Below are 72,089 nucleotides of genomic sequence, written 5' to 3'. Positions count from 1 at the left end.
ACTTGCAGAATGAATCATTTGCTGAAGTACCTTTTTTTTTTTTTTTTTTTTTCTTTGCGCTACACGGGCCTCTCACTGTTGTGGCCTCTCCTGTTGTGGAGCACAGGCTCCGGACGCACAGGCTCAGTGGCCATGGCTCACGGGCCCATCATGTGGGATCTTCCCGGACCGGGGCACGAACCCGTGTCGCCTGCATCTGCAGGCGGATGCTCAACCACTGCGCCACCAGGGAAGCCCTGAAGTACCTATTTTTAATTGGGTAAATTTATGTTCTATACTGGAATGAAATGAAATTTAGGAGGCCTATAATTATGCAGAATCATAAGTAGAGACAACTTATTTGATGAGGTTTTTCTTATGAAATATTTGTTGAAGAAAGTCACTCTGAATGAAGGCAGAAAAAGTCAGCATCTGTGAAAATATTTGGGCTGAAATATTTACACATTTCAACATGCAAAAACTTAAAATTGTGAATATGCTTGTTTTAGTTTGCTAATGCTGCCATAATAAAATACCACAGACAGGGTGGCTTAACAGAAATTTATTTTCTCTCAGTTCTGGGAGCTGGAAGTCTAAGAGGAAGGTGTCGACAGGTTTATTTTCTTCTGAGGCTTCACTCCTTGGCTTACAGATGGCTGACTTCTGGCTGTGTTCTCACGTCTTTTTTGTGTGTGTGCTTGTACCTCCCTGGTGTCTTTCTGTGTCTAATTTCCTTTTCTTATAAGGACACCAATAAGATTGGATTAGGGGCCATTCTAATGACCTCACCTTAACTATTTTTTAAGACCCTATGTCCAAAAATTGTCTCGGGTGTATTTGGCGCTAGGGGTCAAGGCTTCAAGATAGGAATTTTAGGGGGATATAATTCAGCCCACCACACTCTTCCATTTAGCAGACCAGTTCTGACATCCCTTTTACTTCCACATAACACAGGAAGAAACATGACCGCTGGCATCTAGTGAAAGGTATAAATGGGCCAGAGGGTAAATGCCCTCTGCCCTGTAATCTGCAGTCACCCTCGTGCTCTGTGCTTTCCACGTGTCAGCATGGACCTGCCAGGTTCCAAAGTCCACCTGTTTAGGCCAGTAATATCTACCTGACCTTCTCACACTGGCACATTTAAAAAAAATAGTTCTGTTTCTTCTGTTTGTAAAAGTAATATATGCTCATTGGGGAAAAAAAAAGACCAAACACTGGTGAAGTATATAGAAGAAAATAAGATCACCTCCAAAAACACACACCCAGAGATAGCCACTGTTAACTACATTTGTTGTATATCCATCAGAATGTTTTGTCTATGCAAGGACTTGTGTGCTTTTTAACATAAAAAGTAGAAATCATAACATATATAATTTTTCAGCTTTGTTTTTTCTACTTAATATATTCTGGACATATTTCCCTTTCTATAAACAGCTATCTTAAGACTTGTCAAAATTCAGCCTGGCCAGCTGTGCCACCACCCAGGCCTCGGTTTTACTTAGACTCTTTGGAATGAGGTAGAAGTTTCAGGGCCAAGAGAGTCAAAGACCATTCAAGGTTAAGCAAAGTGCAGCCTTTGGTCCCGTACTGTTCCAAGCTTCTTCCTGAAGGTGGGATGCACAGATTACCAAGTGATGCTTGGCCCAAGTCAGGAAGGCTCAGGGAGTGATTTGGGAGCTGATGACAAGAAGCCTCTGATGTCCTGCAGGCTTGAAGAGAACTGCCTTTCTAAGGTGGAAGCTGCCCTTACCTCTTTTATTAACCTTACTCCAGGCTGAAATTGTGACCCTTAGCCACTCCCAGTCACACTTCTATTCTCTCATTTGGGACACTGAGGGGCATCTTTCTTCCTCCAGTTCCCAAACAGACAACCTAGAAAGCAATTCAGCACAACTTCCAACAAACAGAAACTATCGAAAAGAAATTTACAAGTATCACACATTCTCCTCCTTTGCTTCAAATACACAGTCCATCTTCTGGGAATTGGGCCCGGAGGTGGATAAGGAATATAGATGTTTGTCCTAGTCTGTTCATTCAATCTCCACAAGAAAGAAAAAAATTACAGTGTAAGAGAGTCATTAGCCCAGCCACATACTATCCTTTTAAACAAGTGCTAGGAATTCCACTGCCTAAAAGAAACTATATCAGAACTTATTTCCTATTGATAGATATCATAGGTTATTTCCAAACTTACTAAACAATACTTCATTGAACATCTTAGATATATATTTTGTACTCTTGCCTTAATATGTTTCCTTAGAATATATTCTGAGGGATGGAATGTATGGGTTGAAGGGTATGTATTTTTCAAGTTGTGATAACTATTTCTAATTTGCTCTCTAGAAATGTTATTGCAGTTTATATAATTTCAATTACCTTGGTTATATACCTAGGAGTGAAATTGAGTCTCATTTTGTAAACCTATGTTTAACTTTTAGAGTAACTCTCAGATGGTTTTCCAGAGCAACTGCACATTTTTATATCCCATCAACAATGTATGTGGGTCCCAGTGTCACCATATCCTCATCAACACTTGTTATTATCTGTCTTTTACTATAGCTGTATAGTAGGTGTGATGTGGTATCTCAGTGTGGTTTTGATATGCATTTCTTTGGTGACTAATGCTGTGACTATCTTCTCATATGTTTACTGGCCATTTGTCTATCTTCTTTTAAGAAATGTCTATTCAAATCCTGTACCCATTTTTTAAATAGGTAATTTTTCCTTTTAATGTTGAGCTATAAGTGTTCCTTACATATTCTGGATAGTACTAATTCCTTATCAGATATATGAGTTGAAAAATTTCCTCCCATTCTATGGGTTGTCTTTTCACTTTCTTAATAGCGTCCTTTGAAGCCCAAAAGTTGTAAATTTTGATGAAATCCAATTAATGTATTTTTTCATTGGTTGCTGAGCTTTAGGTTTCATGTCTAAGAAACCATTGCTTAATGCAAGGTCAGGAAGATTTACCCCTATGAGTCTTAGAGTTTAAACTCTTACATTTAGGGCTTTGGTTCATTATTAGTTCTTTTTTGTATATGGTATGAGGCAGGGGTCCAACTTCATTCTTTTGCATGTGGATATCCAGTTGGCCCAGCACTATTAGAAAAGACTAATCTTGGGACTTCCCTGGTGGTCCAGTGGTTAGGACTCCACACTTTCACTGCAGGGGGCATGGGTTCGATCTCTGATCAAGGAACTAAGCTCCCTCATGCTGGAGGGTGCGGCCAAAAAAAAAAAGAAAACAAGATGAATCTTTCCCCCACTGAATTGTTCTTGGCACCCTTGTCAAAAATTAATTGACCATAAATTGGTTTATTCTTAATTCTGTTCTATTGATCTGTATTCTATCCTCATGCCAGTACCACATAGTCTTGATTAAAATAGTTTTGTAATAACTTCTGAAATCAGAAAGGGTAAGTTCTCCAAATTAGTTGTTTGTTTTTTTTTTTATGAGTGTTTTGGATATTCTGGGTCCCTTGCATTTCCAAACGTATTTTTCTACTATTAATTCAAAAAGTACTTTCTGTGTTAAGGATAGTAACCCTTTATTTATTAAACATATTACTATTTTCCCTTGTAAGTTGTTTATTTTTTCTATTTAGTAGTTTTAATGTTTAATTAGTTTATTAATCTATGACTCTTTCATTCAGTTTGGGGATTTGGCTATAGCTAACTTTTTGGAACCTCAATCTTTATTCTGCCTAAACCTACGACAGTCATTTAATCCTGCCATCACTGATCACTAGGAAACTCAGACTCTACTCTACCTGAGTCACAGTATTTGTTAGTCTCTTCTTATGTAAATCGCGTGAAAGATTGAAAATGGCCAAAAACTCTTTGACACTCCTCCCATCAAGCGATAGGGTTTGTGTCCCGTCCCTTTCAACTTAGGTGGGCTCTGTAACTGTTTTCATCAACAGAATATGGCAAAAGCTCACTCTGTGCCTGGGCTTAGGCATTAAGAGTCTGGAAGCATTCACCTCCTGTCCTTGGAACATTCTCTGGGAGCCCTAAGCTGCCATGTAAGTCTGACCGCCCTGAGACCACCATGCTGGAGAAACCCTGTGTGGGAGCATCCCACAGCCGAGGGTCCCAGCTAAGCCCAGCCTTTCAGTCATCCCTTCCAAGAAACTGTACAAGCCAGTGAAGCCTTTCAGAGCAGTCATCCACAAGCTAAACACCATCAGATGACCCCAGTTGATACTCACGATGGAGAATTATCACCCAACTAAGCCTGCCTGAATTCATGACCCAAAAAATCATGAGATAGAATTAAATGGTTGTTGTTTTAATTGTGGCAGTAATTTGTTACAAAGCAATAGATAATCAGAAATTAAACTGGGCTAATAGCCACCCATGTACTGGTAAGACAGGTGGAGTAAAAAGAAGCATATAATCCTTAAAAGAAAAAAAATTTTTCCTTTTAGAAAAGAGGAGAAAAAGTAATGGTTGAAAATCAAATGTGGAAACTTTTCAAGCTCTGTCCTCTTTGCAGATTCTGGATGAGACATTAAGACTATATAGGAGCTGAGTGGTATAAAAAGATGAAGCTTTGAGGAAGTCAAATAAGGGTATGGCTTACTCCCTTATCGTGGTTGATCTCTCTGAATAGTCCTCCCCCTATATACTAGAGCAAGAAGATTCTTCTTAGTTCCCACATTTCTATGATGGAAGAGATAATAGGAAGAATAGACCATGGCTAAATTCTAAAGTGCCCCTTGTGAGCTTTCGATGCAGAATCTATTTTAAAACTGCTCCAGCTGTTGGTGAGAATATGAAATGATGCAGCTGCTATGGAAAACAGTATCGTGGTTCCTCACAAAATTAAACATGGAATTACTATATGATCCAGCAATTCTACTCCTGGATACATATCCAAAAGAGTCGAAAGCAGGGTCTTAAAGAGGTGTTCGTATACCCATGTTCATAGCGGTATTCTACACAGTGGTCTAAAGGTGGAAGCAATCCAGGTGTCCATTGATAGATAAATGAATAAACGACATGTTAGGTGATTAGGTAGAGAATCATTATGACACATGCTACAACATGGATGAGCCTTAGGACATTATGCTAAGTCACATTAAGCCAGTCACAAAAAGACAAATACTATGTGATTCCACTTATATGAGGTATCTACAGTAGTCAAATTCATAGAAACAGTAGAATGGTGGCTGAGAACCAGATAAGCTCATTAGAAGACCACCTGAGGCCAGATTAAAGGAGTGCAGGCCCTGCACACACACTGATCCTTATCAGCAACTCCACCCTTGAACCATTGCTATAAAACTCCTCACCAAATCCTCCCAGGTGGGGACACACAGTTTTCTAGGGCACAAGCTTGCTGTGTCCCCCTTAGCCTGGCAAAGCAATAAAGCTATTCTTTTCTACTTCACCCAAAACCCTGTCTCTGAGATTCAACTCAGCACCGGTACACAGAGGCCAAGTTTTCAGTATCAATACCCAGAGGTAGCCAAACTAGAAAATTTGAGGGTACAGCCCCCAAGACTGTCCTCACTTCTGACGTCAACTGCAAGTTCAGGGGTTCCCCAAACTACCCTCAGGTTCAATAATTCACCGAAGGACTCAGAACTCACTGAAAGCTATTGTGCTCAGAGTTACTCTTTATTACAAGGAAAGGGTACAGATCAAAATCAGCTAAAGGGAGAGACACATAGGGCAGACTCTGGGAAGGTTCCAAACACAAAGCTATGCTGTCCTTAGGATGCATTCCTCTGCCGGCGTCAGTATGTAACAATACACACGGAATATTGCTGACCAAGGCAGCTCACCTGCGCTTCTGTGTCCAGACTTTTTATGGGGTTACAGAGGCATGATTGAGGGAATGGTTATCCACACGGTTGAACTCAGTCTCCTGAGTTGAGATAACATATGACTCAAAGACACCCCCCTGAACCCCATGTGTGGTCTTTCTGGTGTGGCTAGCCCCTACACTAAGCAAAGACACTCCTACCCAGTATGACATTGATTACCTCCTAGTAGCTGATGGCAAAGTCAGTTTTTTCTCTGAGCAAGGCCAAATTCCTTACTACATAGCATATGTCAAAACACACATTGGCTTTTAAAGCTTCTACTCAGAAGTAACACGTGGCATTTGCTCTCACATCTTTGGATAAATGAAGTCCCAAGGCCAAGCTTGACTTCAAAGCGGGTGGTGAGGTACATTCTTCCCATAGCTGATTAGGTATAGGTGATTAGAAATCCTGTCTACCACGTGAGTGTTTTTATGTGTATTAATTCATTTAATTCTCTCAACAACCCCCTATTACTACCTTCATTTTTCAGATAAAGAAACTGAGCCACAGAGAGGTTAAGTGACATACCCAAAGTGGCACAGGTAGTAAGGGAAGAGCTGGGATGCCAGGTTTCAAGCCCAGGAACTCTACCTCCATAGCTCATGCTTTTTAAGACAACTAAGGGAGAAAAAATCCTATAGCTTCTTCAAGTTTCTTTTTTTCTACATTCAAATAATACTTGATGAATACTTCTAAAGTACTCCAGGCACTGGACTGTGATGTGCTGGAAATTAATGGTGAATTAGACGTTAGGCACTTGCCCTAGTGAAGCTGAAGTTTTTCTACTTTCTTCTTGGACAAAGGGATTTGTGGTGGAAAACAGGAGCTGGAATAACCAGGCCCCACTCCTCAAACACACAGTCACCACTACTACAACTACATCACACTCATTCCCCCAAACTAAGATCAAATCTTGCCCACCCACTTCTTGAGACTTTGGAGGAGCAAAGAAAGAGGCAAGGGAAAAATAAAAGTGAAAATGGATGAAATGAAGTAAAAGCTATTAAAAACCCAACAGGATGACTCTTTGCCACCTCTCCTTACTTCAGATTAGTTAACAACAGGTACAGCATAGGCACTGCCCAGTTGATGGCAGTGATAGACTGTTGTCCCATCTGTAAGCATCAACCCTGTCCTTACCCCTCTTCCTCCAGAGTGGACACATTCTCTTGGAACTACTGAAAAAAGAATGTGTTTTTTTCTGTTGGGTTTTCTGAGAAGACAAAATGTTGGCAGCTATCTTGTCAGCACTAGAGATCAGCCTGTCTGAGAATGGAGCCACTATAGAGGAAAGCAGGCAAGACCCAAGACATGTGAATCAAGCCTTTGACAGCATTTGAGCTCCTGGATCCAGCCATGCCTGAGGTCAAATGGCCTAGACTTTTCAGTTATGTGAGCCAATTAATTCCCTTTTTATGGCAAAGAAGTTGAGTTTCTGCTATTGAAGTCAAAGAGTCTTAATACACCTATATATTTATCCTCTTTTTAAAGTTCCAGTGCCAAAGAAGCCATCATGTGCCCTTCACAGGAAGGGGCAAAGTTCGTCTTTAAGAAATGAGAATAAACCTAAGGAAGGCTGGTGCGGAAAGCTTGGCCTCTCTGCACAGGGGCCAAATTGAATCTTGGAGACAGAGTTTTAGGTGAAGTAGAAAAGAATAGCTTTATTGCTTTGCCAGGCAAAGGGGGACACAGCGGGCTCCTGCCCTCAAAAACTATGTGTCCCAACGCTTGAGGATTTGTTGAAGAGTTTTATAGCAATAGTTCAAGGATGGGATTACTGACAAGGTTAGGGGGAGTGCAAGGCCTGCACTTGCTTCATGTCGGCTTCATGTCGTCTCAGCTTCTCTGGTCTCTTTAATCTTTTTTTTAAATTAATTAATTATTTATTTATTTTGGCTGCGCCGGGTCTTAGTTGTGGCACACGGGATCTTCATTACTGCTTGTGAACTCTTAGTTGCAGCATTCATGTGGGATCTAGTTCCCTGACCGGGGATCGAACCTGGGAGCTCTGCTGGGAGCTCTGCTGGGAGAGTCTTAGCCACTAGACATCTAGCCAGGGAAATCCCTGGTCCCTTTAACCTTGCCTCAGGTGGGAGCTTGGCTGCTCCTCCCTTGATTAGCAGCTGTTTGAATCTGCCCTTTGGAACTCAGGGAAGGTCATGAAGGCTGGAGTCTTGCCTACAAGAAACGGGGGACAAAAAGGCTTCTGTGCCCAGGAGCCCCACAGGGTCCTTCTTGGTTTCAAGTTAAATGAAGTTCATGGAGGATGATACCAATTTCCTAGGCACCAACTGCTGAGACTGTCCCCCTTCTACCAATACTTATAGCCCGCAATTTCTAGGAAAGCATGAATAGCAACAGAAGGAGGAATTGGCTACCAGGATGCATGGAGAGACACCAGCAAACTGCATTATCGTATCTCCACTAAAAAGATTTAGTATTAGAAAGCTACAGTGAAGTCTCATATCTCTAAAATTCATTGCAGCCATAAAAAGCACCACCATATTTTCACAAGCTATTAAAACAGTTAAAACTAAAATCCATTTGGGGCTTCCCTGGTGGCGCAGTGGTTGAAAGTCCGCCTGCCGATGCAGGGGACACGGGTTCGTGCCCCGATCCGGGAAGATCCCTACATGCCGCGGAGCGGCTGGGCCCGTGAGCCATGGCCGCTGAGCCTGCGCGTCCGGAGCCTGTGCTCCGCAACGAGAGAGGCCACAACAGTGAGAGGCCCGCGTAACACAAAACAAAAACAAAAACAAAACAAAACACAATGTCTGTCTCTGAAAAGTATGATTTGGCAAGGTGGTTGTAGGAGTTGGGGTGGGGGACGGTTAGGGAGAGGACAGGAACTTTCATTTTTTACTTTATAAACTCTGTATTTGATTTTTTTTTTTTTACAGTAAAGATGCATTTTATGACAATTTTAATTCGTTAAAAACAACTGGAAGGAAATTTGTAAAGTATTAACAATGGTTGTCTTTAGGTAATGGTGTTTGGGAGATTTTTTTAATGTCATCTTTCACCTTTCTAAACTTTTTTAAGATTCCTATGATGAGCATATGTTTCTTTATGCCTGAAAAAAAAAAAAAACTTATTTCAATGAGATGATGCATTTGAAAGCACTCTGTAATCTGTGGAGCAATTCACTTATAAAAGTGATTTCATTACTACTGTAAAACGTATTAAATGCTGGCAATGCCATTTGTAAAGTCAGAGGACAGATCCACTAACCAACTACCCGAGCACTCAAGTTTTGCGCAGCTGCCGCCTTCCGGAAGGTGGGAGGGAGGCCGGACAAACCACCACCGCCCACCCAGAACAATTATAATGCTTAAGAGTTGGGGCTTCCCTTGTGGCGCAGTGGTTGAGAATCTGCAGGCTAATGCAGGGGACACGGGTTCGAGCCCTGGTCTGGGAGGATCCCACATGCCGCGGAGCAACTAGACCCATGAGCCACAACTACTGAGCCTGCGCGTCTGGAGCCTGTGCTCCGCAACAAGAGAGGCCGCGATAGTGAGAGGCCCGTGCACCGCGATGGAGTGGGCCCTGCTCGCCGCAACTAGAGAAAGCCCTCGCACAGAAACGAAGACCCAACACAGCAAAAGTAAATAAATAAATTAATAAACTCCTACCCCCAACATCTTCTTTTAAAAAAAAGAGTTTATCTGGCAAAACCGAAGGTGTTAGATTAGAAAAGCATTTCTTAGGACTGTGCTTCTCAGCCCAGGAGGCATATTAGAATGGCCTGAGAGAATTTTTTAGGGCTCCACCCCCAGAGATAAGAAATCTATTGTTTAGGGTGAGGCCCGGTGTGAGTATTTTTAATGTTTCCCAGTTAATGCTGATAAGCAGAACGAGAGTGATAGCTTTGGGAAATACTCCCATGTAAAGTGGATAAATTCTCCATGTAAAGTGCTGGGAAGAGTTCTAAAACCCCTCTGGGAACATTTAACTCTCTAACCAAAAAACTAGAAAAATATTGCTTTCTTCAAACCAACCTGAGGTTTTTGTCTTTTTTGTTTTTTTTAAAGTAAGAATTTTAATTGCTACTTCTGTCCTTACAATTTACAAAGGTCATCATGGAGATAATCTTATTTGATAATCTCATTGAATTATGATAATGTATGTAAAGTGCTAATAGGTGTAACTCAGTAGACAATTCTGGGAGGTAAGGGAGGCAAAAACCATTATTTACATTTCGCCCAGGAGGGAATTGAGAGGAGAGCGTTCAGAAGTTTCCCAAGATCCAGCAGACTTGAACCCAAGTAACTTCCCCAATTACAACATGCTTGTTTCAAAAATTGGCTTGTATCTTTAAGTTGCCAATAACATTACACTAGAACAAAAGATTCAAAAAAAGGCTTGTCTTCCTCCTTTCCCACTGCATCCTCAGGATCTAGAGAGCAAAGTGAAAGTATAGTCGTCCCTTGGTATCCATGGGAGATTGGTTCCAGGACTCACACAGATACCAAAATCCAAGGATGCTCAAGTCCTTTCTATAAAGTGGTGCTGTATTTGCATTTAACCTAAGCACATCCTCCCGAATACTTTAAATCATTCTAGATTACTTATAATACCTAATACAGTGTTAGTGCTATGTAGATAGTTGCCAGTGAGCCGCAAATTCAAGTGTTTTGGGGAACTTTCTGGATTTTCCCCCCAAATATTTTCACTCCACGGTTGGTTGAATCCGAGGATTCAGAGGCCACAGATTTGAAGGGTCGCCTGTGTTATGTGAACATATTTTACGTGAAACTGTGCCACCAATAGCACTCCTGGGAGCAGGGTCTGGACACATGAGTAAGTGTGTATTGAATGAAAGAATGAATGACTGTATCCTATTAGATAACATTACCCCCATTTGTCTTAGTCCTTTCAGACTGCTATAACAAAATACCATAGACTGGGTGGTTTATAAACAACAAGCATTTATTTCTCACAGTTCTAGAGTCTGGGAAGTCTGGTATATTCAGTGTCTGGTGAAGGCTCACTTCCTGGTTCGTAGATGGCAGTCTCCTTGATGTAACCCCACGTGGCAGACAAGATGAGGGGGACCTCGGGTATCATTTATAAGGGCACTATTCCCATTTGTGAGGGCTCTACCCTCATGACCTAATCACCTCCCAAAGGCCCCACCTCCTAATACTGTCATATTGGTGGTTAAGATTTAACAGAAGTATTTGAGGGGAAGGCCATAAACATTCAGATATATAGATAGAACCATTTTACAGGGGAGGTATCTGAAACTCCAAGAGAGAAGGTGAAACTCCAAGAGGGAAGTTGACACTCCCGAGGTAACAGGAACTTATGCCAGACAGAACTGGAAAGAAAGAGAACTCGGGACAGCCAAGTCTGTATTTTTACCCACCATACTAAACTGCCAACTTTTGCTGTATTTAGAGACCAAGCCCCAAGGACAAGCCCTTAGAGATAATTTATGTGGCAACTCTTCTCTAGATATTATACAAAGATGCTATAATAGGAGGAATATTGAATAGGAGTTGGCAGCAGTGATTTGCTATTATAGTGTTTTATTGAAAACAATTCATTTTACTGAAGACTTACTTCCAGAATCCTTAGTCTGATTAATGACAACCTTCTGGAATGATTTTTTTTAAATAAAAAAGATTTTACTTCCTTAAAAATTCACATAATATAGTATGTGACAGATCACCATAGTCATATATTTAGATCCACAATTACTAGACACAAATAAAAGAGAGCTGGAGAGAAGACATCATACATGCTTTTAATCAGGAAAGAAAAAGACCTCTCTAATCAATGTCTTGCAAAATCGTTAACCAAAGTCGTAAACTGAAGCTCAAATAATTGAAAAATGAAAATGATCCATCTACTCGTGACAGGGAGATTGCGGTCTAATAAAAAAGTTGAATGCATATATGGTTGAAAAGGATTGACACTGCCATTTGGTAATTGGCCAACAGTCATAAACAAATGGAAGAAATAACCAAGTTGAGAGCAGATGTCAGAATTTTCCCCATCATCTTTAAGAGGTCACAACACATTGATCTAGAATTTTGATGCTCAAATCATTAGTTATGTGGAATAGAACTGACAATGGTAAAAGGCATTACAATTCATCCATCCATCGTCATTCATCCATCCATCGTCCGTCTGTCCATTCATTCATCCACTCATCTACCCATCCACTAGGTTTAACAACATGAAATTGCCATTATTTGATCATTTTTGACTTACAAGAAATGCAAATTCATGTGGTTCAATATAAAATATTCAATTAATACTTATTGAACATACTGCCATGTTCAATGCACTATGTAAGGCTTGGGGAGTAAAGGTTGAATAAGAAATACTCCCCATTTCTGAAAATCTCTACTGGGAGAAACATACACCAACTACTGTTTATAAGAGAGTTACAAAGTGCTATGGGTTTATATTGATTACTGTACATGCATAGAAAGAACATATAGCAAATTGTCAGTAGAGATGTGGTTGGTGGGAGTTTGTGAAATTCTTTTTCCTTTTGCTTATTTCTACCTTAAAACTTTTTATTCAGTGAACATGCATTATTTTCATAATCAAAAGTTTTTTGAAAATGTACCATGAAGGCTGAAAAATTGATGGATATTAATAGATATGTATAAGATAAAGGATGTAAAACTTAAAATAGATGAAGCGACCTAGGTAAATAATAAGTGAGAAACTGAATATACAAAAAGACAATGGTCAGACCATATACAAAAATAGAGCTCTGACCCACAACCTGTAGCAACCAGCCTGGGAAACCAATCTATTATTTATAGTAACCAGACTGGAAAGCCAGTCTTCTATCTATAAGTCAGACTGCTATCTCTATCAACCAGCCCAGGAAGCTAAATAATAATCGCTGTAACAGTTGGCCCCAAATCAAGCCAGGACTTGATTAATAACTGAACTTTCCTAATATTTGTCCCCACTTTGAACTTAGGACCAATCAGACACAGCCCAATATGCACCCCTAACCAATCACATAGGATGCCCCACTTCTAGTTAGCCCACCTCCAGGTTCTCCAAGCCAACAGGCTCCAATCAGGGCATACCCGAAGCCTTCGCTTTGTTTCACTATAAAACTTTCCCACTCCTCTGCCTGCCTTTCAGTCTCTGCCAAAAGTCAAGTAATGGTGGCTGACTCCCTTGCTATAGCAAACTCTAAACAAAGACAACTTGCCCCTTCTCATTTGGTTGGTCTTCATTTATTTCCACAGAAGAGAAAGAGAAATGAACTCGGGAGTGAGCTTAGCACACAGAATGCAAATGACAAAGGCATATACATTTATGAGAAATGAACATTAGAGCAACTGTCCATACCCCACTGATCACAGGGACTAGCTGGGTTCTGGTTAAGCTCCAGGAAGATGAAGTTGTTTTACTTCTCGGTATTTCCTTTTCCACACCCTCTTTCAGCATGCTTTACCCCCCACTCCTTAACCTGAAAAGGAAAATCTAGAGCTACCATATGCCCCTGATTTGGTTTGACCTTTGAAGGCTGGCTGTGAATCAGGAAGACCTTAGGAACCAGATTCTATTACTTAGAATATCAACTCCATGAGGGAAGGGAGCAAGCATGTCTGTTCAGCCCACCTCCATGTGCCCAGCTGAATAATTGAAATAAACATGTGGATGCATTCAGGGTATAAGCACTATGTGGTACATGCAGGAAGACAACTCAAATGAATAGCTTGTGTCAAAAACCTATTTTGCTTCCCTGAAGTTATTGAACCAAAGCACATTCAGAGAACACCTATGGTCCAACACACCAAATGTGGTCTAAATAGACTAGCCACACAGGAGCTGAAGATTGGGGTCATCACTGCATAGTGATTTGTCCTATGATGTTCAGTGCTTAGTTGGATACAGCTGCATTTCTAACTCTTTCTTTCGTGTTCACTGGATAGTAAACATGAATCACTATTAATAATAATTTTCCACGGCACGTCCAGAACAATCCATGCAGAGAAAATTGGAACTTCTTCTTTGCTGAGGTCCAGTCCCATCAATTTGATGCTCATTTTATAGAAAGGCCATTGAGCAAAATTAATGTACCCAAACAAATAGAGTTTGTCCTTGTAACTGATTCCGAGTATGACAGGAAACAAAAGGGCTGCCTTAATGACCTCCTCTGAGAAATTTATTTTCAGAACATTGAGTTATTTCCTTCTACTTGACCAGATTGGATTAAAATTTTTATAAAAAAAAAAAAGAAAAGAAAGGAAGAAAAATAAAACTTAGTTGTCTGTTTTCATAGAAATCACTTTGAGATCTAGCTTCATTTAAATTCACTTGTTATTGTCCAAATCAAATAATGTTATAATCTTCGGGTTATTTTACTTCTTTACATTTGACACTTCTTTTCCCATTTTCTTCACACTGCCCCCAGCATGTTTTACTCCCAGCCTCTTAACCTGAAAAAGAAAATCTAGAGCCACCATATGCCAGAAATGAGGGAGACTGAGCCTCTTTAAGATACTACTATACCTTGCCAGGAGATAACACTTTAGACTATTATCCAAAAACTCTGGCGATCCTTTTTCTGCAGTATTGGACAGATCAGTGAGGGTACCTGCCTCACTCTCAGTCCCTGGGGGGGGGGGGGAAAGTCCTCCCCCACAGCCTCTGGAATGTTCTTTTCCATGTGATCTGCCTGTCTCCTGACCTCCTCCATCACAACCAGTTGGACCAATTGGGAAGCTCTATCCAAACAGGAAGGGTAGGAAGAAAAGACGCCAACCAGAGTGCCTTGGTCAGAAATTAGATCTAGAAAGTATGAAGAGAGAATCAGCTGGGTTCAAGATTCTGAAAACTTGCAAAGAGAAGGCATGAGTGAGCCCATGTTACTCATAAACAGCTGCTACAAGGTCAGGAAGGTGTGGACAGATGGGAAGTTGTTTGTGGGTAGTAGTAGGAGAAGAGCCGAAGAGATGGGGCAGAGCTGAATCAGCAGAATGGCAGGGAATTGGTGACTCCTTGCTGCTGAGGTGCAAGGAGAGAAGCTAGTTCCTTATCAGGTTTCCCTCCAGTTCAGCTGGACCACAGCTTGTAAACCCAAATAACATTTCAGATTGTATTATAAGTATCATGGGAAGCCACGGAATATATAAGCAGAGGGGGAACACAACTGGAAATGCAAGTTAGGAACATCACTCTGGCTGCTCTACAGAAAAGAGATTTGGGTGGAATGCCTGGCTGATACCTTGGGTTGCTTGTCAAATACCTTTTCCTCCCTTACCTCTTGCAGACAGAATTATAATTTGGTCTGGTGTACGTCTATTCAGGGTGATTCAGGATAATGGGATCATATTCCCAACTCCAAGGGTAACTTCTGATTGGTCCAAGTCAATATGATGGTCCCATTCTCCTTGTCAGTGATTGGTTCCATAGTAGACATGTGAACCAGTTCTGACTAATGAGCTTTCAGGGGAGACCTATCGTGGGAGACTTCTGGGAATGGCATCTTCATTTGTAGGAATGCACCAGGAGACAGTACCTTTCTGCTTCTGGATGTGGCTGTGTCTGGCTATGAAGCTGCTGACAACACCTGCAGTCATCATTCACCCATGAGAGTGGCAGCCTGAGAGTGAAGCCAACAAACTAAGCGTGGATGAGCTAAAGGATGGAAAGAACCTGGGTCTCTGGTGACAGTGACGAGGCCCTGAGTGAACCAGCTCCCAAACGTGCCCTCTTGTTGGCCTTTCCCCTAAGTCAGATAATGAATTTCTTTTAAACCAATTTGAGTTGGGATTTCTGTTTCTGCTGCTTATGACTTCTTAGCTATTTAGGGGGCTAAAGTACAAGTGAGAGTCAAATTAGAAGATTGTTGGAGTGGTCAAGACAGAGATGATGGTGAACAAGGATGGCAGTGGTGAAGAGAGAGAGAAGCTGATGATTCAAGAGATATTTCAGAAGTAGAATCAAGAGGGTGAGGGGTGGATGAATGGAAGGATGGTTAGATTAAATCATTAGGAAAGTTCCATGCCATATCCCATGTTGCCAATGTCTGTCTTAGTCTATTTGGGATGCTATAACAGGAATACCATACGCTGGTGGCTTATAAACCATAGAAATTGATTGGAGGCTGGGAAGCCCAAGATTGTGGTGCCAGCAGATTTGGTGTCTGGTAAAAGCCTGCTTCCTGATTAATAGGTGCCCATCTTTTCACTGGGTCCTCACATGGTAGAAGAGGGCAAGAAAGCTCTCTAGGGTCTTTTTAAAGAGTATTAAATCCATTCATGAGGGTCCCACGCCCACAACCTGATCACCTCCCAAGGGCCCCACTTCCAAACACCATTGTATTAGGAATTAGATTTTAAATATGAATTTTGGGGGAAACACAATCTGTGGCAATTACTTAATAGTTTAATATGCCCTTTGAAAATTTCTCATGGACCAGAAATGATTGCAGTTGTACTTCTGAGGTTCTTTTGCATCTCATTCATTGGCCAACAGTACCAACTCTGTGACAGAAGTTAAAAATAGTATCAGCCTATAAGTTTGTTTGTTCGTTTGTTTTTTTAACCTGTGCCAGAGTCCAGAAGTATAATTCTGGGAGTAGAAACGACTTTGCAGCCACTCTCCAGTGTTTTCTCAGAACCAAGAGTGACAAATTCCAATTGCCAGAGCTTCCTTAAACAAATAAAGATTTCCTTTATTCTGAGGCCAGCTTGACGGGAAAGGCTAGCAGAGAAGCAGTCTCCAGAAACGAGTGGCCAGAGGTCATTTTGGTGTAGCTGGGGCGTCTTTGTGGGTGGCTTGGACAGTTCTGGATACGGTTACATGCATGTGCCTCCTGTCATCTGACTGCATCTGGATCCTTGCAGGTGGGCCTGTCACACACCCAGTGAGGAAGGGACTGTGTGAGGAAGCTCAGAGCACATTCAAGACACCCCGAAGAGTTAATGGAACCACATTCAGCATATGGTGCTTCATAGGCAGATTTCCATCAACAAAGAGCTTTCATTGTGAGGTTTGGAATCATGGTCTTTTCATCCATGGAAAAGCATTAAATCTGGTCATGTATAGGAAGAAATTTTCCTTATCCTTTCTTTGACCACTTCTTAGGTTTGCTCAGTGGTCTCCTTTTTTTGATAGTCATAGATTCCAGGAAAGCTATGCTAATAGACACGTTGAGGTTTTGGCTGGGGACCTTCCACCTAATAATGACAGATGCAAGTTACTGCGATGGAGTTTTACAGTGAGTTGAATAGTGTCCCCTGTTTAAAAAAAAAAAGAAAATATCATGTCCATTCAAAACCTCAAAATGTGACCGTATTTGGAGATAGGGTCTTCGCAGATGTAATGAGTTAAGATGAGGTCATCCTAGATTAATGGAGGCCCTAAATCTAATGACTGGTGTCCTTATAGAAAGAAGAGAGGACAAGCAGAGATAAACAGAGAGGAGCAGGATATGTGATGTTGGAGCAGAGATTAGAATGATGTGTCCACAAGGCCAGGGATTTCTGGGAGGTACCAGAAGCTGGAAGAAACAAGGATGGATTTTTCCCAAGAGCCTTTGGAGGGAGCATGGCTCTGCTGACACCTTGATTTCAAACTTCTTGCATTCAGAACTGTGAGAGAATAAATTTCTGTTGTTTTCAGGCACCCAGTTTGTGATGGTTTGTTAGGGCAGTTCCAGGAAACTAATACAGGCTTCAAAGGCTGAGCCCCAGATCTCTTTGCAGGCCCACGCCTGCTGACCCCATTTCTTCCTCTTCACCAGGGGCTTAAGGATGACCTATTTTCCTTTTCTTTCAGCAACTGTCACCACCCGCTCGCCTCCCCTCACCCAAGCCCAGCAGCAGAGTGGTACCCAATTTTCCCAGGTCCTCCTTTTCCTGCTGACAAGCTCATAATCCTCTCTTTGCTTTCATTACTTTTTTTTTTTTTTTTTACTAATTACTACAGACAGACAGGCAATCACACAAGTAAGAATGCAGGGGAAATTGCAAGGTTTATAAAACGTGTTAAACCACTGCTCTTCTGGTCTATCTTGTTCCTGGATTTATCTAGCGTCTGCAATTAAATTGGCACTTGGGTATTTTTCCTTTCTGTCTGTTAAAACAAAAAACAAACAAAAATTGAATTGTATACTTCTCTACAGTTACAACAATTTTAAAATATTTCCTAAAATTGATATAAACTGCACAAATCAGAAGTACCAATGCATTTTCATCAAGTACTTATATTTTTAACCACCACCACAGCCTTGTATGCCATGAACCCATCCCCATCTCCAACCAGGATTTTGGAAAAGAAAATCTGGCAACTTTTTGCTTAACTCTCTTCTGAGATGGCCTCTGAGGAACCAGGCTTCTGTCCTTCGTGTTCATTCTGGAGTGTGGGGCTGGCCAACCCTTTCCCTCTTTTCTTGTTGAGATGTACCCTTTCCTTTGGGAGCTCTTCTCATTTGGCAGATGTGATCATCACTGAAGAAGTCGTCATGGCCCCTGACTGACATCTGGGAACTTCGGTTCCCACCATTCCTAATAAGAGTGGCTCACTATGCCTAAAATGTTTGTGCAAACAATATGGTTTATGCTGAACACGTGCTTTGTTTCTAGGGATGTGGAATTTTGGTAGATGCTAGGCAGGGGGTGCCTGCATGACTAGCCCCAATAAAAACCTCGGACACTGAGCCTCTAATGAGCTTCTCTGGTAGATAACATTTGACACGTGTTGTCCCAACTTGTAGTCTTGGGAGGTAAGAGTGTCATGTGGTGCCTCCAATGGGAGAGAGCTCTTGGAAGTAAGGACCTGGTTTTTCCCAACTTGGTCTCAGGTGCTTTTTCCCTTTGCTGATTCTGCTTTGCGTCCTTTTGCTATAATAAGTCATAGATGTAAATATGGCTATATTGTGAGTCCTCTTAGTGAATCATCAAACCTGGGGATGCTCTTGGGCACCTCCCAACACAGGCTTTCTCTGTGATATTTGGGGAGCAAATATCAATACTATCAAAGAGAAGTGGCGGGTTTATGGCTTTCACTACAAAGTTTATTTACATAACTCCTTTAAATCTAATTTTACTTATTAATTCATTTGTTCATGAATTTATATGCTTTGTCAAGCACACATTATGTTCTAGTCACTCTCCTAGGAACTGGAGGGAGCGAGAGAGAAATACGGAGAGAACATCACATCCTTCCCTGCAAGGAGCTCACAGTTTCACAGCACCTTTGAATAGAGAAATAATTAAACTTCAGTGGGAGAGGTGCCACTAGAGGAAGTCAGAGCAAGGATTTGGGGAGAATACAGGACAGAGACATGGTGATCTCTGCTTAGGAAAGTGGGGACAGTGTTCCAAAGGAGTTGGCATTAAACTGGGATTTAGAGGTCAGGTAGAGGTTGGCCAAGTGGAGAAGAGGGTAGGGATTTCCTGTCAGCAAGAATAAAGCCACAGAGGCATGAAATAACTGGTTCTAGGAATAGGGAGATGCTCAGGATGGCTGCAGCTGGGATGAGGTCAATCGTGGGGTTGATGTGAGCAGTTAAGAGCCCAGTCTGGGAGGAATTACATGCAGTGCTAATTTTTTCTTTTAATAAATTTATTTATTTATTTTTGGCTACATTGGGTCTTTGTTGCTGCGCACAGGCTTTTCTCTAGTTGCAGCAAGCGGGGGCTACTCTTCATTGCGGTGCACCTGCGGGCTTCTCATTGCGGTGGCTTCTCTTGTTGCGGAGAGTGGGCTCTAGGCGCACAGGCTTCAGCAGTTGTGGCACGTGGGCTCAGTAGTTGTGGCTCATGGGCTGAGTTGCTCCGTGGCATGTGGGATTTTCCCAGAGCAGGACTTGAACCCGTGTCCCCTGCGTTGGCAGGTGGATTGTTAACCTCTGCGCCACCAGGGAAGTCCCTGCAATGGTAAATTTTTAGGTTTGTTTTTGTTTTTTGGTGAGCAATGGGATAACATTAGAAGTTAGTGACTGTCCATCAACAGATGAATGGATAAAGAAGATGTGGTGTACATATATATAGATATAGAGATAGAGAAATATATCAATACAATGGAATATTACTCATCCATAAAAAAGAATGAAATAATGCCATTTGCAGCAACATGGTTGGACCTAGAATTTATCATCTTAAGTGAAGTCAGACAGAGAAAGACAAATATCACATGATATCACTTATATGTGGAATATAAAAAAATATGATACAAATGAACTTATTTACAAAACAGAAATAGATTCAAAGACATAGAAAACAAACAAACTTATGGTTACCAAAGGGGGAAAGGAGGGGAGGGATAAATTAAGAGTTTGGAATTAACAGATACACACTACTGTATATAAAATAGGTAACCAACAAGGACCTATTGTATAGCACAGGGAATTATATTCAGTACCTTGTAATAGGCTATAATGAAAGAGAATCTGAAAAAGAATATATATATACATATATATAACTGAATCACTTTGCTGTACACCTGAAATTAACACATTTTAAATGAACTATACTTCAATAATAAAAAAAAACTATCTCCTAAAAAAAAAAGTTGTTGACAATGATCAGAACTGTGATTTAGAAAGAACCTTCCACTGGTTTCCTAAGTGAAGAGAGGCTGTATAATAGAATGGCTAAAAGGGTGCAGCCAGACCACTGGCGTTCCAACATTAACTCTGCCACTTACAGCTGGGTGATCTGGGACAAATCACTTCACCTGTATATACCTTAGTTTCCCCATGTGTAAAGAGGGGATAATAAGAACACCTGCCACAGTGAGCTGTTGTGAGGGTATATAAGCTAATAAACTCAAAGCATGTGGAACAGCATCTGGTTCTCAATAAACTGTAGCTTTCATTATCACTGCATAAAAGCAGTGTTTCACAAGCATTTTATCTGCATGTAAGTTTTTGGGAACAGATTCTGCTTAAAGCAAGATCCAGTATTAGTATAAGATAAATTTGGGAAATGACAGAAAACTGAGAATCAGATTTTCTTTAATATATCTGTATTCAAATCACAACATATACAAGTAGATATTGAAGTGGAGCAGAATACAAAGATTGGAGGGTTCTTCTGGAGGATCTTTGTGTTTCTTCAAGACAATAATAATTCCCCGTGAAGTAAAAGTCCACTGGAGCTAGCTAAACAAAGCCAATATAGATTATCAACCAAGTGGCTATTATCAGATTTATAATATTATGGTATTTATAATATATTTATAATATATCAGAAAGGCTAGTGTTCTTTCTGTTTTCCATGGTTACACATGGCATATCAGTTGAATCATAACCTTAAAAATCAACCTCATCTAATTAAGACATTCACCTAAGTCAAGTAGTCAAGTCAAGTCAAGTCTTTCTTTTTCCCCCATTGCTATACAAACCTTGTAATGCATTAAAATCATTTTAATGTAACTTTTTAGTAAAGAAAAACCAAACAAACACAAAAATTAAAACAGTGCCAAAAACAGAAGTAGAAGCTCCAGAATTTTCATATAGAAGGGATTTAGAAGTAACCAGGTATTTGGAACATTCTTTTTGTTTGTTTGTTTTTTGTTTTTTTTAATTCTTTATTGGAGTGTAATTGCTTTACAATGGTGTGTTAGTTTCTGCTTTATAACAAAGTGAATCAGTTTGCAGATGACATGATACTATACATAGAGAATCCTAACGATGCTACCAGAAAACTACTAGAGCTAATCAATGAATTTGGTAAAGTAGCAGGATACAAAATTAATGCACAGAAATCTCTGGCATTCCTATACACTAGTGATGAAAAATCTGAAAGTGAAATCACGAAAACACTCCCATTTACCATTGCAACAAAAAGAATAAAATATCTAGGAATAAACCTACCTAAGGAAACAAAAGACCTGTATGCAGAAAATTATGACACTGATGAAAGAAATTAAAGATGATACAAATAGATGGAGAGATATACCATGTTCTTGGATAGGTATTTGGAACATTCTTATCCCATAGCCTAATAGCTATCACTTTCACCCTCAATTCTGTCTTTGAGCGTTTGACTATTGTATCAATTTCTTGCCGTTGTTGGCATTCCTTGGATTCCATGGCTTGTGGCCACATCACTCCAATCTGTGCCTCATCTTCACATCTGCCTGTATGTGTGTCTTCTCCTCTTCTGTCTCAAACTTCCCTGTGCCTTTCTTTTATAAGGACACTTGTCATTGGATTTAGTGCCATCTGGGATGATATCATCCCCAAATCCTTAACTTAATTACATCTGCAAAACTTTTTTTCCAAATAAGATAATATTCACATGTTCCAGGGATTTGACAGGGACATTATCTTTAGGGGGAAATCACCATTCAACCCACTACAACCACCTTGTATGAAATAGCACCCACCCATTGTACTACCATCATTCTGTACTCCTCACCCTGCGTTATTCTTTTTCATAACGTTTGTCATAATTTCACATTCTAATATTCTCTTGGCTACTTTTTATCGTTTATCTCCCCCAGGAGAATGGAAGCCTCATGAGAGCAGAGGTGCGTTCACTCCTCTCTTCCCAGCACTACAATAGCACTTGGCACAATTTATTTGTTGAATGTATGGAGGAACTAGGAAACTTTCTTGAGTCCATGTTTCCTCAGTAAGGATCGTTTTCTACTTAGGGGTGAAAATAAAGATCACTTGGGGTACCTTGGAGGGATGAGAGTTGTTGATGGAGCCCAATCAGTACCACTAGCAAAAAGCAGCAGCTAGATTGCTGAAAAAAAATGATCAGAAATTTCAGGTGGGATTTTACTCCAGCCAAGTCTCTTCCCTGCCCCTGAATTCTCTTTCTTAACCCTTTTTCCTGATCTTGGCCCCTCTTATATGCTCTCATAGCAGCCTGTACTTCCTCCACATAGCTACAGCATACTGTATTGTAACTGCCTGTTTATTTGTTTGTAATTTCCATCTCATCATACTCTCCCTTATGGCAAAAACCTTGAGATCTTTGCTGAGTTCTGTGAGTTGTTCTGGCAAATTATAGAACCTGAGGAGGTCATGGGCCCCCAAAATTTATAGCCAGTTGGTCATAAAAGGGGGTATCCTGGGGACCCCTGAATTGTAGCTGGCATCTGTAGTAAGGACAGTCTCATGGAGAACTGACCCCTTAATTTGTGGGATCTGTGCTAACTCTGGGTGGTTAGTGGCAGAATTGAATTGTAGTATGCCAGGTGGTGCTGGAATGCCTATCCTGAATCTTCCAAGGGCTCCTTGCTCCGGGGTGTTAAAAAGCCTGAGGCTCACAACAAGACTGGATTTGAAATACAGATGTTGACACAGCCTCCATTAACAAAAGCCCCAGCAACTAGCGGCAGCGCTCTGTGTCTTTGCTTATTAAAGGAGCATTATTTTACAGGTGACGGTGACATTGGACATGGTGCATTTAGGCCTGTGTTAGGATGTTCTAGGATGTAGTGTTAGGATGTAGAGTGATGTTGTAAGAGTGATGCCACGTTTCATTTAAAGATCTTGCATCTTCTAAACCTTGACTCTTATTGAAGAATGGACTCCTAAGGGAATATTCCATGGGAACAAAATTAAGAAATATCTGTGAGAAATACTGGAGGCAGCAGAGCCTTAGAATTCAAAACTGAGATGCTGACACAGGGATATATTTTACCATGTTTACGAGAATTGAAAAAAAGTCTGCTTTGGCTGATTGATTTGGTAATAAACATTGGCTTTACCGATCAACTTTTTTTTTTTTTTTTTTTTGTGGTACGCGGGCCTCTCACTGTTGTGGCCTCTCCCGTTGCAGAGCACAGGCTCCGGACGCGCAGGCTCAGCGGCCACGGCTCACGGGCCCAGCCGCTCCACGGCATGTGGGATCTTCCTGGACCGGAGCACGAACCCGTGTCCCCTGCATGGGCAGGCGGACTCTCAACCACTGCGCCACCACGGAAGCCCCCGATCAACTTTTAAGTTAGATTTTTTTACATACACTGAATGAGCCAAATCTCCAAATCTGCAAAACTTTCTAAAGTTTTGGCAAAAATATACTTAAAACTCATGATAAGATAAAAGCATTTTAACAAATAATATTGTATTGCCAAAGGTCTATAGAAATGTTAATGTTCTTATTTTCTCAATTCTGAGTTAAAAAATAAAGTGCCTTGAAATGAAAGAGTTACAGTACAATTATTAATTACTGATAAGTCTTTTAAAAGACTTTTTGGTATACTTCCCAGAGATTGACAAAGTGAATAACTCAAACAAAGGAGGACCTAAATGAATTGCCTTATAATAGATCATAAAAAATAATTTTTGATGATAGAGTGCTGTATGACTTTTAGCATTTGGAAGGTCAAAGATCTGAGTGACATTGCTATTTCAAAGTATTCACCATAAGCATCTATTTATTTGAACATATTTTCTCAGTGTTTATATCTATAAAAACTAAAACTACGAATAGAACTGATGATGAATCCTGTCTTATCTAGCAATAAGTAATATTCCTCTACTAACATGTGAACTATGGACAAAAAATAGCACCATTCATCTCACTAAAAGATACATTTCCATAAAAATATGTTATAGGAGATTATATCAGACTAAGCCTTTTATAGATAAAAGTTATAAACTTTGGATAAAATATAAAAAAAATTGTTTGAAGACGCTGGAAAGTAACCAAAAGCTAGCAGGCAGGATTTTAAGGGATGGCTACTCTTCAAAGAATTGAAATATAATGAGTGTGATTTATGCTCGTACATCTTTTTATCTGAGGGCACTACTCGGTCTGCACTGTGAAAAGCAGCGGGAACTCAGAAAGCCACAATCTTAATGGCTTAAGGAATTAGAGAATGGACCTGGGGCTCCCAGAGCATCTGGAAGTTGAGGATGAAACTCCTGAAAAGGAAGGAGTAATAGAGGGAGAGAGCTCCGAAATCTACACATACACTCTGCCCAAGTCCTTGGTTGACTCCTGAACTCTGTGTGCATAGGATAAAAGTTAACTACCGTAAGTCCCCTACATACAAATCTTCAAGTTGCAAACTTTCAAAGATGTGAACGTGTATTCGTGTCCAATCATGTAAGTTAGTTCACGTGTCTGCTGTACATTGTCACGTGCGTGCATCCTCTACAAGTGGTTGTGCTTTTGTGTATTTTACTGTACAGTACTGTATAGAGTACAGTAGTACAGTATCTTTATTTCAAGCCCAGGATGTCCGGAAGCAAGCGTAAAAGCAGTGGTGATGTAGCTGGTACTGCTAAGAAGCGCCAGGAATTGGAGGCCCAGAGAAAGGATGAAGAGAGACAAGAGGAAGAAGAAGTAACTGCAGAACCGAAGAGATTCACAATGTAGGAAATGGCAAGGGGATTTTCTTTATGTGAGGAGGCACTGTTACTTTTGGAGGCACAGGACCCGATCGTACAACAGTACATGAAGGTTGCAGCAGCCGCTCAGAATGCAATCCAGTGCTACCGTGTCATCTACAATGAGAAAAAAATAGCTACCCAGACATCACTGGATTGTTTTTTCAAGAGAGTAGATAGAACTGAATCCAGCAAGGAACCAGAACCTGTGCCATCAACGTCAGGCGTGAGTGAAATTGCAGCTTGCCCTCCGTCTCCTATTGCTGACGATCCTTCAGCTCTACCATCTCCCACCTCCTCTCCCTCCAGTCAGTAACTCTTCTTGCCTGTTCACTCGATGCCAGCCCTGTTGTACTGTACTACTGTACTTTTCAAGGTACTGTACTGTAAGATTAAAAATGTTTTCTTTATTTTTTGTGTTTGTTCTTCATGTATTATTTGTGTGAGAAGTATTATAAACCTATTACAGTACAGTACTATGTAGCCGATTGTGTTAGTTGGGTACCTAGGCTAACTCCGTTGGACTTACAAACAAATTGGACTTACGAATGTGCTCTCGGAGCAGAACTCATTCGTATGTAGGGGACTTACTGTACCTGCAAGAATACATCAACATGTATCAGAGGAAGATAACAGAATCTAGAGGCTCTACAATGTATCACCTACAATTTCCAGTACACAATAAAAAACTAACAAGAATATAAAGGAATAGGAAAGTTTTGGGGTTTTTTTACTTAATTTTTTTGGAGTATAGTTGCTTTACAATGTTGTGTTAGTTTCTGCTGTACAGCAAAGTGAATCAGCTATACATGTACATATATCCCCTCATTTTTGGATTTCCTTCCCATTTAGGTCACCACAGATCACTGAGTAGAGTTCCCTGTGCTATACAGTAGGTTCTCACTAGTTATCTATTTTATTATTTATTTATTATTTTTATTTATTTTTTTTGCGGTACGCGTGGGCCTCTCACTGTTGTGGCCTCTCCCGTTGCGGAGCACAGGCTCCGGATGCGCAGGCTCAGCGGCCATGGCTCACGGGCCCAGGCCGCTCCGCGGCATGTGAGATCTTCCCGGACCGGGGCACGATTCCCGAACCGGGGCACGAACCCGTGTGCCCTGCATCAGCAGGCGGACTCTCAACCACTGCGCCACCAGGGAAGCCCACTAGTTATCTATTTTATACATTGTAGTGTATATATGTCAATCCCAATCTCCCAATTCATCCCATCCCTCCTTTCCCCCCTTGGTGTCCATACGCTGTTCTCTAGTTGTGTCTTTATTTCTGCTTTGCAAATACGTTCATCTGTATCATTTTTTAGATTCCACATATAAGCAATATTATACGATATTTCTTTTTCTCTTTCTGACTTTCACTCTGTATGACAGTCTCTAGGTCCATGTCTCTGTAAATGGCACAATTTCTTTCCCTTTTATGGCTGAGTAATAGTCCATTATATATATGCACCACACCTTCTTTATCCATTCCTCTGTTGATGGGCGTTTAGGTTGCTTCCATGTCCTGGCTATTGTAACTAGTGCTGCAATGAACATTGGGGTGCATATATCTTTTTGAATTATGGTTTTCTCCAGGTATATGCCCAGGAATGGGATTGCCTGGTCATATGGTAGTTCTATTTTTAATTTTTTAAGGAACCTCCATACTGTTCTCCAGAGTGGCTGTATCAATTTACATTCCCACCAACAGTGCAAGAGGGTACCCTTTTCTCCACACCCTCTCCAGCATTTATTGTTTGCAGATTTTTTGATGATGGCCATTCTGACCGGTGTGAGGTGATACCTCATTGTAGTTTTGATTTGCATTTCTCTGATAATTAGTGATACTGAGCATCTTTTCATGTGTTTGTTGGCCATCTGTATGTCTTCTTTGGAGAAATATCTCTTTCGGTCTTCCGCCCATTTTTTGATTGGGTTGTTTGTTTTTTTGATATTGAGCTGCATGAACTGTTTGTATATCTTTTTTTTTTTTTTTTTTTTGTGGTATGCGGGCCTCTCACTATCGTGGCCTCTCCCGTTGTAGAGCACAGGCTCCGGATGCGCAGGCTCAGCGGCCATGGCTCACGGGCCCAGCCGCTCCGCGGCATGTGGGATCCTCCCGGACCGGGGCACGAACCCATGTCCCCTGCATCGGCAGGCAGACTCTCAACCACTGCGCCACCAGGGAAGCCCCTGTTTGTATATCTTGAAGATTAACCCCTTGTCAGTTGCTTCGTTTGCAATGTTTTATCCCGTTCTGAGGGTTGTCTTTTGGTGTTGTTTATGGTTTCCATTGCTGTGCAAAAGCTTTTAAGTTTCATTAGGTCCCATTTGTTTATTTTCATTACTCTAGGAGGTTGGTCAAAAAAGATCTTGCTGTGATTTATGTCAGAGTGTTCTGCCTATGTTTTCCTCTAAGAGTTTTATAGTGTCCAGCCTTACTTTAGGTTTTTAATCCATTTTGAGTTTATTTTTGTGTATGGTGTTAGGGAGGTTCTAATTTCATTCTTTTACATGTAGCTGTCCAGTATTGAAGAGACAGTCTTTTCTTTTGTCTGTTCTTGTCTCCTTTGTCATAGATTAGGTGACCATAGATTAGGTGCCTGGGTTTATCTCTGGGCTTTCTATCCTGCTCCATTGTTCTATATTTCTGTTTTTGTGCCAGTCCATACTGTCTTGATGACTGTTGCTTTGTAGTGTAGTCTGAAGTCAAGGAGACTGATTCCTCCAGCTCCATTTTTCTTTCTCAAGATTGCTTTGGCTATTTGGGGTCTTTTGTGTTTCCATACAAATTGTATTCTAATTCTGTGAAAAATGCCATTGGTAATTTGATAGGGATTGCACTGGATCTGTAGATTGCTTTGGGTAGTATAGTCATTTTCACAATACTGATTCTTCCAATCCAAGAACATGGTATATCTCTCCATTTCCATTTGTGTCATCTTTGATTTCTTTCATCAGTATTTATAGTTTTCTGAGTACAGGTCTTTTGCCTCCTTAGTTAGGTTTATTCCTAGGTAATTTATTCTTTTTATTGCAATGGTAAGTGGGATTGTTTCCCTAATTTCTCTTTCTGATCTTTTGTTGCTAGTGTATAGGAATGCAAGAGATTTCTGTGCATTAATTCTGTATCCTGCAACTTTACCAAATTCATTGATTAGCTCTAGTAGTTTTCTGGTGGCATCTTTAGGATTTTCTATGTATAGTATCATGTCATCTGCAAACAGTGACAGTTTTACTTCTTCTTTTCCAATTTGGAGTCCAAGGAACAGGAAAGTTTGACTCATGGTTCAGAGAAAAGGTAGTCAGTAGAAACTGACTCCAAGATGACTCAGATGTAACAATTAGCAAAGACTTTTTTTTTTAATTGAAGTACTGTTGATTTACAATGTTGTGTTATTCAGGTGTACAGTAAAGTGATATATATTCTTTTTCAGATTCTTTTCTATTATAGATTATTATAAGATATTGAATATAACTCCCTGAGCTATACTGTAAGTCCTTGTTGTTTATCTATTTTATATATAGTAGTGTGTATATGTTAATCCCAAACTCCCAGTTTATCCCACCCCCTTTCTTTCCCCTTTGGTAACCATAAGTTTGTTTTCTATGTCTGTGAGTCTATTTCTGTTTTGTAAATAAGTTCTTTGTATCATTTTTTTAAGATTCCACGTATAAGTGATATCATATTATATTTGTCTTTCTCTGACTTACTCCACTTAGGATGATAAATTCTAGGTCCATCCATGTTTCTGCAAATGGCATTATTTCATTCTTTTTTATGGCTGAGTAATACTCCATCATATATATATATATATATATACACACACATACCACATCTTCTTTATTCATTCATCTGTTGATGGACATTTAGGTTGCTTCCATGTCTTGGCTATTGTAAATAGAGCTGCTATGAACATTGGGGTGCATGTATCTTTCCAATTATGATTTTCTCTGGATATATGCTCAGGAGTTGGATCACTGAATCATATGCTAACTCTATTTTTACTTCTTTAAGAAACTTCCATACCATTCTCCATTGTGGCTAGAAAAGAGTTTTAAACAGTTATTATACATATATGCAAGGACATGAAAAAGTATATGGTCAAAATAATGAATTAACAGAAAAAGTCATCAGAGATATAGAAATTCTAAAAAGAGAGAGAGAGAGAGAGAGACAAATGGAAATTCTAGAACTGAAAAGTACAAAATTTGAAATAAAAAATTCACTGGGTAGTCCTAACAGCTATTTAGAAATGGCTGAAGGGTTGGTAAACTTAAAAACAGGTTAAACGAAATTATCCAATCTGAAAAACAGAGATAAAAACTATTAAAAAAATGGACAGAGCCCTACTAGCCTTCAAGACAATATTAAAGAGCCTAACATACATGTAATAGGAATCACAGAAAGAAAGGGAAGAGAGAATGGGGCAGAAAATTTTTTGAAAAAATAATGACAGATTTCCCCAAATTTGGTAGAATACATAACTTTAAAAATGAATAAACCCAGCAAAACCCAAGCAGGATATATAAAAAAAGAAATTCATACCACAAACATCATGGTCAAACTATTGAAAACCAGATAAAGAGAAAATCTTAAAGGCAGCTAGGGAAAAATGACATAGTAGAAATTGAGTGGGTGGGTAGAGGGACAGGATTCAGAAACAACAAAAGCTAGAGGACAATGGAATCATATTTTTAAGAGTTAAACTGGGAGCAGGGGTAGGGGGCAACATCAATCCAGAATTCTATATGCAGAGAAAATATTCTTTGAAAATGATAGTGAAAGATGACTTCAGAGAAACAAAAACTTAGAAGTTATGCATTACAAGAAATGCTTTTAAAAAATTATTCAGAGGGAAGGGAAATGATATTAGATGAAAATTCAGATCTATGGGAAGAAATAAAGGGCACTGGAAATGGTAAATATGTAGGTAAATAGAAAAGAATATACATTTTAAAAATTTCTTTAAAAGACATAATTGTTTAAGGCAAAAATAGTTCACTGCATTTAAACATAGGTGGGCCTAATGTATATGAAAGCAATCATGTAAAGAATGGAGGATAAATAGAACTACACTTCTGCAAGGTTCTTACATTTTACATCAGTTACTACAATATGAGGTCTACATGCATTGAGACACTTCAAGCATGAATATGCTAGAGTAAGCACTAAAAATTAATGTAAAGAAGTTTAGTGGAAGGTCAATAAAGGAATAAAGATGAAATATAAACAAATATTGATTAACCCAAATGAAAGCAGAAAAGGAGAAACCAAAGAACAAAAAAGGGATGAAACAAATAGAATACAAATTGCAAATAATAATAGACTTAAAATCCAATGATATTAATCTTATGTTAAATGTAAATAGACTAAAAACTCCAATTAAAAGGCAGAAATTATCAGACTGGATTTTTTTTTTAAATCAAGAACCAACTATAGGACTTCCCTGGTGGCACAGTGGTTAGGCATCTGCCTGCCAATGCAGGGGACCCAGGTTTGAGCCCTGGTGCGGGAAGATCCCACATTCTGCTGAGCACCTAAGCCCGTGTGCCACAACTACAGAGCCTGTGCTCTAGAGCCCACAAGCCACAACTACTGAGCCCATGTGCTGAGACTACTGAAGCCCACATGTCTAGAGCCCGTGCTCCGCAACAAAAGAAGCCACCATGATGAGAAGCCTGCACACCACAACAAAGAGTAGCCCCTGCTCGCTGCAACTAGAGAAAGCCTGCTCACAACAAGGAAGACCCAACATAGCCAAAAAAAAAAAAAAAAATAGATTGAAAAGGAAAAAGATTTACCAGGCAAACAGTAAACATAAGAAAGGTGGAGAGGTTGTATTATTATCAGACAATATAGAATTCAAGCCAGGAGTATTAAGAGAGATAAGGAGGGACAGTTCATGAAAGAAGGAAAGAGAAGAAAGAAAGAAAGAAAGAAAGAAAGAAAGAAAGAAAGAAAGAAAGAAAGAAAGAAAGAAAGAAAGAAAGAAAGGAAGAAAGAAAGGGTTAAATCATCAGGAAGACTTGAAAGCCTAACAGAAGACATAAAAATCATATATATATATATGCACCTAACAACACTTCAAAATGCATAAAGGCAAAACTCATCAAACTAAAAGAAGAAATAGACAAATCCACATTCACAGATTGTAATAGTCTCCTTTCAGTGAGTGATAGAACAACTCAATTTAAAAATCCATAAGGATATAGTTGATCAGAATAACACTATCGATACCAAACTGAATTAATATTTATAGAAAAAAATTGACAGTTATATAACTACTCAACTGCAGAATACACATTCTTTTTTAAAGCACACATGGGATGTTCACCAAGGGAGATAATATGGTGGGTTATGAAATGAGTCTCAATAAACTCCAGAAGGTTGAAATTTTAATGACTCTTCTCTGTCCACAACAGAATTAAATTAAAAATCAGTAATAATAACCAGGAATCATTTTGCAATATATACAAATATTGAATCATTATGTTGTATACCTGAAAGTAATATAATGTCATATGTCAACTATACTGTAATTAAAAAATAATATCTAGGGCTTCCCTGGTGGTGTAGTGATTAAGAATCTGCCTCCCAGTGCAGGGGATGCAGGTTTGAGCCCTGGTCCGGGAACATCCCACATGCTGTGGAGCAACTAGTGCACCACAACTACTGAGCCCGCGTGCCACAACTACTGAAGCCTGCGCGCCTAAAGCCCATGCTCCGCAACAGGACAAGCTACCACAATGAGAAGCCCATGCACTGCAACGAAGAGTAGCCCCTGCTCACCACAACTAGAGAAAGTCCATGCACAGCAACGAAGACCCCACGCAGCCAAAAATAAATAAATTAAAAATAGTGTATATGTGTCAATCGCAGTCTCCCTAAAAATATATCTATATAATAATTTAAAAATAGTATCTAGAAAAGCCCCTGAATATTTGGAAATTAAACAACACACTTCAAAAAAGTGAGTCAAAGAAGAAACAATAAGGGAAATTTAAAACTACTCTGTACTGAATGAAAATGAAAGCACAACATATTAAAACTTGTGAAATGCAGATAATGCAGTGCTTAGAGGGAAATGCATAGCTTTAAATGCTTATATGAAAAAAATAGAAAAGTCCAGAATCAGTAATGTAATCTTCTACTCTAATCAGCTAGAAGAGTAAATCAAATTCCAGTTAAGTAGGAAGAAGGAAATAATAAAGAACAAAAGTCAATAAACCAGAGAATAAATAATCAATGGAACCATAGATGGCTTTTTGAAAAAATTTAAAATTTTTATAAACTTCTGACCATATTAGTCAGTAGAAAAAAAAAGAGAAAATGCAAAATACCAAAATCAGGGATGTTTGAAAAAGTGACAAGGTCCTGGCTCTCGTGGACTTCTAGTGGGGGAAACATGTTACATGGTCATACAAAGAAATATACAGGTATAGATTGTGGTAAACTCTATGAGAATTCTGCAGGGGAGGGAGAGGCCGATTGGGGCTGGAGAGGGGCACCTCTGCAGAAGTAAGTTAACTTCGACCCCTTCGCTCAACGAGGAGTAAAGTCAGGCCCTCCCGGCGTCTTCCCGGCCCCTAGTAGGCAAGTGGCGGCCCCGCCCCGCGCCCCGCGCTCCCCCCGCCCCGCCATCTCAGCCGCCCCGGCCCTTCCGCGCAGGCGCGGGACGGGCGCGAGGTGGAGCTCGGCCGGCGGCCGGGCGGGGCAACTGCCGGGCGGGCGCCGAGCGGGACCACACGCTAGAGAGGTGCTTTCGGTCAGACCCAGCGGCGCCGGTTCCCCGCGATGCCGAGGCCAGATCCGGACGCCTCGCCTCTCTGAGTCGGTCTCAGCGCGGAAGGCACAGAGGGAGGCCATGGCGGAGCCCTCCGAGCCCGGGCGGCAGGCGTCCGCGGGCGGCGGGAGCCTGGAGGAGGAGGATGAGGAGGACGAGGAGCGGGAGCCGCTGCTGCCGCGGATCGCCTGGGCCCAGCCGCAGAAGGGCGCTCCGGGGGGCGCCGTGCGGCTGGAGAAAGCTGTCGGGGAGGAGGGCGCGGCCTCCCCTAACCAGGCCAGTGACCGGGAACTGCTGCTGCTGCCCAGGGATGCGTCTTTCTTCTCTTCCCTGAGTTTGGGGTGCCTGCGGAGCTCGCCCACCAACCTGGACCGGAACCACCCCGTGGGTTCAGGTGCGATCTGGCTTTTCCCTTCCCCGGCGCCCTGCCAGTGCGCCTGTCGCCGCCGCCGCTCAGCCCCCCATTCAAGCCCCTCCTTGGGTCCCTACCCCCGGCTTCTTTCGCTGTCTCCCGCTAGCCCTTGCCTAGTAGGAAAGGCTCTTCGCCGGGCATGAGGTCCGGCGCACAGGCCGAGGGGTCAGCCGCTGGGCACACCTTGGACACCTCGCCTTTGTTTCCTGCTCCCCCGTTTACTCGCACCTTTTCCAGGGGCTATAGGCTGCTTCACCTGAGGCCCGGGGTTGTCATTAAACACTGATCCTTGAGGCCTCCCCTAAGAGTGAGCCTAAACTTTTGGAAAAGTTAACACTGTAAAATGACGTAAGTTGTTTGGTCAAGTTTGGACTTGAGTTTGGGGTTAAGAACCCTGAGCTACCAGGAAAGTTGGTGAACTTGCAAGGTGGATGACAGCCGAGAGATAGAGAGCAAGAATATCCGGTTGCCACTAGGACACGTTTCAAAAACTTTTGAAGTTAAATATTGTTACTGTAACATTAGCCAGAGGGCGCAGAAGCAGTTGAATTTCTGTACCTGCTCTCTCTCTTGCAAAGTTTCCTTTCTTGAGTCATTTCTATCTTTATACTTTAAAAAAAAAAGAAAAAAATTTTTCACTGTTAAGCAGACTGACAGCTTCAGGTGAAAGAGAGGATAATTGAAATAATGTTGAAAGGTATGTGACTGCAGGCATTGATATTTATTAATAAATCGAATTTTTTGCCATGATCGAGTCGAATAAGGCTAATTTGATAGTAAAATAGAATAGGCTTGTAAGAGTCCTAGGTAGAGCTGAGACAGGCTAGTTTGTAAAATGGCCATGATAACACCTACTTGCTGGTGGTAAGGATGGTTTAAATGATGAGATGTGTGCATTGTGCCTGGAGTTTCATTCCACCTGTGAGCTTAAAGAAACGGCACAGAAAATGTAGTTTTCATTAATGCTGCTTAAGTTTTTCTGGAGTGGTTAGATTTTACATGTCCTGCTATTAGTACAGTAATGGGGCTTCTACGATTTAAAGAATTCTGGATAGAGTAGGTTATTCTAGTTGTAGTTGAATTTATGGTCAAATATTCTAGAGTAAATAAATCAGAGCAGCCCAAGGGAAGCAGACTTTAATGAATAAAGCTTTAACACACCTGTCTAATATACAGATCGGCTAGCTACCCTTATGTTAGCTTTGGGATGCATTGACAGTACAACATTTAACAGAACAAACAAATATGCATTTGCAATCAAATCACAAATGGATCCACATTCACCCAGCTACATTGATAATATGGGTGTATATTACCTAGAAACTGGTCTGTGAAGTAACTAAGATTTGTGCGGCTAGCTTGCCTTTTTCTACCCAAAGTTACCTGTGTAGCTAGATTTTAAAAGAGCCTAAAACCTTAAAAATGCATTTATTCTATGAAGGTGAGGTTTTGTAAACAAATGATATTAAGGCTAGAGAAAGTCAAAGTGGAGATAGAGTATAATATTTGAATACAAATGGATTATTAAAGAGAATTCCAACCTTTTGAATGGCAGTAACTTACTTATATCACAGTTTACAGTTTGCTAAGATCTTTTTTTTTGTATATTTCATTAATTCTCACAATATCACAGCAAGTTAGTTATTTACCCCCATCCTGAGTGTGAAGACTGAAAATGAATGAAAACTGTAATAACTAGTAGTTGATAGAACTTCAGAGGTAAGCCAAGGTCAAGGTCCAGGAAGTGGAAAAGCCAGACTGAACCTAGTTTTTTCATGTCCTACAGTTTTTCCATTTTGCTGTAGATCCCCAAGTGTTATAAAATAATTGTTAACTTTTGTTTACTTATTATGGAGGTCTTATTTTTAATGGATTTAAAAACAGTTTTGAACTGTAAAAACTATTTTTAAAATTTCAAACCATTCTTCTAGAAAGTTCATGATTAATTTAACTAGATGATTAAGTTTAGTTATTTTTTGAGTCCATTAACTTGCTTTGTCCTTTACCATCCAATTTCCATGAAGCCACCTCTCTAGTTCCAAGATATTCTTGCCTTTAGATTAATATTAACATTTATGATGCTTAACTATTTTATGTAAGCAGGAGCTTTATGTACTTTACCCAGTGGAAGAATGTCATATGTCTGTTATCTTTACTTGAACAAGACATGTGACAAAGTCTAGAACCTGCATAAACATAGTGTGGTTGGATCAATGTCAAAAGGATTAGTGGCATTCCTTGTTCCAGTTGTCATTTTAATCAGTGAGTTGAATAGTAGTAAAGATGATAATAGTTAATACCCACAAAACAGTTAGTACGTGCAGAGGGCATAGTTCTATGTGCTTCACATATATTAATTTATAACGAACCCTATGGATGTGAACACTATTTTTTATTTATTTTCATTTTAAGGAAGCACAGAGAGGTGAAGTGAAGGTCCCGGTTAATATAAACCAGAGGCACTTATCAATTTTGTTGGAGAGCCTGGCAATTAGAGAATGGTGTTAGAATTCGCAAACAGCTTCTAAAGTAAAAGAAAGTGTGTGTTTAGAAGCCATTTAATGATTCATGGTGGCTTATAAATGTACGAACAAAATAAAATCATTTAAAAGTAAGGAAGAAATATGAGAATGGGAAATAAGAGCAATGAAATAAATAAGATGGGGGCCGGAATAAGAGTACACAAAATTAACATCACACACTCGATACAGGCAGCCCACAAATTTGATATTTAAGATTACCGAGCAGCCAACTTGAGAGAAACACAATCACTCTGTCCATAAAGTTAAAACAGACTAGTTATTTGAACCAAAACAAAACTGGCCAAGGATAAACTGTCATGTATTCTCTTGGAGAAGAGATTATATGCTGAGTAATATCTTGGTAATAAAAGTGATGACTTTCACAGGAGTGTTGCTTACAACTTCCCTGAAGTTCATTTCAGTAGAAGTAATTCTAGTGGGTGGTGTTATCAGTATTGCTGGGTCTAGATTCGAGATCCTGATAGTCTGGCTTAATTTAGAGGAAGGTATTAGAAGAGTGGATATCCCGTGGATCTTGACAATCCTCCAAAGCTGAACTTTTGAAAGGGAGTGAGCAGCAGTGTGTTGGAGATTATTCCTCAACCAATAATTAGAATACACTTATTCTCGTTTTCCATTTATTGCAGAGATCCATCATTCAGCAAATGTTTCAGTGTCTGTGGGGTGCCAGTGGAAATTGAGGCCTTGGGGAAACAGTGGTGGCCAGATATCAAATGGATGTCCAGTCACGAGCCTTGTCCCCATGCAACCTTATAACCTCATGAAGGAAAGAGTCAATTAAAACAAACAGTTCTAACAGAGGATATATGTGCTTGGATGGGGAAAGCCAAGGCTTCCATAGAGCCATACCCTGGATTTAGGGGCCAGGGAAGATTTAGCAGAGGAAATAGCATCCAATTTGAGACTTGAGGATGAATAGCACTGGAACCCCTGAGGGTTCCAGTTTGGGTCAGATTGCCAAACTTGTGAGCCAGCTACTTTTCTTTTTAGAAAATATTCTGGCCAATGGGTAAGATATATTCCCAACCCTTAGGTGAGGAAGAGTTCATTTTGATTTATTTATTTAAAATGAGAGCTTGATAAGTTACCATGCACACTTATATAAAACTAAATATAAGCGGTTATATAAGGGGTTCTCTTAATCCATTTTCAATTTCTGCTTATCAGAGGATCAGCTGTAACCCTTAAGTGTGGTTAAGGGTTTGTTAATAAATAATTCGCAAATTTATTGAGGGTTTACCATGTGCCAGGTACAGTTTTAAGCACTTGGCATATATCACAGGACAAAACAAAGCTCTCTGCCCTCCTGGAACATAGATCATTTTGTTATAGCATTGCAAGGTGATCAGATGAAGTTGAAGGATGGATAAGAATTAGCCATAGAAAGGAAACTTGGCATATACATCAGAACAGCATGGACAAAGGTTCGGAGGGTGGGCTGGATGCCTTGTGAAAAGTGTGGAGTTTGAATAGGACTGGAACTTGACTAGAAGGCCACTGCTTCTTGGAGGAGTGCCAAAGAGAGTATACAGAGATAGAACTCACATGCTCCTCAGAAAATTGGAATTTTTTTGATACAGGGACAAATAAAAATCTCATAGTTTATTTCTTAAAAGGGAGAAAGTAATTTTAACTGAACAAAATTTAAAGAAGATATAGCTAATTAAGCCCTCAGCTATTAAAAATCAAACCAAACAATGACAACAAACCTTCAAACCAAATCTCCATGGCACATTTATCTTGAAGTGTAACTTTAGGGTGTGTTCTCCAAGTTAAACTCATTGCTAAATACACATTTAGGTAAATAAAATGAAGAAAGTTGTAGAATGTAATTGTGAGTTATGAATCAGAAAAATTACTAAAAAATAATTACTTTGATTTTTAGAATAGTTGATATATAGTCTTTTTTTTTTTTTTTTTTTTTTTCTGGCAGTAGTTAGGTAGGACCAGTTGTCTTTTAAGTGCCTTTCTGGATTGTGATGGTAAATCCAGACCATTTTCAAAGAATGCCAGTTTTCATGTAGGGAGATAATCTCATTTATCCAAAAGAGTTGCTCATTAAAGGGACAAGTTAAAGAAAAAGAGATTGAGAACATCCAGGCTGATTTTTTAGGAATCGTTCTGATCTGATTTTGGTTGAAGCTGAATTATTAAGTATTCAGAGTATGATCCTGGGCTCCATGAGAGTAACAAAGGCAGATTCTATGATGAACTCATAAAGCTTAACCCATAAAGCAATTTGATAACATCTAATAGTAATGTCAAAGTCTGCACATAGTTTCCAAAAGAATTGCTCAAGTACAGGATGGGAGAGACCAAAAGGGGTCCAAGAGTTTAGCCATTTCAACATGAATTAGTATGACAGGACTCCTAAACAACGATTGTAATACTTGAGTGCTTCTTATTTTGGTATAGTATCAAGACTGAGAGATATCTCTATTCTCTGCAATGGGTTGCTTGATTCTGGAGACCATATTTTAAAGTGGCACATTGAAAACTGAAGCATGAAACAGGAGGGCAACTCGGATGCTGAAAAGCCTGAAAATACTTCCATATGGAAGGAGGCGGAGAATAGAGGAGACTTAGGAGAGCATGAAATGATCTTCAGCTATTTGAAGGGCTATCCCTGGGAAGAGAGGAGTAAGTAGACTTTTGTTTTGCTCCAGATGGCAGGTCTGGGACATTGGGTGAAACTACAGGAAACCTATTTCTGAAAAAGAAAGAAGTTTATATTTGTTTTCAAACAAACACAAAAAGTATGGAAAAAGGAGTGATCTGTCTTTGAAAGTGTTTAAACATTGGTCCAGAGACCACCTGCTGGTGATGTATTATGAAAAGTACATCAGTACTGTGAGCAAAGTTGAAATAAATAGCTTTTCAAGTTCTTTCTTGTTAAGAGCCCTGATCTAGAAGAAATATCATTTGACTAATGATAATTATTATTGGCATATTCTGCCACACAAATAATACTTCATTTATTCATTTAAATGCTTATGAAGAACCCACTGAATGCCAATCCCTCTTCCAGGGGCTAGGGATGCACAGTGAACAAGAAAGACAAAGTTTCTCCCTTCATTCTTAAGAATTTTCATGGAATAGATCTGGAAATAGTATATCAATTGTATAGACATGACTAAGGTACTTGGATTATTTATTCTTTTAAGTAGGTTAAATATGCCCAAGGGCCCTTTTTGTAGTATTTTTCTCAGCATAAACTTTTAAAAATTAGTAAATAATTGTTTTATTTATGTCTGAATTAAGGGAAATTTTAAATTAAGGAAAGTTTATAGTTTGAATTTTCATAAGATTGATGTGTAATAGCACTTAAATGCCTTTCAGAATAAAATGTGAATAATTTTTGGCTTGTCTACCACTTTAAATGATTAACTCTGCAAGTGTTTATTGAATGCCTTTTATGTTCCAGGAACTATAAAAGTTCTGGGTATATAGCAGTGAGAGAATCCTTGTCTTCTTGGAGCTCACAAAATAAATAAGTTATATAATATGTCAGGTGATAAGTGCTAACCAGAAAAATAAAGTGGAGGTTAGGGGAGATTGGGTAGGGTCTTGGGGGCCAATATAAGAACTTAGAGTTTTTCTTCAAGTGAGATGGAGAACCACTGGGCGGCCCTGTGAGTGAAAGTGCTGAGTCCTAACCACTGGACCACCAGGGAATTCCCTGACTTACGTTTGAAAAGGATTACCATACCTTCACTGTTGAGTGTAGAGAGATCAGTTAGGAGACTCTTGTAACAATCTAGGCTAGAGTTGATAGTGACTTGAATCACATGGAAGGAATGGAGGTGGTAAGAGGTGGTTAAGTTCTGGATATTCATTTAAGGTAGAGCTACACAGCTTGCTGTTGGCTGTGGGGGGGTGAGGGTGTGAGATCATGGATTCCAAGGTTTTTTGCAAGAGCGCCTAGAAGATTTGGAGTTGCCAGTAACTAACACAGGGAATACTGGGAGTGAAGCAGTTGAGAGGAAATGAAGAATTGAGTTTGAGGCAGTAAAGTTTGAACTGTCTACTAAACATCCAAATGGAGAAGCTGAGTATAATAGTCTGGGGTTCAGGGCAGAAGTCCAGGCTTGAGATATAAATCAGGGAGCCATCAGTGCTGATGAGGGAGAGAAGAGGGCCATGAACTGAACCTGGGCATTCCAAAGTTAAGTGATCAGGGAGATGAAAATGAGCCCACAGAAGACTGAAAAAGAGGAACTAATGAAATGGAAGGACGACTTGGAGAAGTGGCGTCTTGGAAGCCAAGTGAAGAAAGTGTTTTCAGGAGGAGGGAGTGATCGACAGGGTGAAATGATGGTGTTGGTCAAGGAAGATCAGTTCTGAGGTTGGGTTTAGCAATGTGGATGTTACTGTGGACCCTGACAAAAATTATATCAATGGAGTGGTCAGGTCAGAAGCGTGATTGAAATGGGTTCAAAAGAGAGTGGGAGAAGAAAAATTGGAGATGGTAAATATAATTATAGAAGTCTTCTGCTATAAAAGGGAGCAAAGAAATGGGGGGGGGGTGTCTAGGGGGACTTTGGAGGCTAAGAGAGATTTAAGATGAGAAAAATTACACCATGCTTTGTATGGTGGTAAAAATGATCCAATAGAGAGGGAAATATTGATACAGGAAAGAATTGCAGAAGAAATGTCCTGGAGTAGTCAGGAAGAGAGAGGTCGAGTATAAAAAGTGGAGGAGTTGATCTTAGGGCTTGGATCATCCATCTATAGTAATAGGCGGGAGGCAGAGGTTGTGGATGGGTAGATACGGTGCTGAGGGCTGATGATAGTTTTTTCTGCTTGCTTCTCTTTTCTCCTTGAAATAGGAAGATCATCTGCTGAGAGGAAAGAGGTGTTGGGAATTTGAGGAGAGGGGAGGGTATGAGATAGTTGTCCAGAAGAGTGGGAGAGTCTGTGTATTAGGGGAGTCATCCTAGTTTAGGCCGTTATAATGACATACCCTAGCTGGAGTGGCTTAAACAACAGATATTTATTTCTCACAGTTCTGGAGGCTGGGAAATCCAAGATCAGGGTGCCAGCATGATCAGGTTCTTGCTAAGGGCTCTCTTCTTGGCTTGCAGATGGCAACCTTCTCACTGTGTCCTCACATGGCCTAATCCCATCATGGGGTCCCCACCCTCATCTAAACCTAATTACCTACCAAAGACCCCACTCCCTGTATGATCACATTAGGGGTTAAGGCTTTGAGTGTTTTGAGGGACACAAGCATTGAGTCTTTAACAGGAATGTAGTATGCTCCCATGGCAACATGAAGGGCCCACCTGAGGACTGTGGTGATGAATTTAAGGGGAGACACCAGGCATTGTGTTTATCTAGTCAAGTTTAGCTGTCCAGGCATAGGCATAGTCATAGGCAGACAGTTGGGTTTATCCAGGATTGGGATTTTTCCAGGTAACCATGATGAGGGGTGGGAGGAAGAGAGTGATTTTTTGATGATTAACCATAATTTATGCTGGCCAAGGAGGGAAGTAGGGACACAAAGTGGGTGAAGACCCTTGAACAGTATATGGTAGATGGGTGCTTTGAACGTCCTAGTGGGATGGAAGAATTTCTGGACTCAGGGTGCCAGAGGGAGTGAACTAGGAAAAATAAAAGATGCCTAAAGTGAAAAGTAGGGAGAGATTGCAGGTATTAGTGATGACAGATCTGAGGTATGACTGCTGTCGGAGGCTGAGGTGGGATGAAGAACAAAAACACTGGGAGGGAGGAGTTCAAGTTAACACAAGGCATTAGCGTGATTATTTCAGTATAGGAGATCTTGTTTATCACGTGTCATAGCTTGAAGTGGGGTTAGAGGAAAAAAAAAAAAGCATCAAACCAGCCCAAACAATACTTAATTACATTTTTCTGTACCTAAATGTTTTAGTGCTAATAATCTAATCCAGTATTACAGGTCCATATTGTGAGCATTCTCAGAGCTGGTCTTTCTTCTTCTTAGCATTCTATTTAACATTGATTTTTCTTAATGCAATAATTGTTGGTTCTTCAGAGTTGAATACATTCTTGGATGATCCAGAATTTGCTGATGTTATATTGAAAGCAGAACAAGCAATAGAATTTGGAGTTTATCCAGAAAGAATCTCTCAAGGTTCAAGTGGAAGTTACTTCGTGAAGGATCCTAAGAGGGTGAGAATTTCACAGACCTACTATATATAACAGACATTTTGGAAAACACTAATTTAAATGTGAAGTCATTGTGAGTTTCTGAAGATATTTTCCTAATAAATCTGATTACACCTTCTTTTCAGAAATAAAGGTCAGTTTACTATTAACTAAAGCACTCTACTGCTTAAAAATTGAGCTATTCATTTTAAGCCATAGTTTTCTGTATTATTATTATTATTTTATTTATTTATTTTTTTGCGATACGCGGGCCTCTCACTGTTGTGGCCTCTCCTGTTGCGGAGCACAGGCTCCGGACGCGCAGGCTCAGCGGCCATGGCTCACGAGCCTAGCCGCTCCGCGGTACGTGGGATCTTCCCAGACCGGGGCACAAACCCATGTCCCCTGCATCGGCAGGCGGACTCTCAACCACTGCGCCACCAGGGAAGCCCCTGTTTTATTATTTTAATATTCGGTTTCAAGTATTTATTGAATATTCACATTTAGCTGTAGATTCGTTGGGTTTATATTCACAAGTGCTTACCGTACAGTAACCAAGCAGAGTTTTATTTTACCCTCAGAATATTTTTTCCAGCATTGTACCAGAGAAGGAGCCTGGGCAGTCTGAAGTTTGAAGGCGTTGGAATGTGACAAAGTGAAATGAGCCAAAGTATAATTCTAAGGCAGAAAAGAGAAGTTGATATGGGACTTTGTTCCACTTAGTCTAGAATTTTTCAAAAATCTGTATTATTTCTAAAAGCTTTCTGAGTGATGCATAGCCAGCAGTTCTCTTTTTCAGGAGGAAAAAAGATTATAATTCCACCCAAATATTTTTTGCAAAGACTGAAGTTATATTTTAAAACATAGGGTTTTTTGAGATTTAAATATATATATGTAGGTAATGTCAATCTCTCTGTCTTTATTCCAAGCTTGATTTCTTAATTTGTTCTTGACTTTTTTATTAGTGACTCAGACTTTATTGCATTATAAAACAGTTATATACTTATAGTAAGATTTTTATTTCTTGTCTAAGGATAATTCAGCTTCTAAATTTAATATTAATGTATTTTATCAGACCAGTAATAATGATTATAGACTTTTAGACATACATGAGCAATTTTTTTTAAGAGGAGAGAATTTATTTAAAAATCGGTTCATAAAGAAATAACTGAAAAAAAATTTAAGGTAGGAGAATCTGACAGCATAGATGTCACTATATCCTATCATTTCCTTTGTATCTTAGAGATGACTTTTTGTCATTGGATTTATTCATTTAACAGATACTTGAATGTCTACTGTGTACCAGGTACACAGTACTTAGGATATAGCCCTAACAGAGAAAGTGCCTGCCCTTTTAGAATACACATCTACTAGGAAAGTAGACAATAAATAAACATAGAATTGGGGTATTTAATAGATATTGAATAATAACACTGTTTGACCTAGGTCAGTGGTTTTCAAACATTTTAAAATCAGTGGAACCCCTTCTTAACTAGGAAGTCCAGTACATAAAATGGGTGAAATCAGTGGATGGGGTCTTAGAGCCCTGCCCTCCCCTCTTCTCTCACCTTCCCTAGAATTTCTCAGAGCACGGTTTGAAAACCATTAGCCCAAAGGATTATTGATTTTAGATTGTTGAATGAGAATGCGTATAAAACTGTTATTGGTATTAAACCTCTTAATAGTTAAGAGTGATGCCCAAATTTGTGGTGGGAAGAAGTAGAAAATGATCAGAATGCGTTTTATGGATTATGATCTCTCTGTCTTAAAAGTCTAATAAAATTTCTACTTTTGTTTTCCCCTATAGAACATTATTGGTGTGTTTAAACCCAAATCGGAAGAGCCTTATGGTCACCTGAATCCAAAATGGACCAAATACGTTCATAAGGTCTGCTGCCCTTGCTGCTTTGGCAGAGGCTGCCTGCTTCCTAATCAGGGATACCTTTCCGAAGCTGGTGCCTCCCTTGTGGATGAAAAGCTTCATCTGGGCATTGTACCAAAAACAAGGGTAAAGCAGAAATTGTTTTTAATCATGTACTTCTCATTTACAGCCCACTTCTCTGTGAACACTTTAGTATTATTCGTCATGCCAGAGCCTAAAGTTGAGCCCCTTTTTTTGTAATCCAGAGTCACAAATGACTAGTAAATTGATTCTAGTGTAGATCCACAAAGTATCCAAGGGAGTATCTCTTGCTCAGGTGAGCTTAGATGATGCTGACGAAAAGAGGAGAAAGAACTAGCATTTAGAAAGCAGAAAAAAATCTAGAAATTCTTTTGAAGGTAGAGATAACTGATATGCTCAGAAGACTGCTATCTTTCTGACCTTTATACATTTTTACTTGAAGTTCTACTGGAAATGTTCATTCCTAATTCTACATTTCAAGACTATTACTTCTTTCTTCCACTGGCCAATTTTAGCTGCCTCTCTCAGAAAGAAATACATGTGTGCCATTTAACCAACTTTGCCAAATCCCTTAGCCTTTCTATTTTAGATTCTCAGGAGCATTTAGTATAGTGTTAAACTTTGCTAATTTACAGCATTAGAGTGAGTTCCATGGTGTATGTGCATAGAAATACTATAATGCAAATTCTAATAGCCATTTTTTTTAACTGTATATCTCTAGGTGGTTTGGCTCGTCAGTGAGACATTTAACTACAGTGCAATTGACCGTGCAAAATCTAGAGGCAAAAAGTATGCTTTAGAGAAAGTGCCAAAAGTAGGTAGAAAATTTCATCGGATAGGACTTCCTCCTAAGGTAAGTTACTGCGATGCGCTTTATTTGGGGCGAAGTTCATCACATATTACCTGAGCTCTGTGCGCTAGGCACTGTGCTGTGGACTGTGGATATATATTAGTAAAACCGGTTTTCTCATCTTCAACAGCTTATAGTAACAAGCAGTCTCAACGCAATGTGATAAAGCTGTTGAGGATGGTTAAGTGCAGGGAGCTCAGAGAGGGTAGAGGAGGGATATTTAACCCACTTTGGAGGGCTAGGGAATTGCCAAGAGGAGGCTGCACCTAAGGCTTTATAAAGTAATGGCTGAAAGTGCAGGCTGAGAATTAGACCTAGGTTTTATTCCAACCCTCTCCACCAGTTAGCTCTGAGACCTTGGGCAAGTCCCTTACTCTCCAAGCCCCAGTTTCTGTAAAACGAGGCTAATAAAAAACTACCTCTTAGGGTTGTGAGAATAAAATGGAAAAATATATGTCAAGTACTTGATACAGTACCTGGCACATAGTAAACGATAGTAGCCGAGTTTACTCAATACATACTAGATTTTGTTTTTTCTTATCACTTTTAAATAAACCTAAGGGATGATTAGCAACTAGCTAAGCAAGGGTAGGGAGGGTTAATGGGAAAAACATTCTAGAAAAAAGCAGTAGGCTTTATTATTATTATTTTTAAATTATATTTAACCTGCAATTTTGTTGTTTTGTTGTTGCTATGCATTTATCTATATAAAAGAATTTGAGTAGAAATGCATGGTTATCCTAACTTGTCTTTAGTATTGTACTCCAAGTAAGCAGGAAGTTTTGAAAAAATTTACAAGGCCTGTTACTCCTTGCATATGCTGAAATAGGTGTGACTAAAGAAGGATATTATTTCTGTATTTATGACTACTAGGACTTCATTATGAGTGCTTTAGAGAAAACATTTAGGAAATCATTAAAATTTCATGCCAACAAGAACATAAAGTGTTAAGATAAGTGATAGATTTCTTTTTTTTGGCTGCACCGCCCAGCATGTGGGATCTTAGTTCCTGGACCAGGGAGCCAGCCTGGGCCCTCGGCAGTGAAAGCGTGGAGTCCTAAATAGGTTTTCTTTGTAGTGATTTGTTTGTAAATATTTATGAGGCCAGCTACGTTACCCATTACCTATGTGTCCTGTGCTATTTAAATTTGTATTTCCGTCTTTAAAAACTTGTTTAACATTAACAACTAGTAATTTTAGCGATAGAAAACTTTATAAAATAGACATATCTTCAAGGAAAGGACTTTTTAAAAAAACCACTATAGAGGTTGTGATTCATTGGTTACTTCTTTAAAATTTATGACAGGATCTTTAAGCTACATAGTCAAAGAATTCATTCTTCTATAAAAATAAAGTCATTTTCTGTATCTTATGTTGTAAAAAGAATCCTGAAGTATTTTTTCAGTAAGATAAAATTATACTATTATTAAATAAATAACCAGGATAGGTGTAAAATTTGGTCTTCAAAATTAACTTCATGTTAATGAATATTTTTAGAAAGCAGCATTCTTGTTGAGAATATCACCTTAAGGGCACATGTGTATTTTGTTTTTTAGTTATCCTAAAATAGCTGCTATGCTCCTTGAAAGTCTAGGATTGAGCATTTTTTATTTGCTATGTATTCTTTATGTGAGTATTTTAAATTAGTGTATAAAAATAGTTTTCTTTATAAATGTGGCTTATCTAAATTAGTGTTAACTTCGATTTTTCTTATTGTGTTCATGTAAAGTATTTTATGACAATACTGCTGAGAACTTTAAAAAGTAGTCTCTTTGTTCTTATATTTTCTTTTCTAACTATAATTCTTAAAATTATAGATTGGTTCCTTTCAGTTATTTGTTGAAGGTTACAAGGAGGCTGAATATTGGCTTAGGAAATTTGAAGCTGACCCTTTGACTGAGAATATTAGAAAACAATTTCAGTCACAGTTTGAAAGATTAGTTATTTTGGATTACCTCATCAGAAATACAGGTACTGAAGTTCTCTCATTTGTTCACTCAAATCTTGTTAACTTTCAAATTGTATTCAACTCTTGTTTATCCAAATCAAAGACATAAAATTTTGCTGCAGTAGTCTTGAGGCCACTTTTTTTTTTTTTTTTTTTTTTTTTTGCGGTACGCGGGCCTCACACTGTTGTGGCCTCTCTCGTCACCGAGCACAGGCTCCAGACACCGAGCACAGGCTCCAGACGCGCAGGCTCAGCGGCCATGGCTCAGGGGCCCAGCCGCTCCGCGGCATGTGGGATCTTCCCGGACCGGAGCACGAACCCGTGCCCCCTGCATCGGCAGGCGGACTCTCAACCACTGCGCCACCAGGGAAGCCCTGAGGCCACTTTTTCTTTACATTCCTTAGAAAACAGAGGGGTAGTACCAACTCTCCCAGGCAGAATTAATCTCGTACTGGATATTATGACTCAGAGCAGGCTCCTGCCCAGGTGACAGCAATCAGTTCCTATCCCGCGGGAGAGGGGAGTTTCTTGGCAACAGGACAAAGCCTGTTGGAAATTGGAAATGTTGTAACATTTTATGGAAAAACCCGAACAAACTTTTTGGCCAACATAATAGATAATCTGCGACAGTGGTTCCCTGGACTGTCAGGGTCAGTATTATATGGACATTTGTTACAAATGCAGTTCTGGGAGCCCAGCCCAGACCTGCTGAATGTGAGGCCAGCAGTTTGTGTTTTTAATAAATCCTCCAGGTAATTCTCATGCACCCTGAAGCTTAAGAACCACTGGTTCAAAATCTTTGCTCATTTATATTAGTTTCTGGAGAAGCATTATGTACCTTTTTATATTTACCTTTATTAAATCATATGGTCTTAAGTTAATGTTAAAATTAGTGTAGAATCCAATGGAATATTACTCAGCCATGAAAAAGAATGAGATATTGCCATTTGCAGCAGTATGGATGGACCCAGAGAATATTATACTTAGTGAAGTAAATCATACAGAGAAAGACAAAAATAATATTATATCACTTATATGTGGAATCCAAAAAAATAGTACAAATGAAGCTACATACGAAACAGAAACAGACTCACAGACATAGAAAACAAATTTACGGTTACCTAAGGGGAGAGGGAAGGAAGGAGGGATAAATTAGGAGTATGGGATTAACAGGTACAAACTACCACACATAAAACAGATAAGCAACAAGGATTTACTGTATAGCATAGGGAATTATATTCAATATCTTGTAATAACCCATAATGGAAAATAATGTGAAAAAAATATGTATATATAACTGAATCAGTGCTGTACGCCTCAAACTAACACAATATTGCGAATCGACTATAGTTCAATTTTTTTAAAAATTAGTGTAGAATCTAGAATACTCCTATAGAGACATTAGGTAAGAGCCTATCCAGGAATTTGCCTGGAAATGGGGGTAGATGCTTTTTTTCCCAAGGTGAAGAGAAATTATCCTTTTTAATAACCTTGGTTTAAGAGTTCTTGACAGTAATTGTACCTACCACAGAGTGGTTTTAAGAATTCAGTGAACTAATACATGTTAAGCACTTACAACAATGTCTGGCACAGAGTAAATCTCAATGAATGTTAGCTAACATTTATGAGTATTTTTAGTCTGTATGTGTTAAATTGGAGCCTTTAATATGTCCATATGCTACAGATAACAAATAAAGGTCTCAAAAAGTGATGACTAAATTTTTCCCCTTGGTATTAAACTATGATATCCATAAAAAAATGAAGTAACAGATTTTTTGTTTGTTTGTTTTGAAAGACAGGGGAAATGATAATTGGTTAATCAGATATGAAAACCAGAAACAAGAAGATGAAATTACGGTAAGGAGATTTTAATATATATATGTATATACACATACACACGCTATCAATTTCTGTAAAATATTCCTTGATGTTAAGTTATTTTTCATCACATCCTCTCCTTCACCTAGATCCTTGGTTTTTATCTCCTTTTTCTGTTTTTATCCTCTTTTTTCTTTCCTTCACCTGTTTACATTGTATTTTTTATTCTATTTTCAAAACCTCTGTGCAGTTTTATTTTTTATGTTGTATTAGTATAGAAGAATGATATCAGCTTAGTACTTTTTTTTTTTTCTTTTTGCGACACGCGGGCCTCTCACTGTTGTGGCCTCTCCCATTGCGGAGCACAGGCTCCGGACGCGCAGGCTCAGCGGCCATGGCTCATGGGCCCAGCCACTCCGCGGCATGTGGGATCTTCCCGGACCGGGGCACGAACCCGTGTCCCCCTGCATCGGCAGGCGGACTCTCAACCGCTGTGCCACCAGGGAAGCCCAGCTCAGTACTTTTTTTAGGGCTTTGGAAATTTGTTGTATAACCACCATATTTATTTTGCTTTTATGTAATAAAGAAAGGCTTCTAGTATTTTTTATATTTTACTAATTCACTTCTTTCTGAGCCTTATGACTCAGGATTAGGTAATACAGAATTACCCAATTAAAATGGAACCTATGTGCTTTACCTGTGAATTATAGCCATTGAACTTAAAAAAATATACTTCTAATGCTTATAAGAAGCTGGTTTTCATGTACATAATAGACTGTGAAGACCCTTAACACTATCAGAATGATAGATTTTAGATCCATTCCTATCAACTTTGACTACCCAAGTTCAAATTTTAGATATTTACGTGAGAGATATTTTCAGAATAATTTTACTAGTTTAAATCAGTTTATACATTTAAGAAAGTTTTAACCGATTAAAAATAAATTTCTCTAATGTTTACAGTCTGTGTATTCTCATCACTTAAAGCTGTTGCATAACTTTAAAAGTTTGTAGTTTTCCGTGTTCATCAAAGAAATTTAAAATTACATATTCATAGTACTCAGCAATAAAAAAAGAATGAGCTTGATATACGCAATAATGTGAATGAATTTCAAAATCCTGCCAAGTGAAAGAAGCTACACAAAATGGAAGATACTGTCTGATTCCTTTTATATAAAAATCTAGAATGTTCAAACTAATCCCTAGGGACAGAAAGCAGGCCATGGTTGCCTGGGGTGGGGTAGAGGGAGGGAGGGGACTGCTAAGGGACACAAGGAAACTTCTGGGTGGTTTCACATCTGTCAGTGCTTGTCAAATTGTACACTTTAATATGTAAAGTTTATTGTGTGTAAATTATACCTCATAAAGTTGTAAATAGAAAAAAATGATAGAAATAAAAATAAATGGCAGTTATAGCAGAAATGGGTTTTAAAATACACATATAAAAATATTCATATTTATAACAGTTCCTAAATATATTTTATTGGTATATCTTAAGCAATTGGATTTTACTGAAAACCTTATTCTTTTGCTCTTAAGTATTTTGTGCATTTTCATCGAGATATTTGATATAAACTAACAGGAACAAACCTGGCATATATCACTTGGACCTTCACTCTAATACTTTCAATTTAAAATTTATCTTTTTCACGTCTTGTTATTTTATCTAGGCCACTTAATAATGGCAACCCTCTATTTTTTGATAATAGGAAGTACTGTTTAACATGAAAAGTCTCTTGTCCCTGAGGTCTTCGTTTCCCTTACAGAAGAATGGAGAAGTTAGGAATGGCCTACATTCTGTAATCAAGAGTATCTTGAAGTTCCTTCTACTGGACCTTATTATATTTAGCTATGGTCATTGAGGAGTTTTATTTAGAAGCATTTTGTATTTGAACTAATTATTTCTATGAGACCGTAGGAAAGACTTGATTTTAATAAGGTAACTTTAAGTTGTTATCTTAAAAATATCAATATTTTGCAAATACCATACATTTAAGCACTGTATCTAACAATAAATTATCCCGAAGTACACTTTTTAAAGTCTTGATAATTCCAAGCCCTCTTCCCCAAAGAGGAAAAAAATGAAATTATTAATGCATGAATTTGTAATACCAAATTTAAAAAAAAATAGTGATTATGAAGTTTTTACTGATTCTTAAGACAGTCTCTTCCCTTAAAGGGTAAATTGGTACCTTCTGGCAACTTTATTTTTATAAGCTCTTCAGATAAAATGTCTTTAAATCTCAATAATTGTTATAAATTATCTTTTGGAAATATGCATATAAATTTTTTTATCAACAGACTATTTTTCTGCCCTTCAGGAAACAAAATGGACTGATGATAAAGAAACGCTTATTAAAATAGCTGCAATTGATAATGGTCTAGCATTTCCTTTTAAACATCCTGATGAGTGGAGAGCATGTGAGTATTTAGAACTTTCCATAGATTCTATAGTTACCCCTTTTCCAGAATAAGAAGGGAATGAAATTTATGGATATCACAATAGCAGAGGAAAAACTGGGTGAAATACAGTCATTCATCAGGGCTCAGTTCTAGGCACTAGGGATGCAAAGATGTGTACTACGCTCTGTGGGTCTTGCCATGTATTGTTTGCTTATTTTTGGATAACTGTCTGATTTTGATTTTTTGGCTTGTATTAGCCTTGTAAAATAAGTTTGATAGCTTTCCAGTTTTTAAATGTATGTAATATGGGAATTATCTATTTTAATATTTTGGTAGAATTTTATTTTCATATTTGGGTAGTATTCACTTCTAAAACAATTTAGGCCTACCTCCCCGTTTTCTAGTTAGTAGTGGCTTAACTGCCTTACCAGTCTCTTCTACAGTTAATGGTCAGGTTTTCTACGTCTTCTTGAGCCAGTTTTAGACGTTGTTATTTTGCTTTAAATTATCCATGTTATCTTGAGTTGTAATTTATGCGTATAAGTGTTTTAAAGAATTCTCTTATAATTTAAGAAATCCCCTCTGTGCATATTAAATATTTAGGGGTGAAATTAAATGGAATTTGCTTTAAAATACTTAGGGGGAGGAAAAACAAGGATAGATGAAACAAATTTTATAAGAAATTTGGGAATAATTGAATTAGGTTATTCAGAATATGGGAATTCATTGTACTAGTTTTTAAAATTTTTGTGTATGTTTGAAATATATGTAATAAATTTAAAAAATAATCTCTGTATTTATGACTATGCCTCTTTTAAATTCCTACTGCTTATTGGATTTTTTTTCACTAGACTTGCCCAAGATTGTCTATTGTAAAGCATTGACCCATATATATAATATATATGATTATATATAAATATAATATACAAAAAATATATACATAATTATATAAATATATTTTATATATATATATTTTTTGCTTTTATCAGGTAATTGACCTTCTGTTGATCAGGTTTCCAGTTTGTTTATTTGCTTTTTCTTTTTCATAATTTATGTTTTCCATTGTTATTTTCTTCTGTTGTGTTCGTGCTATTTTATTTCCCTATATATTTTTTTTCTAGGTATCATTTGGCTAAAGCACAGATTGGCTAGGTGTTGCATTGTTGTTCTGCTTTTACATATTCATACTTTCCGATTTTATTTTTGACAGGAATAATTTAGAAGTATTTTGTTTGGTTTTAAATTAATAGGGCAGTTGATTAAAAAAACTGTCCATTGTTATTTTCAAGTTTTATTGCTTTGTGATCTGTGAATGTTAACTGTGTGAATTCTGCTCTTTGAAATTTTTTAGTAATTCTTTTGTAACTTGATATATGGCCAGTTTGAAGGACTGTATTTGAGAAGAATGCGGTTAGGCACAAAGTTCTGTGTCTGTCTACTAATGAAAGCTTGTTAGTCAAATCATATTCTTGATATATTTTTTGACCACTTGATCTGTTAATTTTTGAGAGACAAAGTTCACTGTGATTGTAATTTTGTCAGTTTCTTTTTGCATTTCTTTGCGTCTCTTGCTTTGTATTTCACACACAAAGGCCTGGCGTTTTATCTTGCCGTTGGCTTGTTCTTTTTATTAGTGTAAAATATATCCCACTTTATCCCTCGCAGTGTTTTTGGCATTTCTTATTTCATCTGTTGTAACATTGCTGTACCTCGTTTCTTTTTATTAGTATTTACCTGTATTATTCTATACTTTTATTTTCAACTTTCATTATTTTGATATGACATATGAACAGCTCTTAGCTGAATTTTTTTTTTTACCCAATCTGAGATCCTTTTAACTGGTACACTTAACTCTGTAGTTTGTCTCAATAAACTACTGATGTGTTTGAACTTTTCCTGCCATCTTTTTTTTTTTTCTATTTACCATGAATTTCAATTTTTTCTTTTTTTCCTTCCTATCTTTGGTTGAACTGACTTGAGATGTCTTTGTTCTATTTTTTTTTTCCTCTAATGGTTTGGAATCTATATGCAAATTGTATTTTAAAAGTGTCAAGTTTAAGATGCCTACAGTACACCTGGAAAATTTTACCAAACACACAGTTGGGGATTAAGGGTCTAGAACTTGAAAGATTAATTGGTATTGAGGATGTCATTTTTAAACTGTCACCTTGGTAAGTGGAAGCCGTGGTGGTATTGCTATCACCTGGGAAAATCATGGTGAACAAATGCCACCACTAGGACAATGTGAGGCACGTAGGTACTCAATAAATGTTTCATGAATATTTAGTAGATGAAGGAGAGGAAGGACTAAGTATAGAATCTGGGAATGGTGACATTGAAAATGAGAGGAAAAGCCAGCAAACAAGAGAAATGGCTTAAAAGACAGAAGGTAAAGTTTGAGAGGGTGGTATCTCCAAAACCACATAGAAGAGAATTTCAGAGGGAGATGATAGAGAACAGTGCTGCTTGCTGCAAAGACACATGAAGTAGAATGAGGGCTGAAGATGGGCTTTTGGAGAAACCCTTATGAGATGACTGGTGATCTTAGGGGAGAGTTTGAATGGTGATAGTAGAAGTTGAGGGATAGGGATTGGAAGTAGAGGCAGGCATAGAATCAGGGCTTTTCTTTTATATAATTGGTCAGGGAAAGGTCAAAGGGAAATTGGACATAGCTTCAGAGATGTAGGCCACAGGAAAGGCTTTCTTTGGAATGGACTACTTCCCACAGTGTTCAAAGAGATAGATAAAAGAGAATTCAGAAGGAATGACTCTAAAGGCAGAGTGTTTTCCTCAGGGCTTTCTACATGGTAGGAGCTGGAGGTTCGCATTGGTTGTACCCACTGGAGTTCTGTGGGTGATCATATTCTCATAAGCCTTACATTTTCTTGCGTGAATCTGAATATGTACCCTATCTAGACAATCTCACTACGTTACAAATCTTTCTAGTCCTGGCACTGTGTATATTTAATGGTCTTCTCGGGAGAGAACTAGAGTTAGCCCAGAATCATGGATCTTTTATCCCTCAAAGCCAATTACCTGTTTACCTAGTAATGATTTAAAATTTTGGAACATCATACACACACATATACAAATATGAGTGGTCAGTTCCTGATAATTTATGGCTGAAAAGGCAGGGAGACCTCGGCCATGGTATCTGGGGCTGTGAACAAATTATAGATACCCCTCAGTTTCCAAACACAGGAACCAGAGATTCATATATATATATATATATATATATATATATATATATATATATATATATATATATATATATATGTTTTTTTGTTTTTGCGGTACGCGGGCCTCTCACTGTTGCGGCCTCTCCCGTTGCAGAGCACAGGCTCCGGATGCGCAGGCTCAGCGGCCATGGCTCACGGGCCCAGCCGCTCCGCGGCATATGGGATCTTCCCAGACCGGGGCACGAACCTGTGTCCCCTGCATCGGCAGGCGGACTCTCAACCACTGCACCACCAGGGAAGCCCCAGATATATTTTTTGATATAGGGCTGTTTGAGATAGATTCATTATCAAAACTCTTACTGTTTCCAATTTAAAACTCAGAAACCTAACCAGTTCAGGTAATACCTTACTGTGCTTTACCATCTGAATTAACCATCCAAACTTAGAAATCTGAATAATTTAGATGGCAAAAACTAATTGTTCTCTCTGATACCTCCTTTCTCCTTTTTTTTTTTTAACATCTTTATTGGAGTATAATTGCTTTACAGTGGTGTGTTTGTTTCTGCTTTATAACAAAGTGAATCAGCTATACATATATCCCTATATCTCCTCCCTCTTGTGTCTCCCTCCCACCCTCCCTATCCCACCCCTCTAGGTCTCCTGTCTTTTTTTTTAGCCTAGGAACTGTAGGGGAAAAACAGGGTAAATTTAGGTCTAAATAAACCACTTCCCCTCACTGATAAGAATACTTTTTTTTTTTTTTTTTAGATCCATTTCACTGGGCTTGGCTTCCTCAAGCAAAAGTTCCTTTTTCTGAAGAAATAAGAAATTTAGTTCTACCACATATTTCTGACATGAACTTTGTGCAAGATTTATGTGAAGATCTTTATGAACTTTTTAAGGTAAATAAGTTTTTAGTTTTAATTATTGCAGAAAATGAAATAGAGATTTTCTTAATAGAGTTGATTTGCAGTTTACTGCTTCTGGTATCACTGCTTGCAGTAGAACCTGACATAACAGAAAGGAATTAGCAGTTTTACTTCATAGGAGCATAAGTTTGTGAAGTTACACTATGAGTATTCTTTGAAGTGAAACTACATTATAATTTGAGAAGTTGTTTGCTTCAAAAGTTGAATTTTTACAAAATTACTCTGAATTATAATAAATGTTTGGTGATCTGCTATGATTCAATTTTCTTTTTAAAAAAGCCTAAACCCATTGGCTGGAAAGTCATTTTAAATCCTTTCTGGAACAAGTTGGAGTATAACTACACTGTTTATATGAAATACATACGAAAATGTATTTCGTATAAATGAGGAATACGAAAATACATCAATTAAAAATAATCTTTTCATGCTATTTTTTTCTATTAGGAATGCTTTCTAATGACCTTATGTGCTGAGTTGAAGAGTTCATTGGTTTTCTATTTTTTTTTTAAAGATCCTGATTTTTAGAATTGTAGTAATGTTTTCTTTCCTTTTTGTGATAGACTGACAGAAGATTTGACAAAGCCACTTTTGAAAGGCAGATGTCTGTGATGAGGGGTCAGGTAGGTCACCTTTTTAAGATCTTGTTCATTAAGGAAAAACTCTCTCTTTGAAACAGTAGTCAACTTTTTTTTTCCATTGTGACCCAAAGATGCAGCTCTCAACACTGTCCTTTATTCTGAACCAAAGTAGCTCAGATGATTAGAAATGAAGTTGATTTCAATACTCTTTTTTTCTCTTTTGTCTTCTGTATTAGATTTTTTTCACCTTGTTGTGTATTGTTTAGTTAGCCAGTTTCCTCCTACTGCTACTTCTTGTCCTCATTTTGATAACTGGTTTCCTGAGTGTTGGTATCGTCTTCCTCCTCAAATCCACTTGCTTGAATGTTTCAATACCAAGTTCTGTTTCCTGTTGATTATTTTCCTCATAAAATATGTTTGGCCTTTGCTAGAGCAGTCAGTAAATAACCATGTCACCATGGTTGAGCACCAATTAGGACATAAAAGTACTAGTTGTAACTCAGTCCTCTCACTCCTTTTCACTTCCTTTCATTAGCAATACAGGGTATCAATTACATCTGCTGGTGTGGACCTGCAGGCTGGGCTGACCTACAGGTGATGTCTGGTTCTTCTAGTCTACTAATAGTATTTAGATTCCAAAAGGAAGACTTGAAATGAAAATAAACTATAGGGTAAACATTGTCTTTTAGTGACTTACTAATTAACTTTTTCTTCCTAAAATATGCATTTCATTTAAGGTAGCTGTTTGCTGCATACCTGTGACAAAGAAGACAAGTCTAAGTTTTGCACTATTTATTATATAACATTAACAAATAGATATAGTTAAATTAGATAACTGTGTATTCATCATATATTTATTGACAGAACCAGAGCCAGAAACTGTCCTAATGATTGAGATAAAGCAGTGAGTAAAAACCAAGTTCCTACTCTGATGGAGCTCTTGCTTCTGATGAGACTGGGGGTCAGGAAAAGGGACAGATTATTAGCACACATCTCTCTGTGTTCTCTTGCGCTTATACAGTGCTTTGCTGGAGTCACACGTTTTAAATAGTAAGTGAAATGGCCGGAGAAGCAGGCTAGAGCCAGATTCTGAAGGGCCTTAAGTGCCGGGTATAGACTCCACATGGAAGGGATTGGAGCAGTTGTGATAACCCAAGTGCCCATCAACAGATGATTGGCTTAGAATACAGTGGAATATTACTCAGCCATAAAAAAGAATGAAATATTGCCATTTGCAGCAACATGGATAGACCTAAAGAATATTATACTTAATGAAATAAGTCAGCAAAAGACAAAACTTTGATTATCACTTATATGTGAAATCTAAAAAATAATACAAATGAATTTATATACAAAACAGGAACAGATCCACAGACATAGAAAACAAATTTATGATTACCAAAGGGGAGAGGGAGAGGGGAGAGACAAATTAGGAGTATGGGATTAACAAACTACTGTACATAAAATAGATAATCAACAAGGATGTACTGTATAGCACAGGGAATTATACCCAATATCTTGTAATAACGTTTAATGGAGTATAATCTGCAAAAAAAAAAAAAAAAAGAATCCCTAAGCTATACACCTGAAACTAATGCAATATATTTTAAATCAACTATACTTCAATTTTTAAACAAGGGCTGTGGCAATGACTAAGTTGTCCATTTACTAGTATGGAGAGATCTCCAGAATATGTTATAAAATGTAGTGCATAATGGTATGTATAAGCTGCTAACATATTGTATATAATAAGAAAGGAATCAGAATATTTTTTTAAAAGGGAGAGTTATGATCAGACTTACATTTCCCAAGAGGAGACCTTACCCTGGGGTTTCTCCTATGAACTCCCTGAGATTACGTGCTAAATTCTGTTTATATGTGCGTCTTGGGCATGGACTGGGCAATAGAATTTATATCCCAGCAAAAGGTGTCCATAACCCAACAAAGAATCCCTGCAGATTGGACAGTGGGGTGCACATTGACTCAGCAGATGAGTCTAGAACCAGGGAGCCTTGTGGGGAGGTGTTTTCGGTAATTCAGGTATGAATGATGGGCTTAGATGATTGATGATTGTAATTATGTTGCTGAGTGTTACCACCCTAAACTATATTTGAACTAAATTTTCAGGCATACGTAATTATGCCATTATTTGGCATTTTTGCTTGAAACATATCTATTTGACTTAACAATATGCTCCATCTTCTGGAATTCTCTTATCCCTAAAGATGTATCTTTATTTCAGAAATGTTTGTGTGTTTTTTTTTAAATAAAAGCTGTAAATAATCTTGTAAGCTTTAATTGTAGATTAAAGTTAGTATGTGAGAAATTTTAATTTTAATTTTAAAATGCTTGTCTGAACAGATATGGGGACATTCTAGTTCTGAGGTCTGTTACAAAGATATACCAGTGGCTATCTGCTGTTTTAGGTTTATTTATTCATATCCTGGAGTAAAGTATTATACAAAGGAGTAAAGTATTATACAAATGGGTGTAATAGAATATAAAAGTGACAGGATCAGGATCTGGGAAAGAAATAATAAAATAGAACATTATGTTTTAATTTTATTTTGTTTTGGTTTTTTATTTTAATTTGGTTTTGACCTTTCTGATAGCCAAAAAGAGTAAGGTACTCTGACCATGTACATGATTGTGTAGCTCTCTGATTTTAACCCTTTTTTAAAAGAAGTCTGAAAAAAATCAGGTATTATTTTATATTCTAAAGTAAATCAGTGCTTTGAAACCAAGGCTTAACTAACAAAAACTAATACCTGTGTTTCAAGCAACAGAATTCATTATTCAGCCAGTTCCTTAATTGAGTCAGAATACTGTGTTATTGAAACCGAAAGTGGGATCCGGGCTGCTCGCTGCTCAAAAACCAATAAAGAGGCAAGGTTGGTGGAAAGGAAAGTTTGCTTTATTTTAGATGCTGGCAACTGGTGGGGGAGGGCAGGCGCCTGTCCAATGACCAACTCCCCTCCCCCCCTCCTACAACCAGTGGGCAAGAGCTTTTATAGATGGAGGGAGGGGGCTACATGCAGAAACAGCACAGTCAGCTCTGACAGTCATCTTGAAATTGGTCATGCGGTGGTCTGACCAGCATCATCTTGGTTGTTGTAAGTACAGTTAATCTTCAGTTCCAGAGTCCGTTTGTTCCCATTTCCTTGAGGCCAATTCTTGGAATTGTGTCAGCTTAGGTCATGGCTACAGTCTGGTCATCATGTAGTTAACTTCTTCCACTTGATGGGGGTTTCAGTATCTATAAGACAGCTCACAGGATATGGCCCAGATTATTATCTATAGCCCTTGAGGAGGAACTAAGGGTCTTTGACTGTGCTTAGTGACTAACCTGTTATTATTTGGTCTCCTTTGGCTGTTTTCCTTTGTTTCCGTATTTTCTCATTTCTCTGATTAAACTTATTCTCTGGCTAAGGTTTTTCCACAGACAAAAGGCAGGCAGAGGACATAGGGTCCTGCTCCGTTTCATTATTTCAGTCATTTATAATTATCCCTTGAATCCCTCTCCCTTCTAATTTTGCCAATTAACATCATGATTTGTGCTTCGTACAACCTAGTCTTCTGTCCTAGTTTAGAGTAAGTTTTTAGTTTTGCACACATAATCAGTGACAATTCTCATTCTACATATAAAGATGTGGACTGGAATTAGGAACTAGTATGAAGGCATTTCTTTTAAAATTTGACTAGAAATGTTTATTCAGTTAAAATTTTTGAATTTTACTTTAACTAGCAGTAGGGTCATGATCAAGCTTGAATCATGATCAAGCTCAATAAGAGCGTCATTTTATGTTCTTTCTACCTGTGCCTGTTTGGAGCACTGGACCTCAGAAATACTTATTTATTTGAAATACATTTTATACACGACCTGAAAAAAGTGACAGAAATGCTTAATAAAACAGTTTCATTAATACAGAGTGAAATTCTATTCAGTGATATATAAACCAGAAGCTCATTTGCAGATTCAGTAAAAATTGATGTTAAAGAAAATGAAAGTGACGCTTTCGTACCTCCTGAGTACTTGACTCTTTACTAGATATTTTTATGTTTGTTATTATTTTTCCTCATAACAGCTCTACATAGTTGCCTGCATTTTGTAACTTGGCTCAAAGGGGTTAACACGTTGTATCTGTTTAATAAGGGAGTCTAAATTCTGGCGAATCTGCAACATTTCGGCATTGCCTCTGCCTGGGGTCCTTATCATCTCTTCTCTGGATTTAATGATCTTCTAAGTGGTGTCCTTACCTCTTTTCCCATCCTTCTTCCACATTAGACCAGAACAATCTTTCTCAAAGCAGATATGATCATCTCTTTTGTGATTTAAAACTCCCCTGATTTGTCAGTCCGTACAGGCTTAAGCCCTGACTTTGAGCAACTTCTCCAACACCTTTGCAGTCTGCCTCCAGCAACATAGCTACCTTTATCTCTTGTCACTGTCAGCTTCCCCTAAGCCTAGCCGCTCAGAACTGTTCTTCAGTCCCAGTTCACATCTCCCAGTGGTGCCCTTTGCGTGCTGTCGTCTCTCCTGGGATGCCTTTTCCTCTCCTTCTGGAGAACAGTTTTTCCTTCAAGCTCCAGCTCTGTCTTCCTAGGCTCCTCCTGCCGCTCAAGGAGTTCTGATTTCCCTAGCACTCCATGGGAGTATTGGGGTCACATTTCACTCAGAAATTGGATGTTAAGACAGCATGTTGGGGGAGTTTCCTGGTGGCCTAGTGGTTAGGATTCCGGGCTTTCACTGCTGCAGCGCGGGTTCAATCCTTAGTCAGGAAACAGATCCCACAAGCCGTACGGTGCAGGCCAAAAAAAAAAGGACAGCAAATTGGGCATAGTACAGTTGAAAAATAGCTTAAAACCAACCAGGAAGTAGAATATACATAGTTTTATGTAGATAGTACAGTAATTCTCATGCCCACTAAAATTTGAGGACCAGTGAACTAGTCCAAAGGAAAGCAAAGTCTATATGCAGAAGTCTGTGAGTTCACACCATCTGCTCTTGACCTATCACACCCCTACCATGGTATCAAATGTGGCATAGATGGAGCATTCTAAACTGTTTTTCCTGGGCTTCGCTGGTGGCGCAGTGGTTGAGAGTCCGCCTGCCGATGCAGGGGACACGGGTTCGTGCCCTGGTCTGGGAGGATCCCACATGCCGCGGAGCGGCTGGGCCCGTGAGCCACGGCCGCTGGGCCTGCGCATCCGGAGGCTGTGCTCCGCAGTGGGAGAGGCCACAACAGTGAGAGGCCTGTGTACCGCAAAATAAATAAATAAAGTGTTTTTCCTTGTCTGCAATGTTTAGTCTATTTCTAAAAATAATCTTCTCTGATGTAAAGATATAGTAATAGATGTGTTTATTCTTTGGGAAATGAAAAAGTGAGTGGTATGTAAAGGAGGGGATCAGATTGTAAAGTCAGGGCATAGATCCACTGTTGCTGAAGTGTTTGTCACACTACATTCCAGTTATTTGTTTGTGTGGCTGTTTGTTTCTACAATGTGTGCACTTTAAGGGCTCAGATGGGTTTTTTCCCCGTATTTAGTCTTCTCCCCAACACAGCGCGTGCTCAGTAAATATTTCTTTAGTAAATAAATGCAAGATCATCAAGTGTCTTCTCAACTCCCAAAGAAATACTAATATTTTGGATAGTTTTAAGACTGAATAATTTTTGCTATTATATATTTGAAATTTTTTAGTCTTGTAGAATGATTTTCTTTGTACCATTCCGCTTCTAGATTCTCTACAACAATCATGTATTGTTTTTAGAGTCAGGAAAATATTAGATGTTACTTAAATTAGTGTGTTTAGATTAACATGTTTTGAATAGGATTTTTAAAATCAAAAGAGGAAACTAACTGAATATTTCATTCCTTAGCCATGCTGGTACCCACATTTATTTTCATGGTAAGAACAATGCTTATAAACATAAATTTTGTAAATTCTTTTTGTCTTTTTATCCAAACATAACTAGCCTAGAAGATTTTAAGGGAAGAGCTTAAAAGGAATCCTAAACCGTAAATACAATGAGTAGCTACTATTACTAGTAAAGGTTTATTTCTCTGATGTATTAAATACTTCAGATCTTCCAGGATCTAAACCATCTAGTTTATACTGTTCAAGTATTATGACATTTATTTATTAGTATGGCTTTATGTTGAAACCTTTATGCTTATCTCACTATTAAACAGTCTTTACAACAACTAGTAAAATGCACACCATCTGTATATTAAATATTTTCAAATACCTGAAGGAGACATCCTTATTTCTAACGTACACAACAAAGGGATTTTATTTTTTTTCCTGTACGCGGGCCTCTCACTGTTGTGGCCTCTCCCGTTGCGGAGCACAGGCTCCGGACGCGCAGGCTCAACGGCCATGGCTCACGGGCCCAGCCGCTCCGTGGCATGTGGGATCCTCCCGGACCGGGGCACGAACCCGTGTCCTCTGCATTGGCAGGCGGACTCTCAACCACTGCGCCACCAGGGAAGCCCCCAAAGGGAATTTTTTACCTGATATGCAGGGAAAAAAAGAAAATTAATTATTAAATTTTTATTTGAACAGAGTAGAATAGGCTGTAAGCTATGCATTGTTTCATAACCTTATTTATATGCTCAAGTAGCAATTCCAAGAGTATGTTTAAACATGGAATGTAATATAGTTTACTTTTCCTAGTTTTACTTCTCCTATTTAAGAATAGACTCTTAGAGTACGCCTGCCGATGCAGGGGACACAGGTTCATGCCCCGGTCCGGGAAGATCCCACATGCCGCGGAGCGGCTGGACCCGTGAGCCACGGCCGCTTGAGCCTGCGCGTCCGGAGCCTGTGCTCCACAACGGGGGAGGCCACAGCAGTGAGAGGCCCGCGTACCGCAAAAAAAAAAAAAAAAAAAAGAATAGACTCTTAAATAAAACTTTACTTTAAATGCTACCTTCCCGAGTTCGCTAATTCACTTGCCCTGCGACATGCTTCCCCATAGCACTTTTTCCTTCTAATACTTGGTGTAATTGACTTGTTTGAGATGTTTATTGACTCCTCCCCTGCTGAAATGTGAGCTCTGTGAAGGCAGAGATTTTGTTTGTTTTCTTACTGTTGCATCCCCAGCACTTAGAACAGAGCCTAGCACATAATAAGCATGCAGTAAATTTATTTGTTGAATGAGTGGGTAAGGCAAGTATTTAGTAAAAACCAGACTATTTAGACCAGTATTTTTTTAGGTCCAGTGTCAACTGGGGTACGTATGTGGAACCATTCACTTCATTCAGTCTCTGACTCCATTGCTCCTGGACATAGATGCATTCTAGAATATTTCAAAGTTACCAATTGGCAAAAATTATTTAAGTTTAATCCTGTGCATTTGTCTGTGTATATGTGTGTGTATAAGCATCCGTACATCCACATATATATATTGATAGCAGTTACTCATCACAGTCTCTGTTGGGCATAAATGGATGAAATAAAAATTGTAGTTATGAATAGATGGTTAAACTAATGTCAAAGAACGGAAGGTTTTTATCCTTTTTGAACTGATGAAAACCTCTCTTCTTTCCACAGATCTTAAATCTTACTCAGGCATTGAGAGACAGGAGGAGTCCTGTCCAGCTAGTACAGATGCCTTGTGTGATTGTGGAGCGCAGTCAAGGTGGAGGTCAGGGTCGGATCGTCCACCTCAGCAATTCATTCACCCAGACTGTCCACTGCAGGAAGCCTTTTTTTTCCTCCTGGTAGCAGATGTGAGAGAAAGAAACTGTTTGGCATTATTGTGTTGTTACAACATTACCGCCCTGTAAACCTGCTGGTAAGAGCTCCAGTTGCAAAAACCTCAAATAATATAAGTTTCTAAAAGGTTTTCTTTGAATGTAATTGAAGTTTACAGTTTTCTGTCCAAATACTAAATTTCTGTTTCAGGGAAGAAGTGATATATCTCCTATGTCATATTTTTGTAGAAAAATTGTATTTTATGTTGTTGATGTTAGTTTCAGAGGTCATTTCATAGTTTACACATTCTGGAATGACTATAATTACTCTAGAATTCCAAACAGAAAAATAAGGTGTTTGTTGACTTTGAATACAATAACTTTTTATATACTTTTTCAATATTGAGAAGAATGGTCATGTTAACTCTTCTTACATTATAAAAGGCCTTTGAGGATGAAACTGCTCTTATGAGCTTTAATAGAGTAGTTAATAGAAAATAGTTAAGAATAAAACAATGTTGCCTTAATTTAAAAAGCTGCTACTTTAGAACTTGAATAAATGCTCCTAAAGTGACCATTATTAGGGACCAGAAAATTATATTTCAAGTTACCAATGACCATTTTCTTTTTTGTACTTCAGAATATTTTGGGTCAATTATTTTGTTATAGTGAGGGAAAAAAAATCTAACGCTATCTCCCCCTTTAAAAAAATGGAAACACTCAACTGAGACTTGAGGGGAATAATATGAAATTAAGATAGATCCCCAGTATTTTGAAATTCCAGAATAGCATTAAAAATTCCCATCTGTTTCTTGCATGGGATCAATACTTAATCATTTAGTACCTCAGAGTACTGATCTCGTTCAATTTAGTACTTCAATTAGTATTAAACTTCACTGAAAGGTAAACCATAACTCAAACCGTATATTGGGTTGCATTTTCAGGTCCTAGAACATAACCTCTTAAAAATAATAGTAGTGTTGTAGGGTACTTGAAATTACTGATGTTATTATAATTACAGTCAACTTTAGAATACTAGTCCCAGTTAAAGGGGACCATAACAGAGATAACCATTAAGTCATTTTTATTTGATTTTGAATATCAGTATTTCTGACATCCTGGGAATTTGTAGTACTTTTAACTTACCAAGTGATTGAAATTGAGATGAGCCCGATATGAAGATTTGATCCCAAAGAAGCAGGAGCTTCATTCTCTTCTTAGGCTCCAAACAAATAACATCACCACTCAGACTAAACTGGGCAGTTTGTGGTCTTGGCCTTTTGTCGTTAAGCTTTCTGTCCTGTAATTTTTCAAATTGTTTTTATATAAAAAGTATTTCCTGAAGATTGAATTAGGATGGAAGTCAGATCTGCCATTCTCCCTTTCTTCACATCTTTCTCTTGGTCTTCGTGGATGTGATGAGTGAGGATACTGCTGTCCTAGTGGAAGTCCATTGGAAACCTGTGTTCTCCTACCTCCCCTGACCCTCCATGATCTTAATGTTGAGATAATGGAAAATTGACTGGAAATTCAAAGCTCAAGCTAATATCTTTAGATAAATACCAGTCATTAAAATGTGCCTTTTGAAGATGTGTTCTTAATGAAATAAGTTGTTATGATGTGGTTACTGCTTTCATAAAACAGGGTTTTCAGTATTTTGAGAATTTCTATATTAATTTAAAAAATGGAAACTTAGTAAGTTGCTACTGTTTTGTACCCTAAAATTAAAATAGCGTGGAAATATTTTTAAATGGTCTGACCAGGCCAGAAAAATAGAGTTGAAATATTTAAGATATGCTTAGAAGTCAGAGTACATTGGTTTTATTTTATAAATTTTCATGAACTTCATTTTTATTTAAATATTGTGTTAATATTTTCAGTGAGTATATTTATAGTGTCAAACATGGTAGACGAAAGGTAATAAAAATCACTGTCTTAAGACTAGATTTCTCCTGAAGTATATATACTGGATATTTAGAATGTTTGTAAATACATTTATGTTTATAAATGATGACAAACCACCATTTTCTTACTGCGTATATTAGTAGTACAGTTTAATACTTTATCATTCCAAAAGATGTATTTAACTGGAATCTTTATAATTAGAGACATTTTCATTTTTATTTGAATATAAGCTGCCTTACTCTCCCCCAAATTTGTCAGCAGTTAGTTGAAGACTATGGAAACATGTTTTTTGCAATCTTGAAAACGATTTGATTCACAAATTTTTTTTTAATTGAAGTTTTGTACTAATGGAATTAAAACCTTATTAAAAACAGTGGTGACCAGTCCTTTGATCAGATTACATCTTAAATCCTTTTACAGATATATGAAGAGACAGGCAGCATCTTATGTTTTATAGTCTGCCTTCTTTCCCAAAGTTGCTTGGGCAGCTGTACAGATAGTGGCAGAGATCTTCAGTGTGGCTCTGTTTCCAGGCCTCTCTTATGGTGAGTATGGAGCCATGTAACCGAGTTCTGGCCAGTAAGATGTGGTGATGAGGGATATATGTGGCTTCCAGACCTGGCAGTAAAACTCACTGCGGCACAACCAGTGATCACCGTTGACCACTCTCTTGTCTTCCCATTTGGCTGTAAACAAAGAATTTGCAAAGTGGAAGCAGCCAGGGCATGTGAGTCACTGCTTGGAAACCTACCAGGAGAGCGTGCTGACTGCATTGGACTGTGACATGAGCAAGAAATAGTGCTTGTGTTTAGTCACTAAAATTTTGCATTTATATGTTAAAACTTACCATAGTCTGTCCTATCCTGGGCGTTAACAGTGTAAATAGAAAAAAAAAATCATTTTAAAATAAAAAACCAATTATAGAAGGCTGAATGGCAGCAGCAGTGAGTATTTAATCTCAAATCCCCATAGAACAACTAGGATAGCAAAAGAAAAATCACAGTGACACCATCTTCACTAAAATTAGATGGTAGAATATCCCTATGGATCCCAGAAATGAGCAGTTTGGGCTAAATCCATCAATAGCAAAAGGATCACATGGGAACAACAGCTTTGGAGGAGTGAACGGAGGGAAAGTGAGGGAGGCCTGTGATGGTACAAAGAGCCCAGAATCTGCTGACATGTCGTCAGCCCCAAAAGGAGGCGCCCCCAGTCATCGTGGCAGATCCTCAACTGGTGCATCCAAAACCAAAATCAAAATTGGGAGAGGGCTGTCCAGCATTCAGCCGGAAGCTGTAATGGGAGCCTGCAGGAAGGTATGAGGGTGCCAGGGCAACCTGGTCTTCAGGGTTCCCGGAAGTAGCTGGTGAGAGCACATAGACCTGCCCTGAGAGAAGCTACTGGATATAGGATAGACATTTACGAGGGAAGGACCCTGGGGATAAAGGAGACAAGGTTCTGATACAGATAGAAGAGGGGACCAGATGAGACAATTCAGAAAGTACTAAGAAGGTTCATAAAAAACCATGTCATCTGGGAATTCCCTGGCGGTCCAGTGGTTAGAACTCAGCACCTGCACTGCTGGGCCCAGGTTCCATCCCTGGTCCACGAACTAAGATACTGCAGGCCAAGCGGCACGGTTGAATAAATAAGTAAGACTAAAATATCAGCTATTACAAAAAGAATAATAAAAATAGAAGTTATCTTAAAAAAAAAATGTTATCTAATACTCTGTAGTAACTACAGAAGAGAGAACCCTAGAACTACAAAACCAGGAAACTCCAGGCCTACCTCACCACCTACCCAGGAATCTTCTGAAAATATAGGAGGAAAGTATGACAAAGTCCATCTCACTTAAACATGACCACATCATACAATATGCTTTAAGAAAACAGGATAACAGCGTGTATCACATACCCACAGGAAATGAAGATATCCTAGAAACTTCTACAAAGCAGAAGAAAACAGTAATATTTGTTAAAATGCTGAAGAAATTCAAGAAATGATAGAACCTGAGAAGGAACAATATAACATCAAAATCAGGAAAGCTCAAAAATTAGATGGACAAGCAACAGGAGGAAATAAAATGAGAGCTGACAGAGCTCAGAGGAAATATTGGAGTTAACAGTATGTTTCAGAAATAAACTAGAAGGAACCCAAGGGCAAATAGACAACATCCACAGGAACTCTACAGCAAACATCATACTTAGTGCTGGAAAATCTAAAGCTTTCTATATTTGTTTTCTGTTGCTGCTGTAATAAATTACCACAAACGTTAGTGTTTTAAACAACACAAATTCATTATCTGACAGTTCTGCAGGTTAGAAGCCTGATACAGGTGTCACTGGACTAAAATCAGTGTGTCAGCAGGGCTGTGTTTCTTTCTGGAGGCTCTAGGGGGGAATCTGTTCCCTTGTCCTTTCTAGTATCGAGGAGCCTCACACATCCCTTGGCTTGTAGCCCTCTCCCTCCATCTCCAAAGCCAGCAACAGCGGGCTGAATACTTTTCTCATCACATCATTCTGACATTGACCCTTCTGCCTCTTTCTTGCACTTTTAAGGACACTTGTTATTACACTGGGCCCACCCGGGTAATCTAGAATAATCTCCCTATGTTAAGGCCTGCTTATATGTAACCTTAATTCCATCTTCAACTTTAATTCCCCTTTGCCATTTAATATATTCAAAAATTCTGGAGATTAGGACATGGACATCTTTGGGGACCAGTATTCTGCCTCTGCACTTTCTCTCTGAGATCAGTAATGTGACAAGGGGGCCTGCTTTCACAATTCATATTCAGTATCGTACTGGAGAGCATAACCAGTGCAGTAAAGGCAGGGAAGAGGTGAAAGGAATGAGGTTCAGAAAGAAAGAAAGAAAATTGTCATTATTTATAGATGACGTAATTATGCATGTAGAAAATTAACAAGAATCTACCAATAGCTATTAGAATTGATAAGTGAATTTTGCAAGGTTTATATACCAGCAACATTAGTTAGAAAAAGAAAATTTTAAAACATACCATTTATAGCAGCAGCGAAACACATCAGATTTCTAGGGATAAGTCCAACCAAAGATGTATAAGCTCTCTATACCAACTATAAAAAGAGTATTGAGAATAATTCAAGATTTAAATAAATGGAGGGCATTACCATGCTTATGTATCAATAATGTTAGGATGTTGATGCTCCCAAGTTTGTCTATAGTTTCGACACGATCAAATCCCATCAGGATTTTTTAAAAAATTGACAAGAGGGTCCATCTGCCAATGCAGGGGACACGGGTTCGTGCCCCGGTCTGGAAAGATCCCACATGCCACGGAGTGGCTGGGCCCGTGAGCCATGGCCGCTGAGCCTGTGCGTCCGGAGCCTGTGGCCCGCAACGGGAGAGGCCACAACAGTGAGAGGCCCGCGTACTGCAAAAAAAAAAAAAAAAAAATTGACAAGCTAATTCTAAAATGTATATGGAAATGTTCTGGCCAACCTATGAGACAAGAGCAAAAGTTGGAGGACTTATACGCTACCTGGTCTCAGAACTTATAAAGCTACAGCAATCAAAACAGTGGTAATTGGGGTAAAGATAGACATAAGATCAAGGACACAGAAAAGAGAATCCAGAAATAAACCCTACATACATGGTAAACTGATTTTCAACAAAGGTGCCAAGGCATTTCAATAGAAAGGGAAGTCTTTTCAACAAGTGATACTGTAATACACACACACACACACAGTGAACTTTTACTTTCACCCCATACAGAGACCTAAGTATGAGAGCTAAAACTTATAGAAGAAAACAGGAGAAAATCTTAGTGACCCTGTTTTTACGGAGATTTCTTAGAGCACAAATGGCACAAACCATTAAAGGAAAAAATTGATAAATTGGTCTTCATCAAAACTAAAAACTTTTGCTCTTCAAAAGACACTTCAGAAAATAAAATTTCTAGTCACAAACTGGGAGAAAATATTTGACAAATATATCTGATAAAGAATTCCAGAATATATAAAGAGATTGCACAACTCAAGAATAAGAAGTAAAATAACCCATTTAAGAAATGAACATAGGAGCAGGACAGGAATAAAGATGCAGATGTAGAGAATGGACTTGAAGACATGGGGAGGGGAAAAGGTAAGCTTGGACGAAGTGAGAGAGAGAGAGAGAGACATGGACATATATACACTAACAAATGTAAAATAGATAGCTAATGGGAAGCAGCCGCATAGCACAGGGAGGTCAGCTCAGTGCTTTGTGTCCACCTAGAGGGGTGGGATAGGGAGGGTGGGAGGGAGACACAAAAGGGAGGAGATATGGGGATGTATGTATAGCCGATTCACTTTGTTATAAAGCAGCAACTAACACAACACTCTAATTATACTCCAATAAAGATGTTAAAAAAAAAAGAAATGAACAAAATATTTTACGGACACTTCACAAAATAAGATAAATGAATGGCCAATAAGCACATCAAAGGATGCTCAACATTACCACTAGGGAAATGCAAATAAAACCCACAATGAGTAGAGTTAAACTTACACCTATCGCACACCCAGCCATTCCTTTTTCTTTTACCCACCCAAGAGAAATGAAAGCAAGCGGCTACATAGAAATATTCACAGCAACCTTTTTTGTAATACCCTAAATTGGGCACAACCCAAGTTCACCAACAAGTGCATGGATAAGCAAAAAATACATCCATACAATGAAAAGGAAAAGACTATGTGCTAAGCTTCCCTGGTGGTGCAAGTGGTTGAGAGTCCACCTGCCGATGCAGAGGATACGGGTTCGTGCCCCGGTCTGGGAAGATCCCACATGCCGCGGAGCGGCTGGGCCAGTGAGCCATGGCTGCTGAGCCTGTGCGTCCGGAGCCTGTGCTCCGCAACGGGAGAGGCCACAACAGTGAGAGGCCCGCGTACTGCAAAAAAAAAAAAAAAAAAAGTCTGTGTGCTGATAAACCCAACAACATGGATGAATCTCAAAACGATTATGCTGACTGAAAGAAGCCAAACACAAAGAGAATGTACCATGTGGCTCCTTTTATATAAAATTTTCTAAAATAAAAACTAATCCATTGTTAAAACAGTCCAGTGATTGCTTGGGGACTGAGGTGGATTATTGGGGGGGGGTGGTTAACTAGGGTGGCATTGTAAACACTGCTTTGCATGGGGGTCTGAGGAAATTTCAAGGGATGATGGAAATACTTTGTGTCTTGAGTGTGGTTCTGATTGCACAGGTGAGTACATTTATCAAAGATCATCAAATTGCACAGCTCATTGTATGTAAAGTATTCTTCATGAAACAATAAGCAATGAATTACCACTTCAAACCTAGCAGATTCGGGCAAAAGTAAAAGCCTGACAATTGGTAGAATCATTTTTGAGAGCAGTCTCTAGTAAAATTGAAGATGCAAGTACCTGGTAGTGTGTGCATTCAAGGAAACACATACAAGATTGGCCAATGCTATAGTGTTTATAGTACTGAAAAATTGAAAGCAACCTGAATATTAGCAGGAAATGGATAAATTGTGGTATACCCATACAATAGAAGACCACAGAGCACTAAAAATCAACTGTAGCCACCTGTATTGAAATGTACACATAAACTTGAAAACAATGTTGAAGGAAAACAACACTAAGTTGCAAAAGTATTTACACATTTATGTAAATACAAAACAGTACTACGGTACTTTTTTATAGTTGCTTTTTGACATATGCATACATGTAAGTATATTAAAAAGTGGACAGGAATGTCCTTCTCCAGCTTCAGAATAGGAGGTAAGGAGGTTATAGAAGCAGATTTAAAGGTTACCAAGTACACTTTAAGTATAAAATTTTATCTCTTTAAAAAGTATCTGAAGCAAATATGACCAGATGGCCACATTTGTTAAAATCTGGGTGGTAGGTGAGTTGTTATATGTTATTCTCTGTTATTTTCCGTATGCTTCAATTATTTCATTTTTTAAAATAAGCTTTTATACGGGAGCACATTTATGTGAATACTTTGTCACCTTTCTTAATTTGCTATGGCTGTCACGAAAAAATATCACAAAGTGGCTTTAAACAATGGAAATATATTTTGTCACAGTTCTGAAGGCTGGGAGTCCAAGATCAAGATGCCAGCAGGGTTTTCTGGTGAGGACTTTTTCCTGGCTTACAAATCGCTGCCTTATTGTGTCCTCACATGGCCTTTTCTTATTGCACTCACATCCTGAGGACACGGTTCTATTGAATTAGGGCCCACCTCATTTAACTGTAATTACCTCTTTAAAGGCTGTATCTCCAAATATAGTCACATGGGGGCTAGAGCTTCAGCATATGAATTGGGGGGAGGGGACACAATGCAGTCCATAGCACTACCCAAACTAAAAAACTATTAGGCACCTCCATCTGCATTAGGCTCTCTGATTGCGGCCAGGCTCAGCCTCAACCTTGGCCACTACTGCAGTCCCAGCCACCTCCTTAGTCATATCCTCAGTGGAACACTGAAATAATAAGAACACCCATCTGTAAATATTTTCTGAAGTGAAGTCTGAGAGGCTTTCTTCTTAATACTATGTAGGACTTTTCAGCCTGGATTTGTAATAATTATTTTTACAACTGAAATAAACGTCATGCTTACTGCCTCGCTCCTGGTTCTGTTCTGCATAGTTGTGAACCAGAACAGCTCCGTTTCTCAGTCATGGCAGATACATGAATTTGCTTTAGCTTTTCTCATTTGCTAAAATCCCAACACCTGTATGGACAACAGTTTGTATGATAGAAGTCACTCACTGAATTCAACAAACATTTATGGGTACTCACTGTATGCCAGGTTCTCCAAAAGGCAGTAGGAAGACAGAAATCAGTAAAATACAGTTTCAGCTCTTGGATTCACTCTTCAGATACCGCTCAAAGGCAGAAGGAAAACCGGAAAATGGTGGTAGGTCTAAAATGAA

The 72,089-nt window shown here is 38.8% G+C and overlaps 1 protein-coding gene across 1 annotated transcript; it reads left to right on the top strand.

The window, feature by feature from the left end:
• The first annotated feature begins 32,848 nt into the window (after nt 1-32,848).
• On the top strand, nt 32,849-66,084 carry PI4K2B (phosphatidylinositol 4-kinase type 2 beta). The gene is made up of 11 exons (XM_082653503.1): nt 32,849-33,263; nt 41,838-41,974; nt 43,758-43,958; nt 44,575-44,706; nt 46,521-46,674; nt 48,447-48,508; nt 50,791-50,890; nt 54,820-54,953; nt 55,541-55,600; nt 63,114-63,357; nt 65,582-66,084. Exons 1-10 carry the CDS (start codon nt 32,951-32,953, stop codon nt 63,285-63,287), a joined length of 1,467 nt encoding a protein of 488 aa, XP_082509629.1. The 5' UTR covers nt 32,849-32,950; the 3' UTR covers nt 63,288-63,357; nt 65,582-66,084.
• The last annotated feature ends 6,005 nt before the right edge of the window (nt 66,085-72,089 follow it).

This window comes from Grampus griseus (genome assembly GCF_964374135.1).
Source record: "Grampus griseus genome assembly, chromosome: 4".
Taxonomy (NCBI): Eukaryota; Metazoa; Chordata; class Mammalia; order Artiodactyla; family Delphinidae; genus Grampus; species Grampus griseus.
Note: the sequence above shows the minus strand (reverse complement) of the source record. Positions and strands in the feature narration are given on the sequence as shown.

What these genes read in the sequence shown, in the direction of transcription:
- PI4K2B (XM_082653503.1), top strand. Translation starts at nt 32,951, where the DNA reads ATGGCGGAGCCCTCCGAGCCCGGGCGGCAGGCGTCCGCGGGCGGCGGG. An exon ending in GCATTGTACCAAAAACAAGG is followed by an intron (nt 43,959 to 44,574) that starts GTAAAGCAGAAA and finishes GTATATCTCTAG; the next exon opens with GTGGTTTGGCTCGTCAGTGA. An exon ending in GGATAGGACTTCCTCCTAAG is followed by an intron (nt 44,707 to 46,520) that starts GTAAGTTACTGC and finishes TTAAAATTATAG; the next exon opens with ATTGGTTCCTTTCAGTTATT.